The sequence below is a fragment of the Myxocyprinus asiaticus genome, chromosome 10, assembly GCF_019703515.2.
Source record: "Myxocyprinus asiaticus isolate MX2 ecotype Aquarium Trade chromosome 10, UBuf_Myxa_2, whole genome shotgun sequence".
Taxonomy (NCBI): domain Eukaryota; kingdom Metazoa; phylum Chordata; class Actinopteri; order Cypriniformes; family Catostomidae; genus Myxocyprinus; species Myxocyprinus asiaticus.
Window position 1 is genome coordinate 41,764,365 of NC_059353.1, and position 72,089 is coordinate 41,836,453.

A 72,089-nucleotide genomic window follows, 5' to 3' on the forward strand; every position below is an offset into this window, starting at 1 on the left:
CTGCCAAGTTGCCACTGTTGGGCCCTTGAGCAAGGCCCTTGACCCTATCTGCTCCAGGGGTGCCGTATCATAGCTGACCCTGCACTCTGACCCCAGCTTATCTGGGATATGTGAAAAAAAAAAGAATTTCACTGTATATGTGCAAATGTATAATGTGTGATAAATAAATATAATTATAATTATTATAATTATATTTATAGTTGTTTATTCCCTACAGTGTTGGGGGATGGTGTCTTGTAGTTGGTAAAGTCTTTCAGGCCTCTCCACACTGATGCACGTTCGTTAGCTGAAAACAGTTTTTTCAGCTTTTCAGAATAGCTTCTTTTAGCGACTCTAATCTCGTTTGTCAGTCTGTTTTTGGCCTGTTTGTACAATATGTTATCCCCACTTCTGTAAGCATCCTCTTTGGCCTTACAAAGCTGCCTGAATTTTGCTGTAAACCATGGTTTGCCATTGTTTTATGTTAAATAAGTCCTAGTAGGAATGCACATATCCTCACAGAAACTGATATATGATGTCACAGTATCTGTGAGCTCATCCAGGTCTGTGGCTGCCACCTCAAAAACACTCCAATCAGTCAAAGCAGGCTTGTAGTTCCAGCTCTGCTTCATTGGTCCATCTATTTACAGTCCTTACTACAGATTTAGCTGATTTAGTTTCTGCCTGTAGATCGGAACAAGATGAACCAGACAGTGATCAGAGAGTCCCAAAGCTGCTCTAGGGACTGAGCGATATGCATCCTTTATTGTTGTGTAGCAATGATCCAGTGTATTTCTGTCTTTGGTGGGGCATGTAATGTGCTGTCTGTATTTGGGCAGTTCACGTGAGAGATCTGCCTTGTTAAAATCTCCAATAATAATAATAAGTGAGTCCGGGAGTTGTTGCTCCGTGTCTGTGATCTGATCAGCCAGCTGTTGCAGCGCTGAGCACAGATGCGTGTAGAGGAATATAAACACTCACAAGAATAAACAAGGAAAACTCCCATGGCGAGTAGAAAGGCTTACAGCTTATGAAAAATGCCTCTAAATTAGGATAGCACATCTTCATCAGCATTGTTACATCTGTACACCAACATTCGATGATGTAAAAACACATTCCACCACCTCTCGTTTTCCCTGTTAACTCTGCAATGTGATCCGCTCTGAATAGCTGGAAGCCCGGTAGATGTAATGCACTGTCCAGATAGCGTGAGTTTGGGGCACCCTGGTTCCGGCATCCCTGATCCTACCTCATGAGCTTGATCCCCCGCACACCCAGCTATCATTCAATCCAGTGATGTTATCAGATGGCCCGATTCTTCTGCCATGCTTTCTGTCTGGTGTGTATATGTTGTAGTGGTCATGTTCATTACAACGTTAAATGTTTATCACCTTTTATTTAGTATGGCTTATTTATTCATAGGGAATCAGAGAGCACAAAAGGGCATGATGAGTCTCAGGGATGTTTGCAAAGGTTGTTTGAAAACATACTTTATTTTTGTGATTCCATTTTGTGCTACTAGTAGTGCAGAAATTACATACTTCACCTTTAAATATGTAAGCCATGTTGATAAACAATACCGATAACAAAGAAAATAATTCATAAAAGCGTATGATAATCTTTGCAGATAAGCATGTCTTATTTATAGCTCTACCAAACACTATACATATCAGCCATGGTGACCACTATTTAAATAAAAAATATATAGTCTATTATTGAGCCTAAAATGACTAATTTTAATCAATATATCGAATTATTCTGTGCAGTTTTGGTAGGGATTCCCGTAGGGATTCTTGGGGAATCATCAGTGTGTCTGACATTCAGTGCAGACGGGGTAGACAATCCCGTGCTTTCTTAGCTAACAGCAGCATTTTTTCTGTAGCCCTGAACTCTTTTCTCTCTCCCTCTAAAGCTCTGATTCAATAGAGCTGTTCAGGTTGTTCAGTTCTATTCAAACCCTGCATAAGACGATTCATGAAACAACAAAAATGGAAAAGGGAACGCACAAAAATATTAAAACATTGTTTTGCCTAAGAAATGTTGTAATTAGGGCTTTTTATTGAACTCGTTAATTTATTGTGATTAATTTGCACTCTACATTTTGCAACCTAGTCTCATAGAATGAATGTTACATTAACTATATTTCCTTCTGCAGAGCGAAAGCCACTCCAGCCGCTCCCCGCCCCGGTCCTTCTGCCTACGGGCACAAGGCCACGATGATTAGCGCTGGGGGCGATTTGGGGACCCCAATGGGAGCAGTTCCGCCGGGTGAACCCCCACGGACCTCCCATTCCCCAGTACGCTCATTTGCCCTGATCGAGTTCTGGGATGAGTCAGGTGGCTCGACCCAGGGCGAGTTTAATGTCTCATTCAGGACTCGGGAGGAGGATGAGCTCTTGATTGCAGCATCAGAGAGCAGGCTGTTACAGTTGGACGTGGAGGACTCGGCGGGGCTACCACCTTTGGGTGTGGTCGCCCAGTCTGAGGCCGACACAGAGCTGGCAGCCATGCTTGCCCGGGCTGCCGCGAGCATTGGGCTCGAGTGGAACCCTCCACCCTGCCCTGAGCCCTCGCAGCTTGATGACTGGTTCCTGGGCTCAGAGCGCCACTCACAGCCGCGCTCCGCCCCTGTTCCATTCTTCCCAGAGGTGCATGAGGAACTCACAAAGTCATGGCAGGCACTTTTTACTGCCAAGACCGGGCCTCTAAGTTCCTCCGCTCTCACTACCCTCGACGGAGGGGCGGTCAGGGGGTACACGGAGGGTACTCAGGTGGAGAAGGCGGTTGCGGTGCACTTGTGCCCGCAAAATGCCGCCACCTGGTGGAATCGCCCTAGGCTCCCATCCAAGGTCTGTAAGTCCATGTCATCCCTGACGGCCAAGGCTTACAGTGCCGCTGAACAGGCCACCTCCGCCCTGCATGCTATGGCCCTCCTGCAAGTTCACCAGGCCAAGGCACTGAAAGAGCTGCACGAGGGTAGCCCTGACCCGGGAGTGATGCAGGAGCTGTGCTCGCCGACCGACCTCGCCCTACGGATGACGAAGGTCACAGCGTGGGCTCTCGGGCAGGTGATGTCCACCATGGTGGTCCAGAAGCGCCACCTGTGGCTTAAACTGGTGGAGATGAGGGACACTGACAAGGTTTGCTTTCTTGACACCCCCATCTCCCAGGATGGCCTGTTCAGCGACACCGTCAAGGACTTTTCCCAGCAGTTCTCGATGGTCAAGATGCAGATGGTGGCTATTCTACATCTTTCCCCGGCGTGGTTCAAGATCCCACACCTCATCTGCTCGTCGCCGAGGGCATCCTCCTGCGACAGAAACACCGACTCCGCCGCAGCCCGAGCCAACCACTCGGCCCTGGCATAGAGCCCCCCGCAGGAAGCACACACTCTGTGTTTACACATTGAATATTCGCAGCTGGGGTGCTGCGGGCGCGGTTTCTCCCCCTTCACGCACCCAGATGCGGCACACACACACCCATGCTCAGGCGGTTGTGACGGGCCATGAGGATGCTCAGCCTCCTCCCCCATCGCTGACCAGTCCTATGGTGGGTATGCGGAGCAAGGTAAGTGCTCTAACGTTTCTCTTAGCACAGCCACGAGTTCGGGACGCGAGGCTTCTCGACATGGCAGTTCCTGCTCTGCTCTGCCCCGCCGCGATGCCCCATCAGCAAGTACGTCAAAGGCGATTGTCCCCTTGGTGCCCCTTGCTCAGGTTTGGAGGCATGGTTAGCACTCTCCAACCCTTCGCGCTGGCTTGCCAGGACAATCCGACTCGGCTATGCGATTCAGTTCACCAGGTGCCCACCCAGGTTCAATGGCGTCCGTTTCACATCAGTAGGAGGCGAGGACACCGCTGTCCTGCATGCGTAAATCACAGTCCTTCTACAGAAGGACGCGATAGAGCCTGTCCCTCCAGCCGAGATGTAGAAGGGGTTCTACAGCACCTACTTCATCGTACCAAAGAAAGGTGGTGGTTTGCAGCCAATCTTGGACCTGCGAGCGCTGAATCGGGCCCTACACAGGCTCCCGTTCAAGATGCTGATGCAGAAGTGCATTCTGTCATGCATCCGGCATCAAGATTTGTTCGTGGCGGTAGACCTGAAGAACATGTATTTTCATCTTTTGATTTTGCCTCGACACAGACCATTCCTTCAGTTTGCCTTCGAGGGCCGGGCATATCAGTACAAGGTCCTCCCCTTCGGTCTGTCCCTGTTGCCTCGCGTCTTTACGAAAGTCGCAGAGGCAGCCCTTGCCTCGCTAAGGGAAGTGGGCTTCCGCATCCTCAATTACCTCGACAATGGCTGATTATAGCTCACTCTCGAGATCTATTGTGTGTGCTCAGGGACCTGGTGCTCAGACACCTCAGCCGATTGGGGCTTCAGGTCAACTGGGAAAAGAGCAAGCTCTCCCCAGTGGAGTTGGACTCGGTCGCTATGACAGCATGCCTCACGAACAAGCGTGCGCAGTCAGTGCTGAATTGCCTGAAGTCATTCAGGGGAAGAACAGCAATCCCACTGAAACAATTTCAGAGGCTCCTGGGGCATATGGCGTCCTCGGCGGCGTTACGCCGCTCGGGTGGATACGCCGATCTGTCACCACAAGTTCAGCCCTTGGACGGGCCTTGCATTTCTGCGGGCAGGGGTTCCCCTAGAACAAGTGTCCAGGTGTGTTGTCGTCATGACAGACACCTCCAAGTTAGGCTGGGGTGCCATTTGCAATGGGCATGCAGCCTCGGGCTCCTGGACAAGACCTCGACTGCATTGGCATATCAACTGCCTCGAGTTGCTGGCAGTATTGCTGGTTCTGCGGAGGCTTTGGCCGTTGATCCAGGGCAAGCACGAAGTCAACTGAAGTCATTGTGGGCCACTCACATCCCAGGCGAACTCAACCGCGCAGCGGATGCGCTGTCGTGGCAAGTGAGGCTCAGAGGAGAGACCCAATCTTGGTTCTCGGAGCTCACGCTCCTCGCGATAGCCCCTTCCTGGCGAATTCCCCTGAGGAAGGACCTCCTTTCTCAGGGATGGGGCACTCAGGCCAGGGCTCCCTCTACGAGGCAGCTGTATGCCTTGAAGTGGCGTCTGTTCGCGAATTGGCGTTCTTCCCAAGGGGAAGACCCCCAGAGATGCACAGTTGGGTCGGTGCTTTCCTTCCTGCAGGAGAGGTTGGAGGGGCGGCTATCCCCCTCCACCTTGAAGGTGTATGTGGACACTATAGCAGCACACCATGATGCGGTGGATGGTAAGTCCTTGGGGAAGCATGACCTGATCATCAGATTCCTTAGAGGTGCCAGGAGGTTGAATCCTCCTAGGCCGTGCCTCGTTCCCTCGTGGGATCTCTCTGTGGTCTTGCTGGGCCTACAGAGAGCCCCTTTGAGCCCCTGGAGTCAGTCGAGGTAAAGGCCCTCTCATTGAAGATGGCCCTCCTGACTGTGCTCACTTCCATCAAAAGGGTTGGGGACCTTCAGGAAATCTCTGTCAGCGATACGTGCCTAGAGTTTGGTCCGGCATACTCTCACATGATCCTGAGACCCTGGCTGGGCTATGTGCCCAAGGTTCCCACTACCCCTTTTAGGGATCAGGTGGTAAACCTACAAGTGCTGCCCTGGGAGGAGGCAGACCCAGCCTTGTCATTGCTGTGTCCGGTATGCGCTTTGCGTGTTTACTTGGACCGCACGGAGAGCTTTAGACATTCTGAGCAGCTCTTTGTCTGTTTTGGGGAACAGCAAAGCTGTCTCCAAACAGAGGATTGCCCACTGGATTGTGGATGCCATCGCTTTAGCATACCAGGCCCAGGGCTCGCCGTCCCCCCAGGAGTACGAGCACACTCCACTAGGAGTGTGGCATCCTCCTGGGCCTTGGCGAACGCTGCCTCTCTAATAGACCTCTGTAGAGCAGCGGGCTGGGCGACACCCAATACCTTCGTGAGATTTTATAATCTCTGGGTTGAGCCAGTTTCGTCCCGTGTGTTAGCAGGTACGAACAGGTAAGAATGCAGGCAACTGGCCAGGTGTACCGCTTGCACACAGTGCCTGAAAACGTGCCCTTTTTTCACCCACGTAAGTTCCTGGGACTGGTGAACCCTGGATGTCTTTCCTCCTCAGAACCTGCGGCAGGTGAATTCGGCAGAGGAATTTGATGGCAGGCCCAGCACTTGCGTTAGTATGCCCTGTCAGGTCAGCCCCTGTACTGGGATAGGTGCTCCATATGTGTTGGTTGCCTGTCGGTAACCCCATGTGACGTATTTTTCCATGGTACGGTTTCCCTGATGGCAAACCTGTGTCTTCCCTTGGGCAGAGCCTGCTCTGCTACCAGTCACCGCATTTGTTGAGTTCCTCCCTTCCGGATAGGACCTACCGCGGGGGCTTCTTTCCATACGTGGTACTTACCGGTTGGTAAGTCCATGTGACGTATTCTCCACATGTTAACCTCCCCTTTGGGCAGGATGTGGTCTCCGCGGTGTCTTTTTCCCGTGGGAAAAAGAACACCCTCCCTGACACGAATACATCTGGCCCCAGCTGAATGAATTTTCATTTTTGTGGGAGAAAAAGAAGAGAAAAGGCCGAAGCGGCTGGTGCGGCCTGTTCCCATTGTAAGTATGTCTTGTCCCCACCCCCCTTGGGGTACAAGGGACCATGCGACATACATGGGGCGTTGGAAAGGTTACGATGGGGCCGAGTGCACTTGCTTCTAGGCACGCAGTGGCCTGCCTGCACCTGCACCGCCGATCCATGTTCATCTGTTTGTGGCATTTTGTATCAACACAACATCGAGTGAGTGACAGATAGGGAACGTCTTGGTTACTGTTGTAACCTTCGTTCCCTGATGGAGGGAACAAGACATTGTGTCCCACTTGCCACAACACTGAACTACCCGCTGAAATGGCCGGGACTCTGTCTCGGCTCCTCGGCATAAACCTGAATGAGTGGTTGCAAGCCGGCTCTTTTTATACCCGTATGTCCGGGGGAGTGGCATGCAAATTTAACTCGCCAATTCTCATTGGCCTTTTCTCAAATATCAGAGGTGTTTGGTGCTCCCAAGCACGACCCCTAGTGTCACTACATCGATACAACATCTCGTTCCCTCCATCAGGGAACGAAGGTTACAACAGTAACCAAGACATTTTATTTACTTTCACACAAATCATGGGTACTATAGATGTTTATGACTTTATAAACACTTATTTTTGCTCTGTTATTCACACACTGCTATGTTATGATACTGAAAAACTACTCTAACGCATCATTTGAAAAACGATACATTTTACTGCTTGTATTACAGACCCATCTACATTTACACATGTATTCCAAAATTATTAGCTACTGCTCTAGCTCACCTGATAGAGGGCTGGACTTTGGACTTGGAGACCACACACCGAACCCAGCCAAGGATTTTTGGAGTGAAAGTACTTTAGAAGCGACATAAAATGATGTGGATGGTTCAGTAAATGTGCTTTTCATGTCAAATTTGCTTTTAAAACACTACCGGTTAGGTTTAGGTGTTGGTTTAGGATAAGAATGTTTTGTTCAGCTCTCATTTATCTTTTAGGACACTATTGGTTAGGTTTAGGCTAAAGTTTTGTGATAGGGAGGTATGTTTTACTCATTAAAACATCTGTTAAAACTTTTAAGGTGTCTGATTACAACAGCATTTAACTTGCTTTAGGAGCTCCCTGCTGAAAATTTCACTGGGAAACTGCAGCCAAATCTGTAATTTGTACAGGTAAAAATGTTGACTTTTACAGTTGTTCATGATCATTTTATAAGGATTAAAAAAAAATCAAACATGTTTCTGATACCTTCATATTGGTCGAACTGACCACAGCCAAACCCTTACTGTAGTGTGTGCAGTATGCAGTTGTGTTGGTGATGAGAAAAATAAGACCACTGAAGCAATATATCCGAGATCACTTGCAAAGAAGAGCCTCCTGTGAGAATATATTTCACACATGAAGTGCAGATGACCTCATGCTTGGAGGGTCATAAAATCATGAGTTGCTGTCAAGGCTGTCTGGCCGAGAGGGATCATGTGTGAGATTTGAAGGGAGAGCTCCAATTGCCATGTAGAAAATCGATGGCTTGGCACTTTTATTGAGATCCAGTGGAGCTACTGAGTTGACCAAGATGTCAAGAAGCTGAATGGGACAGGCAAACACAGACACCACATAAGTGCTGCTCATTTTTGCTCGCTCACCCACAGAGTGGGAAATAATATTCTTAGTTAAAGCTATGAGAACCCTTTGTCAGTCACTGGAGATAGAAAAGACATGGCTGAAAAGTTGCACATCATTTCAGGGCTTGAAACAAAAGTCACAATATTTGGTTACACTTTATTTTAATGTGTCCTTGTTACAGTGTAATTACACAAGTAATTACAGTTTATTACTAATTAACAACATGTACTTACTATAGGTTTAGGGTTAGGGTAAGGGTTTGGTTTAGGGTTATGTGCTTGTAATTATGCATAATTGACTGTTATTACTATAGTAAATACATGTAATATGTGTAACAAGGACACTTTAAAATAAAGTGTTACCCAACATTTCAAGAATTCATGATATGGTATTTCAAAAACCTCTAGAAAAATTAGGTATATTTGCAGTGTTTATAATTAAGCAATAAGGTAGACTGCGCTATATTGTTAGTCCCCGTTTAAAAGACCAGCATTGGTGGTCTTTTGGATGTTGGACCCCTGTATGGGATGCTGGTTTGCTGGTGACACTGCCATGCTTTCTGATCTTAACTAGCTTAACCAGCAAGCCTCCCATGGTCGACAAGCTTAATCAAAAACTCCATGCTCATTAACCATTTCTTTTGCTGGTGAACAACATGGCTATGTAGGTCTACCAGCTAGATCAACACCAAAACACTTGCCAACTTGCATAAACCAGCATGGAAATTCATATATATATCTTGTTGCATGTAAACACTATTACTGGTGCTTTTACCAGCTTATCCAATGTGAGCAAGTGTTGAGCGCATGACTGTTTACATTATGATGTCAGAAACAGAAAATAATCGGAAGATTTCAAGTCTCATGTAAATGTGTTCTTCCGTTGTAGTTTTTTTTTTTTTTTTTTAAATAAACTGATTTTGGCCAGTTATTGGTGTATTGGTGTGCGTGTGAACGTGCTCATTGTTAGAAACAATAAGCAGCAGATCCTTCTTACTGTGTATATTTTATAGCTGATTCTATGGGTGCTGTGCAGTCATATTGACCCGTTTCATGTGACATCACTGTATGACCGCGTTGCCATGTTTGTGACCAAAATTCCATTTACCTTCATTGTGCTATGTTGTGGGATGCAGCAAAAGCCAGCAAAAATTTTATTTCTATTAATAAATCTTGAAAAGTTGATACTGCTGTTTAATTACCATAACCAAAATGTAATTTTTCTTTCAATAAAACCCTTTTATTTTAAGTGACACGGCTTAATTTCGCCAAAGTCAAGCAGTGATGGGAGAGCACAATGTTTGCTAATTTATTCAGACATGTCAGTTACCTATTTGTTATCTATAAAGATTGCAGTAGAATTATTTTACTACAATTTTTTCTTCTTTACAGACAGCGCCATAGATCAGTCCTTGTTGTTATTCTATTAACTAAGCCAATTTGATGGAGAAAGACCTATCTGGGTTAAGACAAGATTGATAAAAGTCTAAAACTGTGTGTGCTAAACGAGTCTTAGAACAAAAAATGGGCCCAGCAGTGTTGTGTATTTATGGTGAGAAATGACCAATTACTGTATGTAATTTGTGGAGAATCGATTCTGATATCATACTCCATCATCCACCCACAGCCACTGTGATATTAGACTCCAAACAACCTTTTACAGTGTCTGTCAGGCAGAGGATAGAGCTGCTGGTAGAGGCAGAAGAGAGGGACTCATATCTCTAAGAAAACATGAAGGGGTAAATGCAATCTTTGGCAATGAGGAATCTCTGTAGGACAGGTTTAACCAGCTATCAACACAAGTAACTTAATCATTTCCTTTTAAAGGAATATTCCAGGTGCAATACAAGTTAAGCTCAATTGACAGCATTTGTTGCAAAACATTGATTACCACAAAAATTTATTTTGACTTGTCCCTCATTTTCTTAAAAAAAAAAAGCAACAAATCTGGGTTACAGTGAGGCACTAACAATGGAAGTGAATGGAGCCAATCAGTAAACACTGAAATACTCACTGTTACAAAAGTATAGCCCCAAGACATAAACAGTATATGTGTAAACCAGGTTTTTGTGTGATAAAATCATTTACTAACCTTTTCTGTGTGAAGTTAAAGCCAATTTTAATGTCAACAAACCCTAAAATGACTGTTAAAATTATGTTTTAAACAGATTTACAGTTCAAATATACATGAGTTTTTATGTAGGTGCTTTTATAAAATTATAAGCTTCACATTTCTGCCTTTAAACCCTCCAAAATTTGGCCCCATTCACTTTCATTGTAAGTGCCTCACTGTAACCTTGATTTTTGCTTTTTTTAAAGAAAACAAAGGATGTGCTTAAGACATTTTTTGTGGTAATCAACATTATGCCACAAATGCTGTCGACTGAGTTTAACTTGTATTGAACCCGGAATATACCTTTAATTTGTACTTAACTCACAGACAAACCGGGGTAAATAATGCTGGCCTAAACTTTTGTTGAATTCAGTCCTCTGCAGTGTTTAAGCGTTTTGTGAAGCTGACTGCAATGCAAAAATAACTTTCTTATTAATTTTTTTTTTTTTTTTGTCTTCTTATCCAATAAACATATCTAAGCATCAATATACATTTACATGAGAAGCAGCATTGCATTTGCATAAGATATTAAGACTTCTTTTCAGAGAATATATTTAAAATATATCTTCATTTTTTTCCCCCCATTGTTTTATCTTGCTTCAAGTATAAATCTAACACAATTATGTGAGGTTTCTGCTTAAAGTAATTCAAGAAAATGATTTCAAGAAATTTTGTTTATTCAAGTAATAGTCTTTGAAATTATTCATTATAGTTATTAAATTACACAATTATGTGGCTCAATTAAATGTGTCATGTTATAAGGATATTTAACGGAACTCATTTTACACTAAATTAAAAGAAAACCAAAAAAATGTGTAAAAAAAGATTACACTTCAGATTAAAAGTGCTGTAAAATGTATCTCAGAGAAAATGTTTGAATGTCCACAACAGTTCTTAGCTACAATTTGAAAATGTTCCTTCAAAGTCAAGTTGTTTTGTTGGAAAATAGTTATTGATTCCAACTGGAGTTTTTCACCCCCCTCCTCCCCCCTCCTCCCCCCTCCTGCTACTCAACCTGCACTTAAGATCTGTGAAGATGATGTGAGCCGCGTCTTTCGACAACAAAGGATAAGGAAAGCACAGGGCCCAGATGGCGTTTCACCTGCATGTCTTAGATCCTGTGCTAACCAGCTGGCCCCCATCTTCACACAGATCTTCAATAGATCACTGGAGCAGTGTGAAGTCCCATGCTGCTTCAAACGTTCCACTATCATCCCCATCCCAAAGAAACCAAAAATCACAGGACTTAATGACTACAGACCTGTCGCCCTGACGTCTGTGGTCATGAAATCATTTGAGAGACTGGTGTTGGCCCACCTGAAGAACATCACTGGACCCTTTCTAGATCCCCTTCAATTTGCTTATCGAGCAAACAGGTCTGTGGATGATGCAGTCAACATGGGATTGCATCATATCCTGCAACATCTGGACAGACCAGGGACATATGCAAAGATCCTTTTTGTGGACTTCAGTTCAGCTTTCAACACCATCATCCCAGCTATACTCCAGAATAAATTACACCAACTCTCTGTTCCCTTGTCTATCTGTCAGTGGATTACCAGCTTTCTGACGGACAGGCAGCAGCTTGTGAGACAGGGGAAACTCACTTCCAGCACCTGTACAATCAGCACTGGTGCCCCCCCAGGGATGCGTGCTCTCCCCACTACTCTTCTCCCTCTACACCAATGACTGCATCACCAAGGACCCCTCTGTCAAGCTCCTGAAGTTTGCAGATGACGCCACTGTCATCGGCCTCATCTGGGATGATGATGAGTCTGCATACAGAAGGGAGGTTAAACAGCTGGCTGCCTGGTGCAGTCAAAACTACCTTGAGCTGAACACGCTCAAAACGGTGGAGATGATTGTGGACTTTAGGAGGAACACCCCAACACTGACCCCCCTCACCATTCTAAACAGTACTGTGGCAGCCATGGAGTCATTCAGGTTCCTGGGCACTACCATCTCACAGGACCTGAAGTGGGAGACCCACATTGACTCCATTGTGAAAAAGGCCCAGCAGAGGTTGTACTTCCTTCGCCAGCTGAGGAAATTCAACCTGCCACAGGCGCTGCTGATACAGTTCTACTCAGCAGTCATTGAGTCTGTCCTTTGCACTTCAATAACTGTCTGGTTTGGTTCAGCTATGAAATCAGACTTAAGAAGACTACAAAGGACAGTCCCCCCCCCCCCCTTAAAGAACTATACACTTCCAGAGTGAGGAAAAAGGCTGGAAAAATCACTTTGGACCCCGCTCACCGTGCCCATTACCTTTTTGAACTGTTGCCTTCTGGCCGACGCTTCAGAGATATGAGCACCAGAACCATCAGGCACAGGAACAGTTTTTTCCCCCATGCTATCCATCTCTTGAACAGTTAAACTGCCCCATTGAGCAATAACTATGTGCAATACACAGTTTAGTCTTTCTTATATTTATCCAACACATCCAACCTCTTCTGCCATTTCATTCCTCTGCGAAAAAAAAACAAAAAGAAAAAAACACATTTGCACCGTACATAACAGATTTGTATTTACACTGTACATAACAGAGTGTATTAGATTTGCACTACCCATGTGTATGTGTGTATGTATGTATGTATGTGTGTGTCTGTATGTATGTGTATAATTATTTTTTATTTTTTTATTATTATCTATGTCTTGCTGCTGTTTTTGTATTGTTTTTGAATGGTTGTACACTGGAAGCTCCTGTCACCAAGACAAATTCCTTGTATGTGTAAGCATACTTGGCAATAAAGCTCATTCTGATTCTGAATTACATAATCATCTCTGAAAATGCAGCACATTGATTTTATTTTACTTGATTATCATTAGGCTGTTAATCAGATAGCAAAGTAGTGTGGCTTCAGTTGTTGATCTTTTATCAAGCACTCTGTGGAATACATCTATTTACTGTTAATAAGATAATTCAAATAGTTAGCAATGTTCAAGTTATACTCACAAAGCACTTTTATAAGAACACCTGTACACCTACTTATTCATATGATTATCTAATCAGACAGAAAGGCTACGGTAACTCAGATAATGTACAATTGTAGTGAGAAGAACAGCATCTCAGAATGTGCAACACGTCGAACCCTGAGGTGGATGGGCTACAACAGCAGAAGACCATGTCAGGCACTTTATTAAGAGCATAGTGTTCCTAATAAAGTACTAAGTGAGTGTAGTCTCACATAGCCAGACCTTTGACAAAATGGCAAAATGTCTGGTCCGTATTGCAGCTTATTCTGGCAAAAAGTAATTTTGTTGTAGCACCTCAAGTGTCCATTTCATCAGGAAACTGCCACAATACGGCCAACAAGCCATTATAAAAAGACCATCATTTTGAAAAAATGTAGGTATATAGCATGATTCTATGAGACAGGCTGGAAACTCTAAATATTTCTAAATATAAAAATTCTTAATATAATACTTTGGCAAATCCCATGATTATTTCATCCTCAAAATCACTTATTCTATCGACCTGGTACCTTAAACACAATTTAGTTGCCATTTGCACTGGTTTAAAGACCTGTGTGCCCTTAGTCACTGAAGTTATGTAAAGTCAGCCAGTCACATTAGAGCTTGCCACATCAAGAAAGTGCTTTCTAGTTTTGTGTGCAATATGTATCAGACAGTCAGTGAACGGTTTGTGGGCATTTTGTAGGCTGAGACTATGTTCAGGCTACAAAAAAGGCAACAAGCACTCAAATAACCACTTTTAGTAATGGCAGATACAGATGGAGACATCAAGACTTGGATGGACTACAATGGCAAAAGACCAGCTCAGGATACATTCCTGCCAGCTAAGACCAGGAAGATAATGCTACATTGGCCACATGAGCAAAAAAGGAATGAGTGAGTATTGGAAAAACATGTCTTAGTCTAATGAATTTCAATTTTCACCATGTTATGCAGATGCTGGGGTCAAATTTGCTGTAAACAGCATGAATTTATGAATCCGTCCTGTCTTTTGTCAGTGGTATAGGTTGATGTTGGTGGTATAATGATGTGGGAAATGTTTTCCTGGCTCAAATTAAACATTTTAATATAGAATGAGCATCATTTAAATGTAAATGCAAATAACTGTATTGCCTCCAACCATCCATTTATGGTCTGCCCATTTTCAAATATAAATTTCTAGCAGGATAATGCTCAATGTCTCACAGCACACTTCAATGACGTTTACAGTGACCGGTTTATTTCATGGTCTGCATCAATATTAGACACTTCAGTAAGTTCTGAGAAATCTAAATAGATTCCTGTATTACATGGAATGATCATTTAAGAGATTCATTCCTGCATATGCAAGTGGCCCTTGTTTCTCACACACACAGAAAACAAATTTAATAGTATTTGTTCTTTGCTCTTTTTGTCCTATAAACTTTCTTTCTTTCTTAGGCAGAAAAGATAGATGACCACTTATGTTTTTGCAGGTGCAGCAAACACAACATATTTCAGAAACATCAGTGGGCAAGGTCTTTCAGAGCTACTGTGCCATTTCCTCTTTCTGCTGGTTCATCTTTTTATTATGAAACATGAAACACCTGTATATTTGAACTATGTAACGCTGACAATGCCACTGTGTAGTCCTTTGTAATAAATCACCTAAACACTGAGTTCACTGTTACGAATCAGTTCTGCACTTGGCTCAAGCCTTAATGGGAAAGTACTGCCATCTAGCAGCAATAATTATACATGCTTTTTAACTTATCCGAGTGAACATTGAAATACAGTACATAACATGACTTTCATTAGACTTATTCAACTTCATGAATGGAAAGAATGGGCGGAAAGCATTTGCATGCATGGTGTGTAGCAAAGGTCATGATATAATGCAGGCCTGTTATTAAATGACTGGGCAGTTAAATATTTTTTTCCCCATACAATAACAATTTAAAGTGACCACAGCTGTTAATAATTTTTTTTTTAAAAGAAGGACAAAGTAGTGCACTAGTCTGGTTCGATCCCTGATGAGACAGAATTTGGAAAGTTCAGATGACTGCAGGTGTCTGTTGCTGCAATTAGTGTTCTATAATTTGCTTTATATAAAATGATGCTAAATGACAAGTAAATCACAGATGGTTTGCAGATGCCCAGTGGCATGAATTAAACATCAGTTGATCAACATCTTATAGTCTATTTTACAATTATGTAAGGCTTTTAAGCATCATTATAAAAAAAATATGTAGTGGGCACAATCAGTGCATAATCAAAAAAAAAATGATGATTCAGAAAAGATTTACTTCTGTTACTTTATGTTCTGTAATTTTCTCTCATTATATATTGGTCCCTGTATTGACTGAGCAGCTCCGAGATCTCAACACACAAATACCACAATATATTTTGTCCCATCAATGCATCTACATTAACTAGAACAATTGGAATTTATTGTAAAATATTTGTTTACAGTAATGCAGCACCTACAGAGAATCATGGGAAATGTAGATTTAACATGCAGGCTTTTAGCTTCATAAATCATCAGCTGTAGCCTACATGAGTAGAGTTTTCTGGCAAGCTTTATCGCTATTTTCCATCAAAAGTTTAAGAAATGCAAAGAAAGGGGGCCTGGGTAGCTCAGCGAGTATTGACACTGACTACCACCCCTGGAGTCGCAAGTTCGAATCCAGGGTGTGCTGAGTGACTCCAGCCAGGTCTCCTAAGCAACCAAATTGGCCCGGTTGCTAGGGAGGGTAGAGTCCCATGGGGTAACCTCCTTGTGGTCATGATTAGTGGTTCTTGCTCTCAATGGGGCATGTGGTAAATTGTGTGTGGATTGCAGAGAGTAGCATGAGTCTCCACGGTGTCATGCACAGTGAGGCACGTGATAAGTTGCGCAGATTGACTGTCTCAGAAGCGGAGGCAACTGAGACTTGTCCTCCACCACCCGGACTGAGGTGAGTAACCGTGCCACCACAAGTACCTAGTAAGTAGTGGAAACTGGGCATGCCAAATTGGGGAGAAAAGGGGATACATTTTTTTTTTTTTTAAAGAAATGCAAAGAAATTGTCAGCACCATATGACATTATAATTGGGACTCTTCAGTAAATTAGAACCACACTGGAAATAAAATATTTTGGCTATAAATGTGTCATTTTTAGGGTAGTACTAACTAAGATTTCGAGAATAAAGTCATAATATTTTGAGAATAAAGTCAAAATTTCGAGAATAAAGTTGTGGCATTATGAGATTAAAGTCGTAATATTTTGATAATAAAGTCAAAATTACGAGAATAAAGTCATAGCATTATGAAAGTAAAGTCATTATATTTTGAGAATAAATCATGAGGAAAGTAACATCAAACTCAGCACAAACACGCCTCCTTTCTATGTAAATTAGGCTCATTGTATATTGCGCTTCATTCACAAAAATTGCCTGCCGCAATTACCACAAATAAAAGTAGTAAAAAGTAGTAAAAGTGAATTTTATTTAAAAGAGATGTTTGTGAACATTTTCAACCCATCATATCAGCAGTAATACATCAAACACTAATGATGAAGCAGACTGTTATAGCTTTGCATATATCCTATATCCAGATGTGCTATGTAGTCAAGCACACTTTTTTTTTTTTTTTTTTGCAGTTATTGAATTTATTCAGGAGAGGGCTACAAGTGCACAGTGCCTAGAACTGTAACCAGATGATCTTTTCATATTTACATAGGTCTATAGTTCAGTACTGATGTCCGTCATTTCAATCCTGTTCTTTGTGCATCTATTCAGGTCCCAGCCAAAGAAACAAACCTTTAGGCTACGTGAGAGCCCACATCGCATGCATTCATGTTACATGCATTTCCAATACACTCTCATGGCGAAATCGTTAGGATTCGTACGATTTTTCTAAATTTGGCTAATTCGTATGGTATCGTGCGACTGCACTCGTTTGAATTCCTATGACTTTCACTACAGCCAATGACGTTGGTGGACATCGTTTCCATCTAATACGCGACAGTTACTTGCTTCTGACACACACAACAGCTTCCTATCATGTTTACACACTCTACTGATCGGTTAAGTTTAGATAAGGTAGTTTGGGTAAGGGCATAATATTAATAAGTATGTCCTTAACGCCTCGTGCGCGGAACTCGCGCTTACTTCCGCATTAGACATCTGGGAATTTGCACGTGAATTTGAACGTGATGAAGTCATAATAGTTTATGCGAACAACATCGTGCGAGACCATACGAAATAGCCAGCTCGTAAATTTTGTACGAATTTTCATGATTCTTGCGTCACTTTCATTAATCTCTATGAAGTTGAGAACTATATGAAACCCTGTCATACTAAAGCCATTATTATTTATATAATGTTATTATATGATGTAATAGTTAATACATTTCAGCGCTTTGGCAAGGTTACAAACAACTTCCATATTTGTCAGAATTTCCACATTATTTTCAAATTGAGAAGACAAACTCCTGGACATATTTGCCAAAGTTTCAGCACCTTTGGACCGGACAGCTCCTATAACACTTAAATATACTTTAACAAGCGATCTGCATGCTGGTTTGAGAAACAGCCGTTACTCCATCTTAAAATAACAAGCGACATTAGTTAAGATGATCGTAAACGCTTAAGTTGCAAAGTTATTTGGAAATCCAGACATGGTCTGCTTTTTTGTTGGTCTTTGCTCTCAAAACAATACTATAACTGAGGGGTAACCTCATTCACTATGAATTAATTGTGCCCAGTAAATGCGCTATTTATTAACATGCTGCAGGCCACTGAATTTGACTGTCTGGACTGTACATGTCCAGTTTGATCAGGGCTGGCCGTGGCTTTTTAGGGCCCTAGGTGAAATCATGAAAATGGGCCCCCGATTTGAAAACTGACATAACTTTAAAACATTCATAGAACCACTGCAAACGTGATGAGCAGATTTTTTAAATAGAAAGCAGTAAAAAATAAGCACTATAGTGTATAGCTCAGTAGATGACAAATAACGTGTCCAATACCTAGTTTTCCCCAACATAAAGATGTTAGGTTAAAATATACATGCATGCATAAGGGAATATGTTTATTTTAGGTGCTGTGACAAATCACTATTTTATCACCTTATTTTGATTGTCTTTCAACTTTTTTCTAGAAGTACAAATAAACCAGTGTCTCAATTAATATGAGGTCATGGAAACTGCAAGTATGATAATTACTGGGTAACTGTCATGAATCCCGCCTTTGTTGTTCCTCCCACTCACCACCAGAGGGCTCCATCATCTGAGGAGTGACTTTAACTCACTGGACTCCATTTCCCATAAACCCCGTACATGGCATTGATTACCTGTTCACCTGTTTCCAATCTATTCAGCTATTTAAGTCTTATGCTCACTCTCTGTCATTGCGAAGTCTTGTTTTGCCCTGGCTGACATTTCTGAGCATTCCCTGAGTTTATTGTATTTCCTGTGTTTGATTCTGGACTGTTTACCCTGTTTTGACCCGTTGCAGCCTGCCAACAATTACTGCCTTGATTTCCTGGATATAACCTGTGATTGTCTGCCGCCTGCCCTGACCTCTTGCCTGTTTATTGACCACCACTTTGGATATTACTGTTGCAGATGATTGAACCTATGCCTGTCAGTATTACTACGTTTATTATTATTAAAGTTGCACATGGATCTCAACTCCGTTGACTCATTACAGTAACAGTATTATGTCTAAATAAAAGTACAGATTTTAAATAGGGCCTATAAACTCAACACCTCGAAAACAATATAACAGATGTAAAGAATAAGCACATACCTCTTTGCAGATAGTTTGGTTATTTTCCAGATTAACTGCTCATATGTTCACTCTATTCAAGTTTTTGTGTCTATATCTGCAGTGTTTTAATTCCTTCCCCAGCAGATTATTCTTGAGAAAACATGAAAAGCCCTAACGATTTGACAAGCGCTGTTTCTGCTATCCTTTACACAAAATAAACCTCAAAGACACAGATGGCCACAAAGCAATATTTTTTGAACTAATAATATTAATTGTTTAAATATTTTCACCAATATTTTTCATAACTTATTTCCTGCGTTTCAGTCAGGCATTATTCATCAAGGTGCGATCTGTGTCTAATAATACTGTTAAGAAGCGGCACTACCCAACAATGCTTTGCGTTATGAATAAATTATGCTGATTAGTGTGTACTGCTTAGGTTCTTGCCGATTTTAGATACACTGCTATTATTTTATTTGTTGTAACTTTCAGTTATTTGTCTTTTTGTGATTATTCAAAGCTAATTTTATACTTGTTTTTAGTTTTCACCGTCATTGTGATTTGTATGTTAAATTAACATATCTTCGCGTGTTGTTTACACCCTTCCTGAGTGTGTGTGCAAAAGAAATCATTGGGCTGCAGAGAATTTCTAAATAAAAGTCAATGTTTCTCAATTTTATGACTGTTCATTTACTTTGCACGTGTTCACGGGGCCTCCCCAGGCAGCCAGACTGACTGTGTTCCATACATTAAATCATATGCTGAAAAAGTGTGCTTGACTACACGGTGTATATGCTAAGCTATAATGCTCTTCTCCATCATTTGATCAGTATTTGATGGATTACTGCTGAAATGATGAGATGAAAATGTTCTCAAACATCTCTTTTAAATCAAATTCATTTTACCACCTACTTTTATTTGCAGTAATAGCGCGATCTAAATTGCTCCAGGCATTTTTTTTTTTTTTTTTTTTTTTTTTTTTTTTTGTGAATGAAGCAAAATACAATGAGTCTAATCTACACAGAATGGATCTTGTTTGCACGAAAGGAATGACAATGGATTATTTTAAATATTCAAGACGCAGCGCAATTTCAGTGCTGATTGCGCCTGCTAAAATAGATTGCAGGTAGTTAAATGAATAAGATGCAGGTTTTTGTACTGATTTTTTTGTAATTTTTATATACGCTATAAAGGTTTTTCAAGAATTTATGAAACCAAATTGGACACGAAGATTACTTTCTAAGAATTTGACAACGTTTTTCTCGATCGATTTTTCGCATATCTCCAAACTCAGATCACTGCATTTACACTTTGTAAATGTCCTAAACAGATTGTGCATTTTTCTTGATTTTTCCTCATTTTCTCGAAACACCACATACAAATGTCTCTGATCCAAAACTCATGCTTTCAAAACAGTTAACACAGACAACTATATATTAAAGTCATATTCTCACATGCACATGTCAGGTTGCCAAATCCCTTCATATTAATATCGGCTGTGTTAGTAATGCACACAACAAAGAAAATGCAACTTACTAAATTTCTCACAACTATCATGACTCTGCTATCTACAAAAGGGGTAAAAAATGAAAATTCACAGCAAACAATGAGGAAGAAGAGGTAGAGTGAGTAAAGAGAGAGAAAATCTGAGGAAGAAGTGATGAGAAAAGGGGAAAGTTTTCTCAACTCTTTCAGGTGTGTGCATGAAAAGACTTCAGAAAAGACCAAATGGAGATGTTGTAATGATGGTGAACAGAAAGAGGACATCAGGGTGGAAGATTAGAGTAAAGAAAGCTCAAATGGTCTGCGAGTCCCTCTAATTGATCGTGTTATGAATTATGATCTCTCTAAGACACAGAGTGTTCGGCCTAATGTGAGCAGATCTACAGTGACTTCAATCTCAACAAAGAAGAAGAGGGAGAAATGGCATTGGAAGAGGAAGAGCAGGAACAACTAGAAATTTAGAGACATTTTATGAAAACACATGGAAGAAAGGTCCTTACGGTGAATTTTATGATAAATGTGTTAATTCAATAATAGAGTTGTGTCTATAGCTGAACATGTTATGAATTTAATAGAGAACACATCTATTGCTTTGATATTAGTATTTAATTTTAATAAACACATTATCAGAAAAGAATACATTGCTTCATTATGCAGTGAAATGTATTTGTTCTGCAAATTTGAGTGTGTTTCTACGGCTGTGTGAATTGTTTTGAGAGCACTGATTTTAGTTTGGAGAAATGTATAAAATCAACTGAGGAAAAACTGTAAACTAGATTTTTAAAAGATTTCTCATTTTAACACCTCTGACAACCTTATTGTCAACCCATAAGCATTACCTATTTATCTATTTTTGGCTTTCTTTTTGGTATTCTGACATTTAAATCCCCCTCCTCAATACATTTATATATTTATTATTCATGAGTTCAATTTCTTTAACACTGCTGTCATTATTACCATCAAACTAAGCATTGTACAGAATATTTGAGTTTTTCCAAATATATTATTTGTTTACAGTAATACCCATTTTTAATGTAAGTGACAGAATATTTTTAACAGTAAACAGTATTTCTTATCCTCTTTCCAGAGGGAGAGCAAGAACAACCTGAGCAAATGTTTTCTTGTGGTTTTGGACAATGTCCAGTTCCACCATTCTATGCTGCATGGTTTGAAAATCACTCACACATTGTGATGGTGTTTCATCTACAATAATCTCCTTTTCTGAAACCATTTGTGGTGTTTTTCCCCTACTGGAGATGTAAAGTTTTATACCACAACCTCCAAGACAAACAAAATCTTCACCAAACAATGGAAGAGGCTTGCAGAAATGCATGGAATCAACTTTCACATTGTTCATTCATTAGATCCATAGCTTGAGAAAACATATACACAATATGTTTTGTCAAGCTATGGAAGTGGATTACATTTTAGGCCCAAAAGAAAGAAGAGGCTTGATGAACATTGAAATTAAGAGAAATTTCAACAAAACACATGGAAAAAGGTATTTATTGTGGATATTTATGAGAAAGGTGTTATTTAATGATATAGTTGTGTGTCTTTAGCTGAATATGTTATGGATGTAAAAGAGAACACATCTATAGTTTTGATGTAGGTTTTTACTTTTAATAAATGCATTATCAGAATAGAATACAGTGCTACATTATGCAGTGAAATCGAATTGTTCTGCAAAATAAGGGTCTGTTAAGTTGGCTGTGTGAATTGTTTTGAGAGCATTGACTATAGTTTGCAAAAATGTATAAAATCAGTTGAGAAAAACTTTAGTGAACTGTGTGCATTACTAAAGCAGAAGATGACAGCATGAATGCATCTGACAACCTGACATAAGCATTTGAGAAACTGGCTTTAATTTAGTTTTCTGCATGCTTACTGTTTTGAAAGCATAAAGGCTGGATCTGAGAAATGTGTGTGTAGTGTTTCGAGATAATTAAGTAAATCAAATATGTACAACTTGTTTAGGACAATTAATAATTGTTCAGACGACTGTATTGACCTTAGTTTGTTTGGCCCTCAGTTTGGTAAAAAAAAAAAACGTGTTAAATCATTTGAGAAAAACTGTAATATGGTGTTGACTCAAGACAAGTCAAATGCAGCTTCCTTTTGACACTGACGCCACTTAGTGGTAGAAAAAATGGAGTATCAATCGCAGAAATCGAAAACGAAAGCACGTTTTGTACTCTGGCTTTAGTATTTCCTGCACAAAGCTTAGGAACAAGAAGACTCTAAACAGGTTAGTGATGCACTTATAAATAATTACTTTATATGTCTTTTGCCGTCAATTTGCTAGCGGACGTCTTCTTGCCAGCTAAATACGGACTAAAGAGGCATTTTGCTGGTATTTTACGAGCAGTCCACCTCGTCGTGTACACTTGGCAGATTCTACATTATTTTGCTTAAAGAAACGCAATGGAAATCATCTTAAAAGAAAATAAAATAAAACTCATCCGTTGGCTTAGTGCGGATACCTTGATTTTGCAACACGTTCAATCTGCAAATCTCATAACAAACACGGAGTACGAGAAACTGAAGTCTATAACAGTTCCTACGGATAAAACTATTGAACTTCTGGACATCATCCTAAGAAAGGGTGAAAATGTGTGTCGAGAATTTCTGGATTTGCTCAAAAAGGATGATGTGAATGAAATGTATCCTGAACTCAGAAACTGGGTTAAAACTGTGAAGATTTCCGGTAAGCATGCTGCTTAATTTAATGCATAACACCCAGTATTGACAGGCAGATGTTTAGGCTATAAGATGCTTACATTAAGATTTGTATCATACAGAATACTTAGTCTTATCGCGTTTTTACTTCTTCTTCTTCTTCTTCTTTTTTCCAGAGACTACAAACAGAGCAGGATCACAAGGCACCCAAATTACAAGTTAGTGTGACATATATTTTTAACAAGACATTTTGTATTAATCTGCACCAGTATGTGTTTGTTAGAGGTCTAAGCACCGAAGATATTTGTACTGGTTTTCTTTTTATTCTTCTATTCTTATACTACCCCAAACTTGGCCAGATGGTCCCAAATCCCAACTGCTACTCAGGCAAATGCACACACACCCATCTGACACTAGGTGGCGCTATAATTTTGATAACAACTCCAGAACCGTTAGGGCTAGAATCTAAATTCTTTTTATTCTGATTCCTTGAGTCAAGGCAAACAAAATGTATAGCTCAGATTTCATTTCTGGAAATCAAACAAACAAACAAACATTAAAAAACGGAATTTTGAATTTTCTGAAAAACCTACATTTTTCATGTGGATATCGATTTTGGCAAGAACATTTTTCAACCACTTAGATTTTTTGGAAAAAAAGATTTTTCTTTTTTTTTTTTTTTTTAACTCATCCTAGGCCGTTTTTCCTATTCACAAGAAATTTGGTATACATCGTCTACAGATACTCCTGACAAAAATATATCGAAAGAATTTTGATTCGTTAAACTGTTTGGAAGATATACACCGATTAGCCACAACATTAAAACCACCTGCCAAATATTGTGTAGATCCCCCTCGTGCCGCCAAAACAGCACCAAACCGCATCTCAGAATAGCATTCTGAGATTATATTCTTCTCACCACAATTGTACAGAGGGGTTATCTGAGTTACCGTAGACTTTGTCAGTCCGAACTAGTCTGGCCATTCTCTGTTGACCTCTGTCATCAACAAGGCATTTCTGTCCACAGAACTACCACTCACTGGATGTTTTTTGTTTTTGGCACCATTCGGAGTAAATACTAGAGACTGAAAATCCCAGGAGATCAGCAGTTACAGAAATACTCAAACCAGCCCATCTGGTACCAACAATCATCCATGTGATTATCTAATCAGCCAATCGTGTGGCAGCAGTGCATACAATAATGCAGATAAAGGTCAGGAGCTTCAGTTAATGTTCACATCAACCATCAGAATGGGGAAAAAATGTGATCTCAGTGATTTGGACCGTGGCATGATTGTTGGTGCCAGACGGGCTGGTTTGAGTATTTCTGTAACTGCTGATCTCCTGGGATTTTCACGTGTAACAGTCTCTAGAATTTACTCCAAATGGTTCCAAAAACAAAAAACATCCAGTGAGTGGTAGTTCTGTGGACAGAAATGCCTTGTTGATGACAGAGGTCAGCAGAGAATAGCTAGACAGATTCAAACTGACAAAGTCTACAGTAACTCAGATAACAGCTCTGTACAATTGTGGTGAGAAGAATAGCATCTCAGAATGCCATCTGAGATGTGGTTTGGCGCTGTTTTGGCGGCACGAGGGGAACCTACACAATATTAGGCAGGTGGTTTTAATGTTGTGGCTGATCAGTGTAAGTTAATATGGTTTTGGGTTTGGCCCATCATAACTAATTTCCCTGTCTTGTGAGTGCAATATTCAAACTTAACAAAACTTTTTTACATATGGACAACAGAACATTTTGAGGTCACATGCAATATCAAGTTTCAATTTCTTATGGTAGGGGGCACTAAAACTTAAGATAATCATAATTATGCTACTGCGATCAAAGCAGTATGAGTCCACAGCATCCACAGGATTTACTCTGTCAAATTTGATTATTTTGGTTATATATACATCTTCCCTCCATATGTGCCTCGCTTGTAGGTTTATTATATTGTTGGGATGCATGGAATTTTTGGATGTATAATAAACAATATGAACCAAGATATTAGAATTTTAGTGCAATTTCTTGGCTTATCCAAATTTATTATATGTACAGATGATCAGAATGAAAAGCAAATGATTAAAGATGCCAAAATATTGACAGATATCCTGTGTGTTTACAGGTAATATCTGTGCATCGGATGAAAGCAGTGTATTTGCTCCTTCCTTAACAAATTCGCATCTAGGCTCCATTAATATGAATATGGTTGTAAACTCTGGCAGACCAGTTGTGGTTAAAAAGTGTAAGTGTAAAAAATAACCTTTTAAATTATTAAAGTGATTACAAGAGGTGAAAATTTTATTTTCATGCTCCGTCTAAGGATTATGCTGTAATGTCTTTAGAATCAGAACAGAATATCTGAACCATTTATTTCATAGCAGACTCAAAACCTACCAAAGATTGCAATAGGACCAGTCTCTTTTTTTCTAACTGCAAATTCAAACCTCAGTCTGCTATTTTACTTCATCCCAGCAAAAAATAAATAATAATAATAATAATTTCTACATCTTTTTTTTTTTTGCAGTCCAGAAAACTGAGAGAGGAGAGCCTTCTGATAACAGGCCAATACAAGGTTCAATATTAGTTGTTTATTTTTATTTTTATTTTTTTTTTGGTAATGTTAAAAAAAGTCAAACAGCATATCCTGAAAATAAATTAACATGTCTTGTTGATGTTCTTTTTTTATTACTAATCTCTTTCTTTTCTCTTATTTCTCCTCTCTTCCTTTCTTCTTTTTTTATATCCAGGTTTTAAGAAGTTTCTGAAAAGCAACACCAGTGACTTGGTTCAGAATGTGAAGAACATCGATCCAATTCTTGATGATCTTAATTTACACGATGAACAACTTGCAAATGTCAGAGTGCTTACAACAAATCAAGCCAAGATGAGAAAACTGCTTGACTACATGAATTGTGAAAGTATTGCTGAGCGCCTGTTCAATGCTTTGCTAGAGCATGAAGAGGATCTCATGAAAGAGCTGCAAAACTAAAAGAATTGTTTACCCTACAGTTCGGCAGCAAATTTTATTATGGATATTTCAATGAGTCAATCATAAGTGGCAAAATGTAATTCTGGTTAATACTAATACATTCCCATGGTTTTTAATAAGTGATTGGTGGTGAAATTTTAGAAATGTAGTTTTACCTCAAAAACTATACTTAGCTTTGTAATATGGAAGGCCAGAGTGCATGTACTATCATTGATGAGACTGTAATCCCTCACAGCCTTGTTTTCATTCACATCAAAGATGGCGCTACTGTGAATAAGGTCTTTATTTTTTAGTTATGTTTATTTGCATGATTATAAAATAATTATGGGGATTTGGGGTTTGTTTTTGTAAAAGGTTTCATTACTGAATTTTGTAATTTAATACTTACCATCGTTTTCTGTTTTTGGTTGAGCCATCAGGTACAGGTACTTTATATAAATTATCTTTAGGCCCTACTTGATGCAAAGGATGTTTTTTGTTCTTTGGCTTGGTCTATTGTTTTCATCCTTGTCTTTTTGGTGTGTTTTGCTAAATGTCTCTAAGGAGTAGGAGTTATATTTTGTTAAGATGCATTTTTTCTTATAATTTTTATATTATGCTCATTGTCTCAAGATCTGTTTTAATGTTATTTTTTTTATAATTGGACAGTATGGTAGTTTAAATTATTAGTTTACTGGTAGTTTACAGATAGTAAACAGTAGTTTACCATTGTGTCAGCAATCCAATAATATAAAGGTCATTACCCCTGCATGTTTTTAAAGGGTGAAAAATACAAATGTATTTTTGTACTACTCATGTCCTTAGTCCATTAATTGACAAGTTCTATTACAAACAATATACCACTGGCCGGCCTTCTTCCCAATTGTGAGAGAGTTTACTTCAAAAACATTTTGACTGTGAACATAAACGAGTGTGCCCACAAGTGCCCTTATTAACAAATAGAAACAAAAACTTGAAATGTCCAACATAATGTAAATATACAGATACTGTAACTATTTACCAATGATAAAAATGTTATCAATTAACCCCAAAACTGTTCCACTGGAATAATATCACATACAGTATGTTTATTTTCAAATGAAATTTATGATTCAATAGCCATTCAATAAATGGGTTGAACTTAAATCAGTGCTTGCTGTGATGAGCAGATGGTTCAAGTAAAAAAAAAAAAAAAAAAAAAAAATGCCAGTGAAGGGTTAAAGGAATAGTTCACCCAAAAATTTTATTTTAAATTCTAAACCCTAAATTCTCTCATCATTTACTCAACCTCATGCCATCCCAGATGTGTATGACTTTATTTCTTCTGCAGAACACAAAGATTTTAAGAATATCTCAGCTCTGTAGGTACATACAATGCAAGTGAATGGTGACCAAAATTTTGGAATGCCAAAAAGCACATAAAGGTAAACCATATGACTACAGTGGTTTAACCCATGTCTTCTGAAGTCATCTAATTGATTTAGGGTAAGAACAGACCAAAATATAAATCCTTTTTCACTGTACATCTTTCCATTGCAGTCTCTAAGTACAATCATGATTTCATGCTCGATTACAATTCTTAGTGCTTGACGTGCAGATCACTAGATAGTGCTAGGAAGTGTAATCAAGCTTCAAATCATGACTCCTGATGTCAAAATCAATTGTTAAAAGGGAGTTATATTTTGGTCTGTTTTCACCCAAAACAGATTGGATCGTTAAGAAGACATGGATTAAACCACTGGAGTCTTATGGATACTTTTATGCTGTCTTTATGTGCTTTTTGGAGGTTCAAAATGTTGGTCGCCATTTACTTGCATTGTATGGACCAACAGAACAGATATTCTTCTAAAAAGCTTCGTTTGTGTTCTGCAGAAGAAATAAAGTCATAAACATCTTGGAATGCATGAGGGTGAGTACATGATGAGAGAATTAAATTTTTTGGGTGAACTATAGTACCATGTAAGCCAAATATTATTATTTAGAAGAAGAAGAAAAAAAAAAAAAAAAGAAATTAGGGGAAGGATAGTACTGGAAATCCTACCAGTGTCCTGCTGATAAAAGGTGAAAGAAAGAAAGAAAAAAAGAATATCAGCTGATCAAGCTGATCTTCCGGCTGAAAAGTGCCTATAAACCAGCCATAGGCCAGCCAAGACTAACGGAAACGAGGGCGAGAGGTACAGTACCGTCAATCTGTTGCATACCCGAGTGGTAACACATTTCCAGTGGACAAACAACATGGGTTGTGAAAACCAGGAATGACCCAACGACTTACACAACGTAGGCTTCCTACCCTATATTGATCGTACTTCCTGTCACACAGCCTTTTTAATCCGCGTCAAATTAAATATGACGTATTATCTGACGTTATGGGCCATGTTTTTAAGCTCCTGTGTGGCTTTGACCCATTTCAACCGAATAAGATCGTCTCAAATATGTCCAACTGAGACCGCAGTAAAATAATTCAGCCACTGGGTGGAGATGGTGGCTCAGCAAAGCGAGAGAAGAGAATTAGGATGGGCTTGACTTCACAGTGCTTCACGACACAGGTAACAACAAATATAACTCTTATAATAAATTTAATTGTTGTTCACATTATACAGAGCATTATTGCACGCGGGTAAGCAGTTTACTTTAGAACCTATAGACTCAGGTTGGCAGTATAGGCTATTTAAATGCTGTTGAGCAGCCTATGGTTTGAGGCAAACGTTGTTGATTCAACCGATTCGTTAAAAACACTCGCTCATGACGAGTTGTTCATGACCGAAACAAAGGCTGTGTCTCGTTTGGAAGGCTGCATGCTAGGTAGGACGCGTCCTTTGAAGGCTGCATTATACCGAGTGTCCTCCTTTAAACAAGCCTCGAACGAGACGGCCTTCCTAGGACAAACGGAAACGGAACGTAACATGGTTGCTATGACAGCAGGCCACTCTTTAACAAGCGCGAGGCTTTGAGTGAGAAGGGAACAAAGTCCCTCTGGAAGGGAATGTATGAGGTACATTTTAGGAGAGTTATAATGATGTAAAGAGAAAAGAAAATAGATTTTACAGGTGTACTTTTAGTCTAGTACTTTATTTTAATTATGTATTAATATAATTATACATAATATATACTCTGCACCCATCTACTGAGATACTTCAACTTGGGAATTAACATTACTTGCGTTTGAACATCATATTTACGGGCAGATTGGCATCATTTTTTTAGACATTTCCGTTGAAGCAAAGAATTGTGGGATACGAGTGCCCACGAAGGATACACCTCATGCATCCTCCGAATTCCCGTGAAAGAAGGTCGCATTCGAAGGCTGCATTGGAAGTGTCCTACTCGCTTTTCTGAAACGAAAAAGCCTCAATGACGTATGCGGCCGACAAATGCGACCTCCGGAGGACGCATCCTTCCAAACGAGACACAGCCAAAGAAAAAATTAGCAACACCATTCGTTCAAAAACAATGATTCATTCACGATCGAAACACTAACTTAAAAAGATTGGACAAAATGGTGGAAGGTGAACAGTATGGCTGCATCTGAAAACGTATGCAGCTGCCTTGCTGCCTAATCAGTTAACAATATCTTATCCGACAGTGTTATTGAATGAATTAAGGAAACTGGTCTCAGAACAGTTTGAAAAGCACATTATTTTCATCCTGCCTCGTACAGCCTCCAAAGGCAGTATTTTCTAGTTTTCAGACGCAGCCTATATAAAATACAGATTCACCTGCAACATGCTAATTAACAAACCACATCTGCAGTGTGTTGTTTGTTCAGAGTTGCTTGTAAACGGCAGTTTAGAACCTGTGAAACTAATGCTGCGAGAATTATCATAATCAGAATTATCGTAAATACGAGTATTCACTCAGAAGTTGCATGTAAACGACACCTCAAGTTGTAATTACGATATTTTGATAATTTTGAGAATTTTGTTACCCAAGTTTCCGAGATGGGAGGGGACATTAACTTTTAACATGGCGGAGAAGATGACAGCTTCTGTAGAGAATGACAGGTTTGATTGATTTTTCTTAATACAGCACATTTTTAGCGCTTGCCATTTTGGTCACATTCATGTATGTATATCAGCAACCATTTGATGCATGTTTTACATTTGTAGCTTGTATTTGACCAAAATTCAATTATTGTCAGACAGCTAACCGAGTAATATGTACTGTATTATGGTATTACTGGTGTCAAAATAAAAGTTCCTCAAAAAATATGAATGAATGAACCTGGTGTCGTCCATGTTTCCTGTTCTTTCTGACAACAAAGCACTTAAATGTGAAGTACTCGTAATTATGACTTCAGAAATGGGAAGTAGGATAATTCCGATAGCACATGAAGGTAGCATAATAAGACACTTGACCTATACACTGAACACCTGACGTTCAGTTGACTTTTGCTGTCGTAAAGAGTAAGGGTTAACAAACCTAAAACTAACAGTGACCAGCCAAACCACAGTGTGCAGACATGTGTTCCACACTCGATCAAAAACAAGTAGTATTTTTTGACAGTGGAGGCTGATTTACAACAACTGTGTCGAGTATACCAGGGATTGGCATGATGTGCTTTTGGAAACTGTCACACTAAATATAATAACTAATGGCTATTCGAGTATCGTTATGCGTTTAGCGTGAATATATTTAGTTATATTATTTAAATGGTACGTCAAGTGGTTGAGCTGGGGGTTGTGTTGCTGTTGGTGTGAAGGTTATATTAGTCAAACATAAGGGGGGCATATGTCCTGCAAGGTCGAAAACCCCTGTACTAGAGAATCAAATTGTACATCGAAACAGTCGTTTGAACGACAGAAGCATCAAAGCAAAAAGAGTTGTTCATAGAGATGGAAGTACCTATTAATTGGCGCTCTAGATTAGAATGGGATTGTCTTCTTTATAGTGCACTAGCATCCAAGGCTTCCCGTTGAAAACGTATTTGTGTAGTTTTCTGCTTCTTCAACATCTGTGCATGTAGCATGACAAAACTGTCACAGATCAGTAGTCAAGTCACATTTATTTCTACACTGTAGCATATTTAAACAAAGTGTTGGCTGAAGTGCTGTTTAGTAAATTCAGTCAAAAAGGGCACAAGGACAACACCTTATGCACACATACATAGGAGCAACAAGGATAACTTTGCTGCATTTACGTAGTTGCATAGGCTAGGGAGTGAATATAGGTATTAAAATTAGATTAAAGAACAATAGTGGGAGGAGCCATCTAACATGGTGCAACAAACTATTCCAAAGGCGTGAAAAATGACCATCCTAAAATTTGGAATGGAATGAGGTTCCAAGCCATGTAGTCCCTTAAAAACAAATAACTTATATTCAGCTGGAAGCCAGTGAAGGCATGTCTCCAAATCCTTGAATTACAGATATTAATTTTAAGTTTAGCAATGGCCCAGAGAAAATATCTCTGTTGTTGCCAACTGTTGCAAGCTTTGTTTTACTTTTTGCGTATTCTCGGTAGAGCCATTCTTGGTAGAGTGCAGTGTAATTATATTGCTCAAAACTGGATTAGAGAGGACTGACATTGAGAAAGACTTGGTGAAACGAATGTAACAAAAGATGTCATTGTCTCTTTCTGATTGCACAAGAAAGAGAGACCTCATTGGATTATCACCTACATTTGACAACGCATTCTCTGTCTGAATAAACTGAAGACATCGGGCCAGTCCCGAAAAGTAGATTTAAAAAAAGTTCAATCTCAAACAAGGAGTTAAACACAGAGTATGAAGAGTTGCTGTTTATATAAAGCGTTCCAAATGGTCACTTACAGTATGGGGTTCTATTTCGGATAGGATGCTGCATTACACAGTAGACAGAAAGACAGCTCACTAGGTTTTGGAACTGAACCAGATTTAGCTAAAGATTTGACTTTGACTGTTTCAGACTGTCCAAGTCAGTTGTGTACATGAAGCAAGTCGTCATTCCATTCCACCTTCTTTTCCTCGCTCACTGCAGTGATTTGTTATTGCGGTTCTCGCCTGCCTGTATGATGTTCATTAAGCCAGTTGGATGCCACAACCATGAGCAAATCACTGGCAGACAACTCCTACCTCTCTCAGCAGACAGTATGGTGGCAAACTGGCAGAGTTTTCTCCTGTAATGAACCCTTGAGAACAGTCGGGGACACTCTTGTCTTCTGTGCTGTGCTCATTCTAGTTCTAGATAGGCTCATCAGTTCCTGGCTGAGGAAATCACAAAAAAATATATAAGGAGTGATTATATTTTGAGAGAATCCTTGCTCTGTGCAGATGACAGAATTAATCTAGTAGCATTTCCTACCAGTTTTATGATGAGCAGTAGCTCAGAGTGGGTGAACAGCTGAACAGTTTCAGGTAGACTTTAATTGAGAGAATTGAGGGGCCTAACCAATGTAAGCTGATAGGATATCATGTGTTAAATTCAAATTCTACTCAAAGAGCATTTTGAACATTCTGTCAGTTGGGGGCTGTATGGTCGGGAGGTTTGTGGAATGACACTGCAGGAATGACAACCAGAACAGGGATGATGAGACAAGGTAGTCATTTTTTGTTTTGATTTTTACAAATTAAGACATGTTACATCTCCATTTACTAGCCTAAACCTTAAATTTTTCAGGATCAGTGATAATTTTCATAATTGTATTAGAGTCTAACTAGATTTGAGATTTTCTGAAGAAAATGTGAGTGAGGCTTGCCTTTGCAAAACTGGTTACACTGATGCTAGGTTGTTCTTGCTGGTTGCCGGGGTGTTGCTATGTGGTTGCTGAGTGGTTGCTTGATCAAAAAAGCCCAGCCCCAATATAGTAGTTTCCCCTAGTTTGGCGTAGGCCCCTCCTTAGAGGAATATTTCACCCAAAAATGAAAATTCTTTCATGATTGTCTCACCTTTAAGCCATCCCAGATGCAAATATCTTTCCTTCTTCAGCAGAACCGAAATGAAGATTTCTGTAAGCATATTTCAGCTCTGTATGTCCATACAATGCAAGTGAATGGGTGTCAGCTGTTTGATGGTCCAAAAGGCATATTTAGGTAGCATAAAAGTAATCCACACAACTTCAGTCGATCAGTTAATGTCTTATGAAGCAAATCGATAGGTCTGTGTAAAAAATAAATTGACAATTAAAACGTTAACTTTAAAGGTTATAAATTGATAATTAAAACGTTTACGGTAAAAAAAACGCTTCACGCTAGCAGTGGACGCATTACGAAGCTGTCGCGAGATGTTAGCGCGATGCCACGTTCACGCGAGAAGTCGGAAGCGAGTGCTTTGTTTACAACAGAGGAATGAACGTCATGCGAGAGTTAGGTCATTTCAAACAGCTGCCCAGCGCTGGCCAGAAGTAACAATTTAAAGTTAATAAAGTTTTAATTATCGATTTGTTTCTTATACAAACCTATCGATTTGCTTCAGAAGACATTAATTGATCGACTGGAGTCGTGTGGATTACTTTTATGCTGCCTAAATATGACTTTTGAACCATCAAACTCCCTTGCATTGTATTCACAGAGCTGAAATGTGCTTATAAAATCTTCATTTCGGTTCTGCTGAAGAAGGAAATCTGGAATGGCTTAAAGGTGAGTAAATCATGAGAGAATTTAGATTTTTGGGTGAACTATTCCTTTAAATGTAAATCTATGGGATTTTATGATTGTTTTATTGTCCACCAGGCAAAAATCATCAGATCACTTTTTCAGCCATACAGGAACAAAACGAACCAGTGCCGAGGTGAATCGCAACATTGCAAACTTTGATTTGAAGCAAAAAAGCATTTGAACTCAAATAAAAACACAAAGGTGCCAAACTGTGTACCTAACGTCTTTTATGAGGGAATGAACTACAGTCCCATGAAGCATTGTGAATGACAAATGAATAAGAAATTATGGAAAAGTATAAAGCTATTGATTTAAAGTTGTTGTTTGAAAATAAAAGTTTATTGTAGATATGTTTATTGCAAAATATTCAGATATATGCAAATATATAATAGGGATGTGCACAAGTAATCAAATAATCGAGTTCTTCTTCAGCTTTGAATATTCGACTAGTAAAACACTACTCTAATATTTTATTTTATTTGCACTTTGTTATGTGTTGAAGCACTCAACTTCAAAATTACTCAATGCCATCCCTAATACAGTAAATAAGTTGTTTGAGAGTGTAGGGGGATCGACTTGTTTGCATCATTCACTGTGGGTCATGGGAGTGGGCAGTCACTGCTGAACTTTTTTGCTGTGGTTTGTTTGCCACAATTCTCTGATTGGTGAATTTTCCTCCTAAGGATCATGGGTAGTGTAGCTCTTCACTAGTAATTCTGTTATTAAACAATTAAAAAAAAAAATAAGTTTAAATAACATGGAATGATGGCTTTAACTGTGGCGATAAACAATCTCTGATCTCATGGTAGGTCTGTCTTTAAAGGTTAAGTTATTGTTATCAGTTCCCCTATGGAAAAAAATGAATGAGATTCTTAATAACCTCAAGTAATCAATAATAATAGTGATACCAGATTAGCTTGTTTTGGTTAATTTAGAAGAAATCTACAGATGCAAACAGACGGAGGGTAGTAGGCTTAAAACAAACACCATCTAAATGTGTATTTTGGAAGTGTTCTTTCCATTAGAGTAAAAGAAGACATGGAAGCAAAATAGACCAAAATCTCAAAATTGACCACTACATGAATACCCAACTTCATAATTTTGATCGTAGGCTCCTCATCTAATAACTATCCATTCTGTTAGTTTGTTGTATGCTGATAGATCTTTACATGATACAGACAGCCCTCCCTCAAATGTGAAACTAAGTCCTTGTCACCATCAGTTATTGTGTGTGTGTGTGTGTGTGTGTGTGTGTGTGGTAAGTGTAATTATAATGGCAATAATAAAAGATGTATTTGATCAATAGATTAATGTATTCAGGCAATTCAGTATTCTGTTGCTTGGCTGCACAATGCCAAAAAAAAAAAAAAGAAAGGATACAGAAAAGGAAGGAGAAGGAGCGCCAGGAAACAGCCAAGAGTAGCAAATCGCTAAATGCATGGTTAAAACCAGGTACCAGAAGCAAAACACAAGAGAGAACACATAACTCAGATGTTGAAAGTGTTACACCTGAGAGTGCAGTTGAGATCTCTTAAGCAACATCTTTAGAAATCTGTTGAGTATGAAACAATTGCGTGAGTGTGAGGGAATTAAAATAAGTTGGTAAGGAAGTCAGAGTTGTGTTAATACATTTAACGTTTTGTTTAAAAAAAAAAATTTTTTTTTTAAATAAATAATTATGAGAAGTGCCCTTTTTTTTTTCACTTGAGCCCCTGCCCCCCAAATTGTCTGTTCACATTCCTGGTTGACATGGTTTATAACTGTCACTTTGGAAAGAATGGCTCTATCACAATGGACAGGATACAAAGGCAGGAAGAATGCTGACAGAGGCAGGTCAATACTTGACTGTCTAAACTGGATGGATGATTAACTTGTGGAAGATTTTGACAGCTGACAAAGTTTAGCCAATCTTGTTAATATTGCAAAAAGTGCTGTCAAATGCATCAATGATCCATTACTTACCAAAGAACCAAAATATATAATTACACAACCTGGGTTGCTAGAACGACTCTGTGTTAAAGGGATAGTTTATCCAGTGATTTATTCACTTCAACATGATCACCTTATGTTGTTCCAAACCCGTATTACTTTTTCTTTCATGGAACACAAAATGAGATGTCAGGCAGAATGACAGCCTCAGTCACCATCCACTTTCATTTTATGGAAAATTTGTGCACTTTAGAAAAAGAAAAGAAAAAATGGGTTTGGAACAACATGAGGTTGAGTAAATTATAACAGACATATCATATTTGGGTGAACTGTCACTTTAAAGATGTTTAATACTGTAGATTGGTCAGGTTTGAGAAATCTTGAACCATTTATTTTGCATTATTCTTGATGTGTCAGTTCACTGAATACGTTTTAAACAACAATACGCACAATGAGAGCATCTGCATTGCAGACAGGAGATCAAAGAGTCTCATCAGAGGTCTGACTGTTTCATGATTTTCTTCTCGGATTTCAATACGCAGGTGTTACGGATGACTGACATAGAAAAATACACATACACAAGCATGAATGGGACATGAATGAAGCAACCCACCACCGTTTTTTTGGGCCTATATATTAGTTGGGCACCTTAGGTCTCATTGATGTAGTAAGTGACCCATTTAAGCCAAATTTACAGCAGAGGGCTGAATTGTGATCTGATTGGTAGTTGACCACTTTGAAGCTCATTGGCAAGTTGGGAAACGGTCATGGAACAAAGCATGTGAGCGAAATGGAGCTGTGTGACACTCCGCTCAATATCCCGCTCCGCTCAGCCGCTCACGGCCCAAGCGGATGCTCCGCTCAAGTACCGCTCACTCTCACTGGTAAAAAAGCATTCGCTCAAATCCAGCTCTGACATTAAATTTCTCTGTAGTGTACTTGGTTCCAAACACGCACACAGGGGGAAGCTACAGAGGCCCAAGCAACTGCCCCACATGGGCTGAGGTGCTCCTCTGGGTGAAATTTAGACTATAGGGCGATATTTAATAAATAATCAAATGATTAGTAACGTACACATCTGAAATTACGTATTGTATTGTTGTGTTTTTGTATATAAAATCTCCCTGTTTATTTTGGACTGGTTTACAACTGCTGTTATATAATCAGGTCAACCAGACCTTCCTTATCATTTGTAATCAGTCAAATATTTCTCTGTTAGCACATATATCATCAACATCTTCAAATAATACCTTAAAAAATTCCAGTTCTAAATTACCTTTATTTACTTTAAACATGTCATCAAACACGCCTCTACAAGTGATAAAACATATGTGCGTTGGCACGGAAACTCGCATACGTGCAAATTTACGCTTTTCAGTTTAAACTGGACCCGAGTGATACAACTGACCCAGAAAAGCACAATCTTTTCAACATTAAAGTTTGTTCGATCCTTTATGGCAATAATGAAAACATGGACTGATACCAGGAAAATATTGCAGGTAAAAGTGCAATTCATAATTGTTTTTTAGTTGTCTCCACGGAATGATTATACTGTAGATTTGATACATTAATAGGTTTCTGATTTAATGCTATCAGACTTTGGGTCTGTAAATTAAAATGAGCAATTTCTCATCCTAATTTTGTGTTCGGTTTTAAAGGGTGTATTAATTTATCCAGAAAAGAGCAGTGAATGTTTTTCTCTTTTTCAGTGTTGTTGCTTTATTAATATTCCTTACAATTTTATATGTACCAATCATATGCAATCTAAAGGACTGTGATTATTATATAATAATTATTATATTAGTAGATACCATGTGCCCCCTTTGTTTTTCCTTGATATTTTTAAAGCATTATAAATTGAATCTGGACTTTATATGCCTCAAATGATCATGTCTTGTGCATGCACTCTTTATATGTACAGCAAGGTTTAACCATGGATTTAACAAATAAAAAATATTTGTCCTGCATAAAGTGAGATTTTGTCCAATATATATATATATATATATATATATATTAGATGAAATCAAGTGTAATGATCCTAAAACAAATACAAATTATTAAATTCACAAATTACACTGCCTTCGTTTAAGAAACATTTTTTTTTTTTTTCTAATGTACAAACATTTATAGCTTTTTTTCCTCTGCGCATGAATGTAGCAAGCGATGTCGGAAGATGTTATCTGCAGCCACTAATCTAGAATCATTTTTTTTTACATTTCATTTCTCGTTAAGGTGTGGATTTGGCTTTGGGGAAACTGACCAGCAGTTATGAGCCACTTTATCCCGAAGCAGAAATTGAAAGCTGGTCGATTAAGTGAGATAATTCCACTATGAAATTCTCTATGCCAGAGCAGAAATCTTTACTAATCAAATGCTCAATTGTACAATAGAGGCATGAAAGCAGAATGCTCTGCCTGCAAATTAGGACACACTGATCTGCAATATCATACATGTTTATTGGTTTTGTGTGTGTGTAAGCCGGGATTCAAGGCTAAATGCTTTGCCAATATACAGTATTATTAAGCTTACATATTCAATTGAGGGTGCTCTAACATTCGCAACCCCACAGAACCAGGCTTGCATCTAGCTGGCAGCTGCACTAACATGATGGCAAAACAACAAGATAGATTACTTATCTATTAATTTATTATCGAATGGTAGTGTAGCCTACTAGCTCACCTTTTGCTGCACTACATCGCGTAGCACATCCTCATGCTCTCTGGTAATGTGACTCATACGATTCCAAAAGGAATATTAGCTAATTCTCACGGTCCCTCCACACTCCCTTTCGACTTCTTCGTTCTTAGCTTTGATTAATACTTTGCATTTACTGAGGTTATAAGGTTTGCAACTTCACTAAAACAATGTTAGAGCTCCATAACCTCAGGCCTATTGCTTATTTAACAGATTCCCAAACCAGCATATCACGAAGCGCATTCTGGGTTGAGCGAGCGGCACTGAGCGGCCTGAGAGAGCTCACATGTTCCGTCATAGAACAACATTTCTAATGTCCCATGACCGAACGAAAGATCGTTTGGTCATGGGAAATGCCATATGTACTATCACTGCATGGGGATTATTTTCAAGGGAATAGAGCTGAGTTACTTCAACATATCATATAAGTCATGGCAAGTCAAAACCCTAGAATAACATACTACCAGTCAAAGGTTTGAACACCCTTGACTCGATCTATGTTTCTCAGATCTTAAGGACCTTTTGATTGAAAGGCTTATGCTTAAATGCTTTAAGTTAGTTTTGCCATTTTTTAGACAAATATAAATTGTGACTATGTTTCAATTAGCAAATTATTATTACTATTATATTTTTTACTGGATACCTAATAGATACTATTTTAGTTTAAAAGAGATCACTAGAAATGTGTTTAACTGAATTATTTTTTAGTCTCACGCTCCATTGTTTACCTCGAGGCTTAGTGACATTAGAGGCCTAGATGGCATTAATGGCATTTTAGTGACAGCTTATGGCTTTCAGATGGCATTGTAATGAGTTGCACCCAACTCAGCATCAGAGCTAATTGACGCAGGGTAGGTTTTAAATGACAATTTGATTAGGCTAAATCTAATTCTGTCATCTTGTTAAGCAAAATTGGGGCCTGACCCTTGCAGTTTGTCATCTGGACAGTATAACAATATTATAGGACAAAGTAGCTTTTCACAATTCTGATAATCAATCATTTACTAGTACAGGCTTATGCAGTTTTATGATTGTTGTGCCTAGAAGTTGGAATTTTCTAGTCAGTTTCCTTCCTTCTGGTGTTCCAGATAGAAATGGAGATTTCTGTTAGATATTAGTTATTCCTCAAGTTTCTGAATCTAGACTATTATTCTTTCATTAGTTAAAGGGATAGTTGACCCAAAAAATTAAATTCTGCCATCAATTACTTACCCTCATATTGTTCCAAACTTGTACTACCTTCTTTTTTCCGCAGAACACAAATGGCCTCAGTCACCATTCACTTTCACTATATATGGAAAAAAAGACACAATGAAAGAGGATGGTGACTGAGGGTGTCATTCTACCTAACATCTGCTTTTGTGCTCTACTAAGAAAAGTCAAACATGGTGGAACAACATAAGGCTGAATAAATAATGGTAGAATTTTAATTTTGGGGTAAATTAGTCATTTAAACTCAACTACTTTGTGCTAAGGAATATATACCTAAGCAGAACATTTAGTATATGACCGCATCTGCACTGCTTACCCATGGAGGTAATTTTTAGCTGAATGCACAGTATCTATTCAGCAGCCATTGACACTAGGGAATCAGCAATGGCTTTGTACAGCATTCTCATAAGTTTTTGAAAGCTCTTACTGAACACAAAACCATTATGTAACATCAAGTAGAAGTATTCTTAGTTGTGCATACAGAACAATCTCATCCTTATGGTAACAGCAAGAGACATTTTTTTAATGTACATTAGATATTATTTCTAATCTGAATGGCATCCATTTAACTTTTTACGGTTGAGGAAAACCTTTCTAGATAAATGAGCGTCAGTGTTCTCCATGCATGAATCCTGTGTTAGTATGAATGTTTTTTTTTTTCTTTTTTTTACATCAGTTCAAATGTCTGCTCATTGTATTACTTTGAGAGCTGAAATGTCTATAATAAAGAATTGTCTTTACAATTGTTGACATGCATAAGGAAAAAGACTATGAAAAGGAAATGCATCATGCAATAGGCCACTACAAAGCAGTTTATATTGCAGATAAATGCTACAACAAAGCTGCTGACTTGTTTTTAACGTGATTGATGATCATGTTATAAAAGTGCTTCATTGACATTATTCTAATGTGTAGATTTCAGGGGAATGTGTCAGATTTCTGGGATGCATTGAACTGAAAATAGTACCAACCTCAGATCACTAAATGTATCTCTTACTCTGCATATTATTCTCCTTGTTGCTTTAAATGTATAAAATCAAATGTATGTGTGCATGAACATGTTTGATAATGATTATGGAGGTATGGCACCAGTTCTGAGCATTAGCACAAGTATTGCATCTAATCCTATTGTTTTATTGTTAAAGGAATAATCTGGGTTCAATAGAAGTTACACTGAATTGACAGCATTTGTGTCATAAATTTATAATCAACTTAATCAATTATTAAATTAAAAAATCATTTGGACTCTCATTTCTTTAAAAAAAAAAGTCAGGTGACAGGGATGCACTTTCTACGTAAGTGAATGGGGCAAATTTTTGGAGGGTTTAAACTAAATGCAGAATTGTGAAGCTTATATTATAATAGCACTTCCATTAATTCTTCTGTTAAAACTTGTGCATTTTTTGAGCTGTAAAATTTAAAACAGGCGTTGGCAACCTTTTTGACATTTTTAGTTTTACTGGTCAATGGCTGTGCCGAAAGTAAAGCGCTGCCGGCCCGTGATGCACGAATGGCTTGCACGCGCTGCACGAGTCTGTTGATGCACGAATGGCTTGCACGCGCTGCACGAGTCTGTTGATGCACGAATGGCTTGCACGTGCTGCACGAGTCTGTTGATGCACGAATGGCTTGCACGCACTGCACGAGTCTGTTGGGTATACTGCAGTCTCATCACATTTTTACTTTTTGTTTAGCCTCCCACTCAGGAAAACACGCTGCGTGATCATGAGGAAGGATTACATCAAGATGTGGATTGAAATGCAGGTGCGGAATTTATATAAATAAAATAGTCTACTCCTCTCTCGCCATTGCTGGCGTGCCAGTGATTAACCCTCCGTGTGCCACTGTTGGCACGCGTGCCATAGGTTGCCGACCCCTGGTTTAAAATGATGTTTTTATGGTCATTTTAGAGTTTATGGCATTACATTGTCATGGCAACAAAGTAGTAAAATTGTATATAGCCTAACTTAACACAGAAAGGGTTAGTAAGCGATTATATCACACTAAAATCATTAGGGCTGGGTATCACCAGCCACCTCATGATACGATACGTTTTGCGATACATATGTCACGATTCGATATATCACAATAAATCACGATATCAAGATTCGATTCTGATTCACAAGCTTTCAATTCCAATTTATTTAGGTATATTTCAGTTTGCTTACAGTATGAAAGAAATTATTTATCAGTTAATGGTGTTATTAATTATAAAGGGGAACTTCTAACTTGTTAAATTACAGAAATATTAATTTAATAATTTTGTTTTCTAATTTTGGTCACATTTTAGCTTTTTTTTTTAAAAAGATTCAAAGTCCATGTATTCCATTAATAAACATGTCTTGAAATTGCATATATTATATTCTGTGTATATATAACATATATTATTTGTTACATGTTTGATATTTACGTGCCTAATTTTTTTTTTACATGTATTTACATTGATATGTAGAACAAGTGCTAAAACGATACTGTCTCTTTAAGACCAGCAGCAGGGACTTTAACAGAATTGTTTTGGTCAAATTCTGACCAATTCTTTGCAGCATCTGTGCTGTGTGATTAGAATTAAATGTTTCTTTTGTTGTTTTTGATCAGTAATTGACTGAAGAGAACAGAAAGGGTATTAAAAGAGACATTATTCAATAACAACCGGATTGTGTGGGTCTCGTCTTTGTACTCACAAAAAATGGAAAGAGTCAAAACTTTTCTCTCAGCACACTGAAAAGATCTCTGTGCTGAACTTATTTGGCACCACACTACTTAAACACTGGTGAGTGAAATCTGAAAAAACTACCAGCCAGTGGCTAATCACAGACATTTGAGGTCGCATATGCAAGTGATTTTAAGAATTGACATTTAGAAAATATGTCAATATAGCGGAAAATCTATATTTTTGCCCAGCCCTAGAGCCAAACAGGTAAGAGAGACCCAGCGTGTCCGCTAGAGAAACAACTCCGTTTCAGTCTCTGTCGCTCCTCATAGAAGCGCCTCTGACTGCACTGAGGAACGCCGCTTTCAGAATTTGCACTTATTTAGACGACCTGCTTCTTTATTGAAATGCTGGACATGATGTGAATACACAAATAGTTGAATATATTTATCGACACATGGATCTACAATATCGTGAGAGAAATATTGCGATATGTCGATATTTGATTGTATCAACACAGCCCTAAAAATCATGTTAACATGCATATTGTTTAGCTACGTCTTGTAGTTATACTTTTGAAACAGTGAGTGCTTTAATGTTTACGGATTGACCCCATTTACTTCCATTGTAAGTGCCTTACTCTAACCCCGATTTTAATTATTTTATTTTTTAAAGGAGGGATCAGTCTAAATACATTTTTGTGGCAATCAACATTATGCCACAAATGCTGTTGATTGAGCTTAAAGGCTCACTCAGTTATATTTAGCTTGTCGTCTTGAACTTACACTGACACCTAGGGGCGTGGATGCAGCATCTATCAAATGCAATATTTTTCAGTTTCAGATGCCATTGTAGAAATTCACTATTCATAGTCGGCAATGATTAGTTTAATCCCTGAGTGAAAGTTTCCAATAACAGGGTGGTTATTAAAATTAAGCGAGTAGTATTCGGCTGGTCATGTGATTCTAACATGGCTGTCCCTATGAGGGGACTGTCTCCATGTAAAATAAAATAGTTTTTATGATGTTAGTAATATGGCTGGAGTCTTCATCTCACATGAGTTGTCATGATTGTAAACATATGTTTCATATTTAGGCTGCTATTCATTTCTTTAAGAGAAAAACTTTTTTAGTGAGGAAAAATATTACTGAGTGCACCTTTAACTTGAATAGAAACCGGAATATTCCTTCAGTGTCTTTTAAATCTAGAGTCAGTCAGTCCCACAACCCCTCAAAAAAACAACCCCCCATCCCATCTTCTTCCAACCCACAATGGACAAAACAAAACCATAATTTCAAATAAAACAAAATAAGGAATGAAATAAAAACAAAACAAAATGGCAACAGAAATAATATGTAAAAATAAAGGAAACGCCCTGAAATGCAGAATATTTAACCAGTGTTTCAATGATAGATTATGAGGAGTTGTCCAAAATGTAAACTTGGTGGAATTAAATGGAAATTAACATATATCTATAAGTTTTTATAGTTACTTACACAGAAATAATGTGATGTTCATTTGTATGGTTGTAATCCTTACCTTAAGTAAGTCTAACTGTCTGATAAATGGCAAGCAACCTTGTTAACGTCTGTTCTTTTAGAGAAACATTCCAGTGGCTTCTTTCTGAATTTGCATGCCTATTACTCTCTGAAATGCTGTATATTTATATCTATTCCAATCATTTAGCTTGTCAGTAGATTACCAGCTTTCTGACGGACAGGCAGCAGCTTGTGAGATGGGAAACTCACTTCTAGCACCTGTATAATCAGCACTGGTGCCCCCCAGGGATGTGTGCTCTCCCCACTACTCTTCTCCCTCTACACCAATGACTGCATCACCAAGTTTGCAGATGACACCACTGTCATCGGCCTCATCCGAGATGATGATGAGTCTGCATACAGAAGGGAGGTTGAACAGCTGGCTGTCTGGTGCAGTCAAAACAACTTTGAGCTGAACACGCTCAAAATGGTGGAGATCATTGTGGACTTTAGGAGGAAACACCCCAACACTGACCCCCCACACCATTCTAAACAGCACTGTGGCAGCAGTGGAGTCATTCGGGTTCCTGGGCATTACCATCTCACAGGACCTGAAGTGGGAGACCCACATTGACTCCATTGTGAAAAAGGCCCAGCAGAGGTTGTACTTCCTTCGCCAGCTGAGGAAATTCAACCTGCCACAGGCGCTGCTGATACAGTTTTACTCAGCAGTCATTGAGTCTGTCCTCTGCACTTCAATAACCTTCTAGTTTGGTTCAGCTACGAAATCAGATATCAGTTGACTACAAAGGACAGTTCGGACTGCTGAGATGATTATTGGTTGCCCCCTGCCCCCCCTTCAAGAACTATACACTTCCAGAGTGAGGAAAAAGGCTGGAAAAATCACTCTGGACCCCATTCACCCTGCCCACTGCCTTTTTGAACTGTTGCCTTCTGGCTGCCACTTCAGAGCACTGAGCACCAGAACCATCAGGCACAGCAACAGTTTTTTCCCTCATGCTATTCATCTCACGAACAGTTAAATTGTCCCATTGAGCAATAACTATGTGCAATACACAGTTTAGTCTTTTTTATATTTATCCAACACATCCTACCTCTTCTGCCATTTCATTCCTCTGGGGAAAAAAAAAAAAAAAAAAAAAAAACATTTGCAATATAACAGATAACAGATTGTATTAGATTTGCACTACCCATGTGTATGTGTATGTATGTGTGTGTCTGTACGTATGTGTATAATTAGTTTTATTTTTTATTATTATCTATGTCTTGTTGCTGTTTTTGTATTGTTGTGTACTGGAAGCTCCTGTCACCAAGACAAATTCCTTGTATGTGTAACCATACTTGGCAATAAAGCTCATTCTGATTCTGATTTTGATTCTGATTCTGATTATGTAAAGGCCTCTCAAAAGTCAAATCCACCGCTGATGTTGACTTGCTGTTTTTAACACTAACACAAGATGTAAGGAAGAGTCATATTTTATCTTTGTGCTAAGGGTTATAGAGGTCATTCTTAGCTATGAACAGGTAGATAAATAGTGTAGAGTGTAAAATAACTGTTATTTATCCCAGTGGGAGGGGAAATTGAACTGATGGAACAGCAAAAACAGTTAACACTAGAACAATAGAACAATATATAGAGAGAGAAATTTTGCCAAAATGTATGTACACTGTATTTTTGTTATATTATTTGGTACAGAGGTGGGAAAAATACAAAACAATTGTATAATATGTAAATAAATAGATTGGTATGTGCAATACAATGCAAATTAAGCTCTAGTAAGAGTTGATCAGACTCTGTAGTAGTCATTGGCATCATCCACACCAATGTGTTGTTGGTAGGCAAACTGTAGTAAGTCAGTCATCACCATCTCTGAAGTCTTTCTGATGTTGAATGTTAATGCCTCTGGTCTGTAGTCATTCATGACTGATCGGCTTATGATACTGATGTTTGGCCGATACATTGGTGCATCTCTAGTATGACATTCTTTCTTCTGTGGAACATAGCCTAGAAGGAAATGTTAGGCAGAATGTTAGCCTCAGTCACCAATAACTTTCATTTTATGAAAAAAAAAAAAAAAAAAAATTGGAATCAAAGTGAATGGTGAATTCATGAGACTTACATTCTGCCTTACATTTTCTTTTGTATTTAACGGAGCATAGTCATATATTCAAGTTTGGAACCATATGAGGTTGTGTAAATTATAACAATAATTTCATTTTTGGGTGAACTATCCCTTTAATTCCCTTCTTCTGTTTCATCTATACCATTTTCATCCCTTTATTCTTTGCTTTGAAAGCATTTTTCATTGAATTCAGTATGTCTAATGCCCCTGGTTATTCTTGGATGTGTGGCTTCTTAAGGTGACAGCAAACTCTGATGTTCTGTGATTTTGAAATGGTGAACACTGGTGGATTACATTATTTCAGTTTTTCTCAATCGATTTATACATTTCTCCAAACTATAATCAGTGCTCTCAAAATAATTCACACAGCCTACGAAACAGGCACTCAAGTTCAGTATAAATACATTTCACTGCATAATGAATCAACATATTCTTTCCTGATAATGCATTTATTAAAACTAAATACTAACATCAAAATTATAAATTTTCTCTGTTTAATTCATAACATTTTCAGCTATAGACACACAACTCTATGATTGAAATAACACATTTATCATAAAAATACACAAAGACTTTTTTCCATCTGTTTTCATAAAATGGAAGGATGATGAAGTTTACTGTAAAAAAAAAAAAAAAGAAAAAAAATAGCAGTCTTGCTCAATTGTATGGACCTAAGGCAGCACTATAAGCACATATGGTACAGTAATCGTGGACATTGATTGACCGGCATGCAGAGGAATGGCATTTCTCCCTCTTCTTTTTTGTTGAGATTGAAGTCACTGTAGATCTGTTCACATTAGGCCGAACACTTTGTGTATCTCAGAGAGACCGTGATTCATAATATGATAAATTAGAGGAACTATCAGATCATTTGAGCCTCTTCTGTGTCTTCATTACTCTTCCACCCTGCTGTCCTCTTTCTCTCTGCTCACCATCATTATACCATCTCCATTTGGTCTTTCCTCAACTTTATCAATGCAGTGCTCACCCCTGAAGGAGTTGAGAAAACATTCCCCTTTTCTCATCTCTTCTTCCTCCTATTTTCTCTTCCTTTACTCACTCTACCTCTTCTCATTTTGCACCTCTTCTTTGTGTTGTACTTCCTCTTCTTCCTCATTGTTTGTTTGCTCTGAATTTTCATATTTGACCCCTTTTATAGATGGCAAAGTCATGACAGTTGTGTGAAACATTTAGTAAACTGCATTTTCTATGCTCTGTGCATTACTAACACAGCAGATATCAATATGAAGGCACTTGACAACCTGACATGTGCATTTGAGAGTATGACTTTAATTTAGTTGTTTGTGTTAACTGTTTTAAAAGCATGAATTTTAGATTAGAGAAATTTGTATATAGTGTTTCGTGAAAATTAGGAAAATCAAGAAAAATGCACAATCTGTTTAAGACAATTACAAAGTGTTCAGATGGCTGTTAATTGTTTTGAGAGCAGTGACCTGAGTTTAGAGAAATGCGTAAAATTGACTGAGAAAAACTGTAAACTTTTCAGATTGGTGTTGTGTTCAGGTGTTGTGAATTTATGATTTTGAGGATAATGATCTTTGAATACTCTTCAAATGTACTCTTATGCTATTTATTTACTTTAAACTTGGTGTTGGTGACAGGGTAATGGGGACCTCTGGACCAGACTGTGTCTTATGGGCGTCCCTGCATTTTGTAATCACAATACACCACTCGTTTCAGCTTGTCAAAATGTATCCTGAAAGATTGTCATCAGTCGCTTACACACTTATACACATAATAGAAGGGCCAGCCCCTAAATTCCACTCTTAGCACAACTACATGTCTGGCCTGCTTAAATGATGCAATTACGACAATTAACACAGTTTAACATCAGGGGTGCTGAATTTGTTTTGCCTAATTCATGAAAAACTGTGTCAAAGTGTGTACGAGTGTTTAACCAAGTCTCAAAAAGTATGTGAAGATTAAAGGGATATTTCACCCACAAATTCAACTTCTGTCATAATTTATTCACCCTCATATTGTTCCAAACTTGTATAACTTTTTTCTGCATGTGTTATAAGACATTGTAGATGCCTGCTCATCTAGTTTACCTGTAGGTAAACAATACTGTCCTGTAGCTTTTTTTTAGACTTGCATCAATCAAGCATATTCTACCTTAGCATTTAAAACAAAAATGCACTAGGTGTAATAGCACCTGCCACACAGGGCGGCTATTTGCACTCCAATAGTCTGTTGGAAACATGGAAATTGAAGACAAACTCCACCTCTAGTGTCGCTGCAGTGGTGTGGGGTGTAATTTCAGGGGTTCGATTCAGTCTTTTATCCCACTTTTTCCCATCCTGTTTCCTGTCTCCAATTTTAATATTTAATAATAAATAACGAATTAATATAAAGGTTAATTTCCTCACAGAGAAGTTGAGAGAAAGGTTTGAACCGGGTAAAATTAACCATGGTTTTTCTATAGTAATATTGTAGTAACCATGTTTTTTGGTGGAAGCCATAGTTTTAATGCAATTAACTATGGTGTTACTACAGTAACCATTTTGAATGTTTTTGGTTACTATGATTTTACAACAAAATACAATGGTAATACTATGGTTACTGTAGTAAAACCATGGTTAATTTTTGTAAGAGAAAGTTAGGGTTTGGGTTGGTGTAGGGTGTCTGTGGGGCTCTAAATTAACACAATAAACATGATGCAAATAGAATTTGGAACTATTTTGCACCAGGGTGCAAAAAGCCTCTGCCAAACAAATTAAAGGATAAACAAATATTTCTCAGTCATGACATGAAAAATAACATTTTCCTTTTATCTTTTGACATATAAGATGTCATTGTATTATAAACATACTTTAAGTTTCAGAACTCAAAACTTACTCCTCACTGCAAAAAGAGCATTTGTTGAAACCAAGCTGCCAAAATGTTCTCGTTCTCTACTACCACCACATTGTGATGTCAAACTGTGGTAGACATTTGCATCTGTCCGCCTACACAATCAACGTCTAGTTTACCTTATCACTTCCGTAGCCCGCCAAGTAGAGTTGAGCAGTGAGATGGCAAGTAGAGTGCACAGGTCAGTCGAGCACAGAGCCAATCATAACAGTGGGGCGTTTACTGTCAAGCCTTAAAGGAGAAGCAGCACCAAAACCAAGCATTTCTGACAGAGGGGCAGAATGAGGGTGGAAAATTATGTTTTACAAATATATGGCAGTTTTTTTTTTGTGTAAACAAATGTTACTAATATTATAAGTGAACATCAAGGAACATATTAAAATAAAAAAAGGCATGTCATGATTTCTTTAATACGGTCTTTGCTGATGTCACACTATTAAATTTAGACTGGAATTTGGGATTATATTTTGTGTATTGTACAGTTGGTTTCCTGATAGTCTTACAACCAGAGACTTGACTAGTGTATAGGTGTAGTTTTCCAGTTTTAATTTTCAGTTTCATATGGCACTTGTGCAGCTGCCAGTGCCCTTTTTATATGCCGCTTCCACAAAAACAATTTCATCAGCATGTGTGTGCCATGAAATGTGATGGCTCATGAAGTCATGTAAACAGGATTCTAATTAGTCAGGCTGAGAAAAGAGAGGGTGTTTTGATTAATGAGCCTTCTTAATGCAAAACAAAACCTCAGCCTATCTATATTTCATAGCGTTCTCAATAAAAACAAACCAATATAATCAGAAGAGACTTTAATTCAGTGAGAGTAATTATGATAGTAATCATAATCAGGCTCTTGGCTGAAATGAAGGTAAAGGTAGTCTCTGGCTCCACTGCTTAAAGTATGGAGGGGTAGATTCGGATTAGGGCTGGGCAATATGTCTTAAAAAAAATTATATCTCAATATTTTTCAGCCTATTGACGATATTCAATATATATCTCGATAATTATGTATTTGCTTCAAAAGTATACAAACAGCCATTGTAGCCAAGTAGATTAAATATTTTAAAGACATTAAATAAAAATCGAATGATTCGTTTTTCATATAAACACAAGGGAGAATGAAATTCAATCATTTTCACTGATATGACCTTTTTATTTATATTTCATACGCAATGATACATAGAAGCTTTTTTATGTATTTATTTTTTTCTCCACTTTTCTCCCCAATTTGAAATGCCCAATTCCCAATGCGCACTAAGCCCTCGTGGTGGCATAGTGACTCGCCTCAATCCGAGTGGCGGAGGACGAATCTCAGTTGCCTCCGCATCTGAAACCGTCAATCCGCACATCTTATCACGTAGCTTGTTGAGCGTTACCGTGGAGACGTAGCGCGTGTGGAGGCCCACACTATGCTCCGTGGCATCCATGCACAACTCACCATGCAAGAACCACACATTATAGCGACCAAAAGGAGTTTACCCCATGTAACTCTACCCTCCCTAGCGACCGGGCCAATTTGGTTGCTTAGGAGACCTGGCTGGAGTCACTCAGCACGCCCTGGATTCAAACTCGTGACTCCAGGGGTGGTAGTGATACATAGAAGCTTAATAAAAAGCATTATATACCTTCATATGTTTTTACTGTGCAAAGCTACTTCACTTAATTATTTTTGAAACCCCAGTTGAACATTGCATAATACAAATTATTATTGTGGGACACATCAGGTTTATTATTATAATATAATTCTGAATTATCATTATTATTCTGATTATAAGACTTCACAAGGAGCTTTTATTTCAACACAGAAAAGGCATTAGACCTTTTTCACACTCTGGGTTTTGGAATGTGTAAGTAAACAATTGCTTCGACAGCAGTGAATGGGAGACCACAGCAAATATTATTTTCACTTACCCATTTGCTCCAAGAACAAAAAAAAAATCCACTATTACATTTGAATGACTTTCCAGAAGAAAAAAATAAAAAATAGAGAGCAGTAGATTAAGACAGTCAGATGGGAGAAGATGCCAAATTTACTGTCACACTCTCAGCAGCTGTAATCGATACACCCTCGCAGCTGTAGTAATTCGTTTTTTAAAACTGATTCCAGGGTAATAGGACACAAAGCATAATGTTATAAACTTACACTCAATATTTAAACAAATTATAATATAAAAAAATTTACTAGATTTATGCTGCTAAATAAGGAGGAAACACGTCATCACAGTCTGTGAAAAAGGTCTATGTGTATATGACAGTTTACAATGTTCTGCATTTCATGAAATGCTGTAATCTCCTCCCCTTCTGTTATTCTGTGCTGCATTTGTAGATTTGTATAATAACTTGTAACTGTTACTAATGTTTGGAATTGCACGAATGCTTGAACCTGCATTACTTTGATTTCACAATGCTCGTGAACTGATCTGAGAGTGCCACCATGCGTTTGCACAGATCAGCGTGTCACTGGTTTGTTCTGAATCACACACAGACCATGTTTATCTGTCTTTAAATCACAGCCTTTTGTGGATTAATAATCACATATGACCAACTTGCCATTTTTATTTTATTTTGTTTTATTGTGCATCCCTGAAGGATCGTGAAATTAGTCTACTGATGCGCTCTTTATGAAACTTAATGGCCAAATGAAAGCACATTAAAATCATTGCGATATTGACGATATTGGTCAATTTGACATCGTCAGCAAAATTACATCACCCAGCCCTAATTCGGATGACAAACAATTATGATAAGGCGAGAAATCTTTAAGGAGGAAGAGTTGGGAGGCTCAGAATTTCATCATTCAATTTTCCAGTAGAGATTTAATTTTTGCTGTCTTGAAGAGATATTTCTGTGTCCAAGGGTCACATTTGAAAGCATTTACAAAAAGCCTTAATTTTGGAAATTAATACATTTGAACTTTTTTTATAATGGGAAATATTTCAGACTGATCTCACTGTGAATTCGGCAACAGTAGGTTGAAATTTCTTCAGCTGAAATCAGTCTGTGCTTACCGAAATTTTAACTATTGCCCCCAGTTTCCAAAGCTGGAAGTGTTGTTGAACATATGGGCACATGTGAGGAGTGATAATGTAGTCATAGAGGGAAAAAACAATTAGCGCATCATTGGTTATGTGAACGCGATTACTTCCTGGTTTCTGTAGGACCAGAATTCACGTTTCTGAGGCTGCTTGCACAACGGGCTATCAGTAGCGCTACAGGAAAATGTAAAGAATCATAAATTGATGCAAAGATGACTGATGGGAGCAGGCACTTGTCAGTAACATGGCAGAACACTGTTGATGTCAAAGTACTGGAATCTTTGATAGCAAAATGTCGAGTTCCTGTTTGATCTTGTTGAATATTTGGCCCATGGATTTGATTTTGTGTGGCATTTTTTTACTATTATGAAGAGATATCTTTATACTGTATGTCGTCAATTTATGTCAAATATTTAAGTTGATGTGTGTTATTTATTTTCAATGTACGTTTTTTTTTTTCTTGCATTCCCTGAGCCCTGGTTCATTTTGGACCCCGCTAGAGAGTATTGTGCAACTACGTAATCTCATGATACAAAAATGATAGGATGAGATATATACCATTAAAATGATTTGTGTGTTTTTGCAAATAATTCAGTATGGATTGGGGTGTGCTGCGAAGCCATTATCTGTATCTGTTGCTATGGCAAAATTATCTGTATTCGGATATAACTGGATGTGGGCGGGGCTTATTTCAGAAGTGCATCAAAACTAAATGAAATGAATGGATCTATTCCATGTATAGTTACCAAATAACAAATATGCCTTGTATAATTAATACAATTTATTTCTTCTTCTTCTTCTTTATTATTATTATTATTATTATATCTAATTAAATTATAAAAAAATAATTCTTACAAGATAAAGCTGATTATGTGTTGTCAACTGTAGATTGCTTTCCCTCAACAATCATATTGTCAGACAATTTAAGTATATATAATCCAAGAGATTCTGTTTGAATCAGAAATAAACAACAACAGTGTGACTTCATAATGGCACAACAGTGGGGCTGGGCGATATTACTTCAAGAATTAGGCTATATCTCAATATTTTTTATCCTATTCGATGTAATGTATATCTTGATAATTTATTTTGTATTTGTTCTGAAATTATGTAAAAGTGATTATTTTAACCATCATTTCAACCAAACAGACATTCTAGACAAGTAATTAAAAATGTTTAGGCATGTCATAAAATATCGATATATAGATTATTGATCGGCACATTATTTTATCAATATTTTTGTGGCATTGATATACAGTATTAACATTAGCTGACATTTAAATTAGAAGCCTAATTTGCGTACTTTCCAATTCACTGAGTTGGGCTTCTGCTGAATGTCTGGCATAATAGCGTTGGGAGACCACAAGGGGATGATACATTTACTGAAACAGGTCGCAAGGCACAACATAGTATGGGTATTTTAGAGCTCCTTACACATGACGTATACACACAGATGTTACAAATGTTTTTCTACTTCTTCAAGAAGAAAAGTGATGTTCATGAGTTTGCAGGTAAGTGTGGTTTAACTGCGAAAACTGAACAATTAGAAATGATTATGCAGTTTCTCTCTATGTATCTTTGAAGAGGTTTCATTCAAGCCATCAAATCACAAAAATACATACTTGTAAGTGAAAATGCATTATGTAGGTTATATGAAAGATGCATATACACAATGTATCCTCCACTGATGGCTAGAGTAAATAATCTTTGTCATTTGATAATGATTTGGGTTGACTTTAATGGAAAACTATGTAAAAAATCTAGTTAAATATAATGAAGGCATGCTTTCCACAATTTTCATTAAATAAGCACAAGTAGGAATAAGCACAAAAGCACATTAAGATCATTGTGATATTCACAATATTAGTTAATTTTATATCTGCAGCAAAATCATTGCAATGATATCCCAGCCTATACAGCCCTACACAACAACCTGTGCTTGTTCTTTGCAGGTTACATGTGTTCGTTTTGTTTTAGAAGGAAAGCGCTTTTATTGATCAGAAACTTCACCCCTCCCTCACCTCACACACACTGCATCCTCCCTACTTGAGAAGCAAGTGAGACACAGAGCCATGTTCCCATATATCTTGCTCGAAAGGTTTTAAACATTAACATAGACATTTCCAAAAGTGGAAAATATATATTATATAGTATCTTAGTCAATGTAACTCTTGACAAACTACGATTTCTGAGACACGCACAATAAACGGAGACTGCAATGCAGCCATCCAATTTGAACTTGAAATTACTTTGTGAGCATTTTCATTCATAAAGTTTATACTTTAGTCATACTGACTTGACTTCACAGACTCATCATGGCATTGTCATTTTAATTTTGTTTATTTAAAATACTGCTCCATCCCTGTGCTCGTTGGACAATCAGTCTAACTAATATTTTTTCTATTATTCGGTAGAATTCGTTATTCATTTTGAAGTCATTATTCGTGCCTTTCAGAATACATTTTTTTTTTAACCAAGGACCCCTTTCATGACCCCAAACTGTTTGCAGAATGACATATATTGTACTGTCATGGCTAATATGATTACGTCATTTGCAGTGCTTCAAGGGATGAGCACTTCATTCCCTCATAAAAGAGGTTGAGCACACAGTATTTTACCAGTATTTTTTTTTTTAAACCCCTCTGAGTATTTGAGACAGACCTCTGAAGAAATGCTGGCCGAAGCCTCCATACACTGTCTGTGGTATACTAAGTTTCATAAAACCCTGAAACCACATTGTGTAATTTCAGCATTATTTCTTTTTCTGTTGTATTTGTCCTTGCAGTTTATAGTGCCTGTACTCAATGTTCCTCCAAGACATTAAAGAATTTTCCCAGCCTTGGCTTTGCACTCTTTCTCATCAGCAGTACTGACTGATTCCCATAACTGATTGTAGACATTGACCCTAGAGAATATGCTTAACTTACAGACAAAGGGATGAGTCATAAATCACTGGAAGTAGCAATATTTCTCATATGTAAGCTTCATTTTTTTTATTTTTCTTCTTAGGAATTGATCATGGTGAACTTTGTACAGCCTTTTGCACAACATATGGGAGAATGTTGTGGATGTCTCAGTAAATGAAGGATAGTGAAGGCTCATTTACATTGGTGTGATGTGCCAGCTGTAATGACTAATGATGTTGTCATGGGAAGGAGTCTGTTTGGTTTAAACCCAGAGAGGCAATACATGCTTCATAGTAGTTACAAATGTGCATGTATTATATCAGAAACCCTTTCCTCTACTTCCTTTGTTATTTAATCTTCGATCTACTTTCTAGTCTGGTACGGCATGGTCAAGGATTATTGCCTGGTAATAATCAAATAATAATCAAAACCAGGCATCAATACTGATAACATGAAAACATGATCATTTAAAACTTTCTACAATAGCTTGAAAGTTCTTCAGATGGAATCGGTTGAAATGGTTTTAACAAAACTTAAACAACCACCCCCGGTGGCCGAAGCTGGAAGTGTTGATGAACATATGTTTTTTTAATTATTTTTATTATTGAAAATTATGAAATGCAGTAAACAGGAATGCATATTTTATTAATTCTATGTCCTAATTCAAACCCTAAACCTTAAAATATGTGGATTAAAAATGACATTTTTGAGGGAAAATTAAACTCCAAATCGTGCTTATTGTTTAAGTGAATGCGATTTGTTGCTGGTTTCCTTCCAGAACACGTCTCTGAAGCTGCTCAAAAAAAAAAAAAACAAAAAAAAAACCATGCTTTCATTAGCGCTACATGAAAACAGCTGCTTCTTTTCATATAATGAGGCAGAAAACATATTCTTTATAGATATATGCAGCATGGAGCAAATGACAGCTGCAGTTACAGCTCTGTCATTTCTATAATGCATATAAACATAAAAATAAAAGAGACTGCTTGGAAAATATAGACAAAATATATTTCGCTTTATCCATTTACTACATGTTCCATCAGTCAAAACATTGTTGTATTTACAACATATACAAATATTAGGGAGCATTATTTAGTGGAAAATGGACATGATTGGCAGTTCTTTGTAAATAAATGTGAAGTAAACAAACGCATACATTAAATAGTTCTGTGCATCTTTATTATGGTTAAATTTTCATTATCGTCATTTATATGTTTTGATATATATCGAAGCTGGGGTATTACACTGTAATGATGCATAGTTTGTCACGATTAAATAAAAACAGACCACTGGTAGCAAAATGTCGATTTCCTGTGTGATCATGTTGGAATGGTACATCAAAACAAGTAGCTTGCTGAGGAGTGTTCAGATTAACGATTTTCGCCTGGTGGATGCTAAAATGTTAAATTAATCTCATAGACACACATTGAAGGAGGATCCTTAACCACATCTAGGGGCCAGAATATCATAAAGACTTGGGGGTGGGCTCTTCTGACTTGGGCCAGTAAGCACCAAACCAGAACACCCTAGCAAGTTAGCAACCGCATAACAATGCACTTAATTATAAAAATGTTAAACTAAAACTGCCAAAATAATGAATTCACTTTGATAAACTTAGCAGGTCTGGTACATTCAGGTCAGCTTGAAACTGGAGTAGGTCCACTTTACAAGACCTAAAATCCCAGAGAAAACATTTTTATACGTCAGTGATCCAGGGCTGCATTTACCAACATGAGATCAGGCTTGCATTTACTCCTTTGGGTGACTTCAGTGCTACTTCTTCCCATCCTTTCACTAATTCTATTGTTTCTCTTTCCTTTGGTTGCAGTGTTGTTCATCCTACAGGAACAAGCATTTCAAGAGTTCAATAAACACACACTGCAAGGTCAAAATGAGATTTTTATTTAAAGATGAGAAGGCCATAAGTTACCTGTCATTTGCATATTTTAGAAAGACAATTTATTAGTTGACTTTAATAATTTTACAAATCAGTTAAAAGTAAATGTTCTTTTATAATTACTCACAGATAGCAGCGAATTGTGATAAATTTGCTGACTTTTTAAAATGCACTCCAGAGACATAAAAGAACCATAAAGGAAACTAATCAAATATGAACTGTCTCTGAGGAGCTTAATGAAGCTGTAAGAACTTTGAATACAGCTTTGTCACAGCTGCTGAAGAAGGCAAATTATCTTGGATGTCATTTATTTCCATTTAACACTACTGAGAAAGTCACAGAGCTTTAACATTAGAGCCATTAAGCATACAGACTAACTGACAAGCAATAAAACAAAGACATGATCACTCAATTTATTTCTCATTTGTTACATACAGTTACATTATCAGAGATGAATATTACTTTAAAAATAGCATGAAACGGCTTGCACAACCCATTTTACTTCTATAATATGATGTAGGAAACAAGATATTAAATGAAAAACAAAGGAAGGGTTGTACTTGTAATACTCAAACCAGCCCGTCTGGCACCAACAATCATCCATGCGATAATCTAATCAGCCAACCGTGTGGCTGCACTGCATAAAATCATGCAGATACGGGCCAGGAGCTTCAGTTAATGTTCACATCAACCATCAGAATGGGGAAAAAACTCAGTGATCTCAGTGATTTGAATCGTGACATGATTGTTGGTGCCAGATGGGCTGGTTTGAGTATTTCTGTAACTGCTGATTTCCTGGGATTTTCACACACAACAGTCTCTAGAATTTAATCTGAATGGTGCCAAAAACAAAAAACATCCAGTGAGCGGCAGTTCTGTGGATGGAAATGCCTTGTTGATGAAAGAGGTCAACAGAGAATGGCCGGACTGGTTCAAACTGACAAAGTCTATGGTAACTCAGATAACCGCTCTGTACAATTGTGGTGAGAAGAATATCATCTCAGAATGCTATTCTGAGATGCGGGTTGGCACTGTTTTGGCGGTACGAGGGGGTACTACACAATATTAGGCAAGAGGTTTTAATGCTGATTGGTGTATACTGATTTTACCAAGATAGAAACACACAAATCAAAATAGAAAAGTAAAACTTTAAAAATATATATATATAAATTATACATTTTATTTAAAGCAAGTGACATTTTCTTAATTGAACAATGAAAAAGGTGTGTTAGTGATGCAGAGATTATCTGAAGATTTTTTCCTTAAGTGTTCTATATGTCTAAGTTACTTTTTTGTAAAGTGCTGTATTGATTTGAATTTTTGTTGGGTTATATAACTATGTTACATAGCAGATGGAAAACAGCTCTGAGTTGCTGCTCACTCAACATTTGTTATGTAATATAAGGCCATTATAAAAACATTTTCATCGCTTTACACAGAATGATGCAATGTTATGCAAAGTCACACACACACACACACACAAGCGTCACTAACAATAAGTGATATTTTATTCGATGATTGGTCAAATTTGTTGATGTGCATTTAAACAGTATTTACATTTATGCACTTTCCATTTTAACCAGAACAACTTACAGTGCATTCAAGGTAGACATTTTATCTGTATGTGTGCTCCCTGGGAATTGAACCCATGACCTTGTTGTTGCTAGTGCCATGCTTGACAAATTGAGCTGCAGGAACCCTAATGGCATTTTGCCAAATCTCCACAAGCCGACAAGTAAGGAAAGCCTGCAATGCTTCCCATTTTCTTATACCTTTCTCTTTAGTTATTTTCTTTTGACAGCAGTCACATCATGCCATTTAACAATGCTGTTTGTTTAGCTTATAGTAAGAGTTGAAAACCTTCTTTTGTGGGAGTTGGTGACAGATGTTGTTTGGGTATTCAAAAAGTGCTTGAACATTTCTTGCTCTCCCCTGGATTCTTAGCCTTTCAGAAATAGGTAGGCTACCACCAGAGTTTGAATAGATTTGATAGTTTGGATAGATTTTTTTTTTCTTCTTCTTTCGAATCAGTTAAGTTAGTTTTTCCTTGCCCTTCACCCTCCTGAAGTCTTTTTGTTGTTTCCATAATTTTTTTCCCCATTAGGCAATGAATATAGTTTGACTTGGAAAAATGTACTGTTCTGGGACAGGTGAATGGAACTCCATAACCATTTATTTCTCCTCCTTAACCCCTAGACTGGAGAGGATGTAATAGTCTAACTCTCCAATTGTCTTTCATTATTTTGTTTCAAACAAATGTTGATGCTTAATTGTGGATTTAACTGTTCTTAAATTTTCTAACACACTATCACATTAGCCTCTATCTCCCCGTTTTTCAACACAGTTGTTTTTGCTTGTGACAGGATTGCAGTGGATGTTTTATTTAGGTCATTTCCAAGACTCCTACCCACGGTCTGATTGTCATTTGGCCTGGACATGTGCATAGCCAATCAGCATCTAGTTGTGCTCCAGGCCATCTGAGGCTGACACTAGACCTTAGCATATTCAGTCTACTGCTGAATCAGAAATGCCCTGGAGATGCCAGAGTGATGGTGTAGTTATAGTTTACTGCTGCAATGGCACATTTATAGCACATTTCATTGTCCAGTGGAAAAATACCGTAGAGTTGACAAATAAAACTTTTAACTTAACTTTAACTAATGGTATTAAATGGTGCAGACAGTAAAGTTTGTATGTCATCAAAGGCAGATCAGTGCTCGAAGTGGGCCGGTTCTCTACGGTATGCCATACCAGCAATGATGCTCAACTCTTTTCACAATACCAGAAATGATTATTTTTCAATTAATCATACATGAATCAGTCTGAATCAAAATTATTTTTAAAAATCCTTATCTAGTATTCAGGAATGAGTGAAAAGTTTAGGGAAACATTATAGAACTTTGTTTATGTTCAGTGTTCACAAAGATGTGCGAACACTGGTTATTTACTTTCTCATCTCTTCTTTGTCCTTTCCCACCATCTGTTCCCCTTAAGTCATGACCCTTACTGAAAACAAAATATCCATCATTTGCAGCTTATTTCCACACAAACCCAATACTTTTTACCACTTGGTTTCATTCCTCACATTGACTAACTTCCCCACACTGCACCCATAGACCTCTCCAATGGTCAAATCTCCATGGTGGTGTTAAAAAAACAGTTATTCTATAGTAAGCATGTTTTCATGTTAACAAATGAATAATGACAGGGGCCATTGGCTTTGGGGAATTCAATATATATTGGCTTGTAATCTAAACATTTTCACAACAAGAGCTGAACGTAGAATATATATTTAGTGAACTGGTAATAGTTTTCACCCCTCTCTGAGTGACAATTTTGCTATGTTCTGCCAGAGTGGATACACCTGCAGTGGACTAAGTCGCCCATGAGGAAGTCTAAAGCAAGTGGTGCCTAGTGCAGTGAAAAATATGGAGTAGGAAAAACAGAATTACAGTGAAGGTGCCAACTCTCCTTTTTTCCTCTTGGCTGAACAGTTACAATTTCCTGCCAGTAAGTAAATGTCAAAAAGTAAAAACAACATTTACCAGCAAGTAAAGATATTTCCACGGCTAATTTAGTCTTTGGCATTTTGTGTTATTCTCCAACTATGCATGTGTGTATGTCTCTTCTTATACTCTCCATGCAACTGTGGCACTGTGTAGTGCAAGAAACTGCAGAGTCTGCAAAAAGCGTACATGTACAAGGGTGAATTTAACAAAAACCAAGAACACATCCAGGTAATATTAGGCTACACCCCAAAAATCAAAATAAAGAAATAAGCAATGAGATTCACCCAAATGAATACATTTATCTCTGACATGTCCATCTCTGTGAACTGTGCTATAATTCAGTTCCTTCCAACGCCCAAAACTTCATCATGTTTTCACTGGAGGTTTGACATTGAGTGTTTGATTCTCAGTATTACATCACTGTACATGCGTGGCTGTTTAGGAAGCTGTTATTCATGTGTGACAAAGCACTGACACATTAGCAAACATTTTGACTAAAAAACTCCTTTATTTTAAAGAAACATTTAAATCAACACACATTTGCTAGGTTCTGGGGGTTTGCCAGAAAGATAAGCTGGAAGTGTATCAAATAAATAAATATAAAAGGAAAACAGGGCAATAAAAAGCTCAGACTCAGACAGATTAATTTCACCACATTCAGGTAGCTTTCTTGTTCTTTCATTGTGATCTACTGGGACTGTTAACTCTTCTTAATGGTTTAATTTCAGCATGAATGCTGTCAAAGCTCATAATCTTTCCCAGGGCATATGTTTCAGGATCCATGTTTGAACCCAGAATGGCTAGCTTGTGTCTAACTCATCACCTTACATTGTATAAATTTAGCCCTATTTACACCCTTTAGTTCCAAACAGACTTAGTCCATGCCCACACTAATCTGTTTAAGTTTGAAAACTTTCGTTTCCAGCTTCTTAATGTCATCGTTTTCCAATGGATGCGGTTATGGAGAACATTGCAGTGTGGATGAGATCATGAAATTAATGCATTTTCAAATGAAATCATAGTGTGGACATGGCCATTGGATCTGTTCCAAAACCAGGTGAGCAGTCTATGTAGGCCTCATTTTAAGACACCATAGGTGCGCTCCTGATGTGAAGGCTGTTCCAAAAGTTTGTCTTCCTAAGATATCTTCTTTTGGACAAATTCTTTGGCAACATTGTATGTACAGTATCTAGGTTTTAAAACCAACCATCAACTATTATGTTTTGAAAGATTACGATAATTTGGCTGAGAACTTTCCACAGAGTGTGACAAACAATGCACATCAAGGAGTTTTACCCAAGTTTGGATTTGGGAAAGGTTAGTTTTTCACGAGGTATACCAAGTCAGAGTTTTGTATGTAAATCTACTCAGAACTCCTTTCCCAATCCAAAAATACCATTTACTGAAACCATGATGCACAGACTATTTAGTCACAAACTAGTCCGTCATTAACCATTGACAGATGCTCTTTGGGCAGACAGGAAGCTGATACTAATTCCACTTCTCTCACATCCCTAACTGGGTGCTTAGAGGCCTCACCAGGACAATGGCAGGAAACTTAGTTTATAAATCTCTCTTTTCCATCAGGGGTAAAACTACTAAATTGAGCAAAAAGAGTCAGTACATTGAAAGGGAGGAACTAGTTATAAGTCTTTCACTTTAATTGACTGCATTGACCTCCTGTTTGCACTTTGAGATGGGAGATCCAGGATACATGGTCCTTTCAGATTATCCAGGCCTCTTCCCATGTTCTCCCTACTGTGCAATAAATTTAGTAAATAAATAGCCAAGAAAAATTATCTGCCCCCGATGCATTTTAAGGCATCATAGGCACATACCCGATTCAACAGCTGTTCCAAAATTATTCTGCCTTTTAAGATACCTCATATTTGGGGTAGCATCGTATATGTATCCTTCCCCAGGTAGGCAATCTCAGAATGTACCTGTGATGAGCTCAGTGGAAAAATAAATCCAAGATGTCTGACAAAGAGAGATACATTTTGTGATGCAGTGATTTAGACCACTGCCAGGACTGTACAGCATCACTCAACTACTGTGATCCAGACATCTGAATCATCTCTTTAACATGCCAGATATGTGCCAGTTTAACTACACAGCGCATCTGGATTAATGCCAGTCTCTTCTCCATCATTCAATCATTATTTGATGAATTATACTGCTGACATGAGCGATAGAAAATGTACCCAAACATGTGCTTTCCTCGGGCAGTAATTGTGCAATGTTTATTGTATTGGACAGATAGCATAGTGTTTTGTGAATGAGATGCTATCTCTAATTAGCCTAATTTACATAGAAAGGAGGCGTGTTTTGGTAGAAAGGAATGTGACTTAATTTACATTCTCAAGACACAGCACTATAAAATGATTCGTTTAAATAATTCATTAGTCTGGATTTAGTCAGACGTACTGAATAGAAAGTGTTGTTTTTGTCGCTGTCACTGCATGTGCATCAAGTTCAATAGACTTTTTTTTATTTCAAACAATGGGTAAGTACACTACCAGTCAAAAGTCTGAAATCTTTTTACTTATTCTTTATTATTACTAATACATTTTCAACCTTTTGTACTTTACATTAATTGCCATTTTGACAGTAATTCATCCAAACTATGAAATGACACAAATTTAAGGGTAACTCTTTACAATAAGGTTCCATTCGTTAACATAAGTTCATGGATTAGGTATTAGAGGTCGACTCTAATTCTAATGCTTCAAAAGCGGGGTTAGAACATCAACAGAGAAAAGCCAAGGTATGTATAAAATACACGTTATTCTTATTGTCATTGTACAATAAATCAATCATTTAAGACAACCAAAGGTGCTTTGATAATTAATTTGTTTATAACTAATCGCTATACTGGAGAATTGCATTGCTGACAAGGTGGAGAGGATGCCAACATTTAAGGTGCATTTAGTAGTTTGTGGCTCATTTAAAAAGTTTTACACATTAACGAATGAATTGTGTTTTTGTGAAGATTGATCCGAATGGTGTACACTCACAAGAGATGAAGATTGTTCATAATAGTTTTCTAAAAAAGTGTTTTATTCTACATGGTGCGGGTCACCCCCTTTAATGTGTTTCGCCATGTTGAAATCACATGACCTGCAGTGTTACTCTAAATGTTGAAGAAGAGAATCCTTGTGCTCACTGGCTGCCACCTATGTAGATATGTTTGGCTATGCTTATTTAGCACACAGTTTTGTTGTTTGGTGATGTGAAGAGTGAAAAGAACACAATGGAACATACTTATTTAATGTGCTTTAGCAGCGGAGACAACGGGAGTTCCAGTAGCTTTACTGCAGAAGAAGCAAAAAAGGTCTGAAGCAAGAAGACCGAAAGACCAGCAAAGGCAAAAAACTAGAGTAAACATCGGTAATGATAAGGCATCTAAGTCTTCATTCGTTTTGGATTTTGAATAAACCATGACCTTGGTTGCTTGGAAACAAAACGAGTTTGTCAAAAACCTTATTCATGGACATCCTAAATTTGATCATCAAAAACAATTCTAATCTATCCTTTCCCTTGACATTCTGTATTGCTAGATAATGTGGTTCATTTTACGCTAAGCAATTCTCTAATAAAGGTAATAACTGTCTTTAGAAATAACATGAAACTTAGACAGTATCCAAGGATTATTGATATGAGGGACAATATTATTCTGTCCTTAACAGTATAAGCATGTTTAAAAAACTTTAGAAATTACATCAAACTCTGACATTTTCCAGATGCAAATGATATTCTTGAGCTGGAGGGGCAGCAGAGACGATCTTGCTGATCCACGTCAATAGATGGCAGTACAGCATCTAAGACCACTGTCAATTCGATACTTAAAGTACATGAAGAAGAGCAATGCTAACACTAGCTAGAGAACTACTGAATGCCCCTTTAAAGCTGTTCGAATGGTTAGAACAATGTTACAAGTCAAGGATGGAAACTGTTTCCTCTCCTCTTAATACACTGTTTTTAATAAAAATAAAAAAAATCACTTATGAATTCTTGCAGATCCGTTGCTTTTTCCCTGGGTTGTGGGGTGTCCAGTATGTTATAAACATAAGCGCTCCGAAGAGGTTTTGTCGCGAAGCAGATTTATAAGTTAATAGGGCTGGGTGATACATCGAATACCCACGATAAAATCGTGATGATTTTGCTTACGATGTAAAATTCAACAATATTGTGAATATTGCGATGATTTTAAAAAGCCTTTTATTTGGCCATTAAGTTTCACAGAGTGCATCAGTAGACTAATTTCACAGTCATTCAGGGCTGTATATTTAATCAAAATAACATCAAAATGGAGATATGGTCATATGTGATTATTTAACTGCCAAAGGATGTGATTAAAAACAGATAAACATTGTAAGTGTGCGCTTCAGAATGAACTGGCGACGCGCTGATCTGTGTGCACGTGCAGGGGCGTGTTTTTTTTAGCGCAGTTCACCTGCATTGTGAAGTACTGCCGGTTCAAGCATTTGCTCAATTCCAAACATTAGTAACCGTTAAGAAGTTATAATGCAAATCTACAAAACACGGAACAGTAAAGGAGAATTTGACAGCGGTTCACAAGATGCAAAACTCATAACTGTCAAACAAACATTGAACTTTCCATTTCATAATAAAATCTGCTTGTGAAGGTGAAATAAACACAACTGCATACAGTGTCAAAATAAAAGCCCCAGTTTAGGGTGAAGTAAATAGGACAGAAATATAATTATCGAGATATATATTGATTATCATCAATTTGCTGAAAAATATTGAGATATAAATTCTGAAGCCATATTGCCCAGCCCTATAAGTTAATAGACTCTATGCATGGAGTTCTGCTTACCAGTGGCATCTCAGGGTCATTATATAGTGTGGGGCACAACAATCACTTAACAATCAATTATTTGACTGATCTTTGAAACATTGACAAATAATTCCAAATTCTGTCACGGATGTGCTTCTCATGGGGTATGAAGTTCTGTGAACTTGTGCATGTGTGTATGCATCATTTTAGCGCAGCGGTTGATTGACTGGTAGAAGTTTCACACTAGAACTCATTGGTTTCACTGGACTCAAACAAGGGGAGTCAAAAAATCTATAATAAAAGCCAATCTACTGTCATTTATGTGCTATTAAAATGGATGCTATGTCCCTCAATGCCCTAGTACTTATAAAATGAAAACAATTATTACTGATAAAAATAGATCATGACATAAATTTTACAGTGAGTAACGAATAAAAACTTTTGTCTGTTCCAACCTCTGAACATGATGCCACACAAACATTCCTAATGAATTAATCTCAGCACAAAACACCACTAAGATGTGCACATCCATGTCAAAAATCTCAAGTTAACGTGAAAGTAGACCACAAATAGGCAAATTGCCAAAGGGTGTGCATATTATCTCACTAACTTGAATGAACAGCATAACAAAACTAATCAAAATGACAACAGACTTCCATTATTTATGAGTCATTGTAATCGAATATTTTTTTTTTTTTTAAATGCACCAACAACACAACACCTCAACGCAATGGCATACAATTCATTGAAATGATGAATGGTGCACTTTAACTAATCCAACCAGCAGCACATTAGAAAAAAAATTGCTTTTAAAACTTACCAGTAAAGTTCACTATGCAGGTCTACTCTGCACCCGGTAACTTCTGATGCTCATGTCAACAGCTTGACAAAAATATGATCAAAGCTTTTGATTGGCTCAGGGGCAAAGGCAAACTAGCCCGTCAGGCCATCGTTGAACGCTCGTTGCACATGCGCATGATGTTCTCCAGATCTTCGTTGATTAACATTGAGGATGAAGGGCTAGCCCCACGCATAGCAAATGAGAACGATTAAATGTATTTTATGCAACATACCTTAATAATAATATAATTTCTCAAAAGAAAATTTACTGTTTGTTTTTTGTTTTGTTTAATGGACAAGAAACATGTTTAAGTTGCGGAAAATATATTATTTCTTAAAATAAATGTATGATGATGCCATGCAATTTGCACAACAGCGCCACCTCTGGAGGGGCTTAGCCCACTTGCTCGTAATGTAGAGACGGCGCTGCTGCTTACGTATTTCCGCTAAAATCTCAGTGGCTACGTGAACTTCCGGTACAGCGTTCTCCGATTGCAAACTTTGGTAGAAGCAAGCTTTTTTGTCATATTTCGTCATATTTTATTAATAATAAATATATATATATATATATATATATATATATATATATATATTATTATTATTATTATTATTATTATTATTATTAACTATAATAAGCATAACATTTTGGTATATTATATAAAAAAATTACGTTTTAGTCATGAGTTCCAGAAGCTTTAAATACCTTTGCGTGAAGGTGGATTGTCTCAATATTGTGTCCCTTTGTGTGACACTTCATCAAGGTTTAACTCTGTGCTGTTTTCACAATTTCCCCTTGGACAACGAAACACGAAAAAGATGGATTCAAAATATTTGGTGTCAGGATTTTAACATCACTCCTAACACAAGAGTCTGCAGTCGTCACTTCAAGAGTAATGATTTGATTTAGCCATCGACTCCCACAGGACGCCGTTTACTGAAAAAAGGAGCTGTTCCCACTCTATTCGAGTGGAACATCTATTCCATTTCTGCTCCAAGGTGCACCGGAGTATGGCAGAGGAGAGATGTTTCCACTCCAGTTGATGAAGATCCTGTGCCAATAGACTTCTAGTATTAGGAGCATGATTATTGTTCAGCTCCAGGTCCCGCAGCAGTTGATCTCGCATTGGATCAGACTGAAGATCTCCGTGAGGAGGTGGAGCGGCTGATGAGACAAGTGGAAGAGTTGTCAGTCCATCAAAGATTTTGTCTGGGCCGATTTGCTGCATCTGAGGATGACATATGTTATTACACTAGGTAAGATCTAAAACCTTTGCAATATGCTAAATTTTCAAACACATTGTAGCCTTGGTCGTCTGGTTACCTAAAACTGCTATCATTCTGACATCATTCTGGTCTTTAAATAATACATGTTAATATAAGTAAATCTTTTATCTACATGTTAATACTTTATAGTGCTACACTTTAAAAGGAACCCACAATACGGTATAAACACAAAATAAGCAACAACCGTTACATTTATGATGACATTTATAACCATTCCTCACTGCTACAATATACGCAGGAGAAGCGATCTATCTACGGTTGCGTGTAAGTGTGTTTATTTCATTGTTTTACTTTGTGTCGTTTGTTTAGTGTCTTGAACTTGTGCTGTTTGTTTACTCTCTTGAACTCGCGTCACTTAAACATGGGTTAGTGTGTGTGTGTGTGTGTGTGCTATATTGTTTTTACTTGTCCCAGGGTATTCACTGCAAGATTTAGCATTAGTTGTCCAGTGTGTGTAAAACTATTGTGGTTTTTTAGTGTCTATAAACAGTGCTTCACTTGTTTTAGAGTATTGTTTATTGCTAAAGTGCAGCATAATTTATTTGCGGTGTACGGAAGTCGCGTTTGTTCCCACGCTTGTCACCTTTCGCAACCCTTAGTTTCGGTTGACCACGTGACTAGCTTTTTTGTGCTAAGTAGCATTAAGGTGTGTCCAGCGCCAGGTAAGATATTTAAACCATGGGATCCATAGTCATTCAGGAGAAGCGATCTATCTACAGGAGTCTGCAGTTGCGTGTAAGTGTGTTTATTTCATTGATTTACTTTGTTGTAGAGTGGTATTCATTGCTAGTCTTGTGCTGTTTGTTTACTGTCTTGAACTCTCGTTCAATGAAAAAAACACTGCTTTTCTCATTGATCGGCTCGTTATCATCGTGTATATATTTGACTTGAATGCTGACGTGGAAGCGGCTGCAGCAGCGGAAGTGGTAGCCCTCGTGTAAAGCCCTCCTCGTGTGAAGACCTACTTGTGTAAAGGCCAGCGAGTCTACCTGTGCGAGTCCACCAAGCAAGGACACAGACAAGGCACCACTTACCATAGCACTTAAGTACCTTGTTATTGTATCTCTTTTCTTATTTTCCTTCTACATACTAACATGTCTACAACACGAATAACGCATGCCTTCAAGCACATCCCTGTTATCTGTTACAGACCGTTTACACGATATCGATGCAAGACCAAACGCAACCCACACAACCTACGGTCACTTTGCACTTCAGCACCTGCTCTGCTTTCTTTCTCAGTGGGGCTCTGGAACTGGCAGTCAGCTGTGAACAAAGCTGACTTCATTCCAGTCTTTGCCACGCAGTCCACCCTCAGCATCCTGGCACTGACAGAAACATGGATACATCCAGAGGATACAGCAACACCTGCTGCTCTCTCCAACAACATTTCTCTCACGACCCTCGACACACCGGTAGGGGTGGGGGAACAGGTTTGCTCATTCATAACAACTGGATTTTTTCACCACACTCTTCACTATGTAACAATCCTAGTTTTGAATTCCATGCTATTACTACAATGCACACCACAGCAACTCACAGATCGGGCAATCAGCTGGACCTAATTTTGACATGTAACTGTACCATCTCAAATATTCTTGTTACTCATTTACATGTCTCTGATCACTACTTTGTTCAATTCAACATGACTCTCCCATCTACAGTAAAACAGTCTCCACCTTTGGTTTCCTTTCGCCGTAACCTCCGTTCTCTTTCACCCTCACGCATCTCCAATGCTGTCTCTACCTCTCTTCCCACACTAAATGTATTTACCATGCTTAATGTAAACACTGCCACAGACACACTAAGCTCTACTTTAACAACCTGTCTAGACAACATCTGTCCTATCTCCTCTAGGCCAGCACATGCTACACCACACAGCCCCTGGCTGTCTGACGTCTTTCGTGAACATCGGACTGACCTCAGGGCAGCTGAGAGGAGATGGCGGAAATCTAAAGACCCAGAAGATCTAGGTAAATATCAGTCTCTGCTTGCAACTTTTTCAGATAATGTTAAATCTGCAAAAACCTCCTATTACCAGAACAAGATCAACAGCACCACAGACACTTGCAGCTTGTTTAGAACATTCAACACACTTCTCTGCCCTCCCCCTCCACCACCTGACACATCACTGACAGCAGATGTCTTTGCCACATTTTTTTACTATTAAGGTTACATCCATCAGCAATACATCCTCAGCACCACACCCTGTCAAACACCCATCTCCTGTATGCTCTCTCCTCTGACTGACACTGAGGTCTCTAAACTCCTCCTCTCCAACCACCCCACCACCTGTTCCCTTGACCCCATTCCTTTTCACCTTTTCCAGGCCATTTCTCCATCCATCCTACCTGCACTCACACACATAATTAACTCATCTCTACTTACAGGCACTTTTCCCACTACATTCAAGCAGGCTTGAGTAACCCCGCTGCTGAAGAAACCCGTACTTAACCCCACACAAATAGAACACTACAGACCAGTCTCTCTCATCCCATTCATGGCAAAAACACTTGAAAGGGCAATTTTCAATCAAATCTCTGCCTATCTCTTACAGAACAAGCTGCTAGATGACAATCAGTTAGGTTTCAAAAGTGGACACTCCACCGAGACTGCCCTGATGTCTGTCACTGTGAGTCGCTGAGATGGGCGAAAGCTGAATCCAGATTATCTGTCCTGATTCTGCTGGACCTTTCTGCAGCCTTTGACACAGTCAACCATCAGATCTTACTCTCTACCCTCTCCTCGCTGGGCATCACAGGAACTGTGCTTGACTGGTTTAACTCATATCTCTAAGGTAGGTCCTTCAATGTAGCCTGGAGAGGTGAGGTATCCAAGCCTCATCAGCTACTAACTGGGGTACCTCAGGGATCAGTGCTTGGGCCACTTCTCTTCTCTATATACACAACATCACTGGGACCCATCATTCAGGCACATGGTTTCTCTTACCACTGCTATGCTGATGACACGCAAATCTACTTGTCTTTCCAGCCCAACAACACCACAGTGACTGCTCGAATTTCTGCCTGCCTGGCAGACATCTTGGCCTGGATGAAGGAGCACCACCTGCAACTCAACCCAGCCAAGACTGAACTCCTTGTCTTTCCAGCCAACCCTGCTGTTGAACACAACATCACCGTGCAGCTGGGTGAAACTACAGTAACGCATTCCAAATCGGTCAGAAATCTAGGGGTAACCATCAACAACAGACTAAATTTCACAGACCACACCTCAAAGACTGCAAGATCATGTAGATTTACACTCTACAATATCAGGAAGATAAGACCCTTCCTCTCTGAACATGCCACACAACTGCTTGTCCAGTCACTTGTCATAACTAGACTGGACTACTGTAATGCTCTCATTGCAGGCCTCCCTGCATGTGCAATTAGATCCCTGCAAATGATCCAGAATGCAGCAGCACGTCTGGTCTTTAATGAACCAAAGAGAGCGCATGTTACACCACTCCTTGTCTCTCTCCACTGGCTGCCGGTTGATGCACATATCAAATTCAAGGCTCTGATGCTGGCATACAGAACAGCCACTGGGTCTGTTCCAGCATACCTAAAATAATTTATGCAGAGCTTCGCGCCCACTAGAAGCCTGCGGTCGGCTAAGGAATGTCGCCTTGTTGTACCAACACAAAGAGGCACCAAACACTTTCCTGGACTTTCAGCTTCATCATACCATGTTGGTGGAATGACCTTCCCAACTCCATCCGTGAAGCTGACTCACTCTCTGTCTTCAAAAAACGACTAAAAACACATCTTTTCCATGAGCACTTAACCAGTCATTTAAAAAAATAAATAAAATAAAATTCCTGTTGCACTTTATTCTGTTTTGAATACTATTCTGATGCTAGTGAACCCTTGTAATACAGCACTTTTCATACCACTGTCTCCTTAATATGATTCGCTTATGTTTTCCTCTTTTGTAAGTCGCTTTGGATAAAAGCGTCTGCCAAATGAATAAATGTAAATGTAAATAGCACTTACCTGTAATTATATTTATTGTTGCTTGACTCTTTTGTTCTTTCTACAGCTGCCCTCTCTATCCACATCAATACTCACCATAATGAGCACTGTACTTAATTGTAAAGTATTGTGTTGTATATTCATGTATATTGTTCTCCACACCATGACATGTGTGGTCTTTTTGTACATTCTGTGTATATATTGTGTATTGTATGTGTGTACATACAGTATGTGTACTGTCTACTTGTCCTTGGAGCCAACCACCAAGATAAATTCCTTATAAGCACAACTTACTTAGATTTCTGATTCTGAAAGTTGTCTCAAAACATGTCCCACATCTAATTTAGGTTTGTGACTTACAACCACTTGATGGTCTTCTGGAGACTCAGGGAACATGCATCCCACAATATGGTTCGTGTGACCAGAGCAAGAGCAGCCCCAAGGACAATTGAAGCTGGAGTAACAGGCAATGCATTGGTAAATAATTAATTGCATTATTACATTATACATGCAATATACACTGCATTATGTAGGGAAATAGGGAAGGAAAGGAAGTTTCATTTTACTCATTACTTTCTCTACAGAAATGCACACATTATATAAACATTATATTCTAAACAGTTATTTTGACAGTGTCAGGCCCTGCAACCCATCGATGAGTTTTTCCTCTTCATGGTGCATTTCTCGGTCGGTCTAACACAGAGGGACCTGGGCCACAGATTCAACATCCATCAGTCCACAGTGAGCTGAATTATTACAACCTGGGCTAATTTTCTCTATACCATTCTTGGATCTGTGTGCATCTTTATGTCTGAAGATGCCAAAAAAGTTCCAGGACTACCCAGACACATAAGTGATGATTGACTGCTCAGAGCTGCGTTGCCAAACACCATCCTCTCTACTGCTTCAAAGTGAAGTGTTCTCTTACAAGTCCCATTGCACCTTCAAGGGTTTAATTGGATGGCACCACATGGAGCAGTCACTTTTGTCTCATCCCTGTATGCAGGTTATATCATTGACAAAGAGCTTTTGAAGCAGTCTGGGATTGTGTCTCTGTTGAAACCTGGAATGGCCATTATGGTCAACAAAGGTTTTCTTGTGGTTTTTGCAAAATCTACAGACCTGCTTACCTGTCGAAGAGGGAACAAACGTCTGCTGATGAGGTCAGACTGACTCGATCCATTGCTCG

At 38.3% G+C, this 72,089-nt stretch overlaps 1 protein-coding gene across 2 annotated transcripts; it reads left to right on the top strand.

Annotated features, from left to right (window-relative positions):
* Positions 1-22,605: 22,605 nt before the first annotated feature.
* si:dkey-10c21.1 (uncharacterized) lies at positions 22,606-27,248 on the top strand. Of its 2 annotated transcripts, XM_051709156.1 has the most exons (5): positions 22,606-23,162; positions 23,311-23,352; positions 25,258-25,377; positions 25,660-25,707; positions 25,883-27,248. In XM_051709156.1, exons 1-5 carry the CDS (start codon positions 22,880-22,882, stop codon positions 26,122-26,124), a joined length of 735 nt encoding a protein of 244 aa, XP_051565116.1. In that variant the 5' UTR covers positions 22,606-22,879; the 3' UTR covers positions 26,125-27,248. The 2 variants fall into 2 exon arrangements, with proteins under 2 accessions (XP_051565116.1, XP_051565117.1); XM_051709157.1 differs by lacking the exon at positions 25,258-25,377 and having other exon boundaries at positions 25,883-27,247.
* The last annotated feature ends 44,841 nt before the right edge of the window (positions 27,249-72,089 follow it).

Coding starts and splice junctions, on each gene's coding strand:
- si:dkey-10c21.1 (XM_051709156.1), top strand. CDS start 22,880: ATGGAAATCATCTTAAAAGAAAATAAAATAAAACTCATCCGTTGGCTT. Junction 23,353..25,257: donor ACAAGGCACCCAAATTACAA/GTTAGTGTGACA, acceptor GTGTGTTTACAG/GTAATATCTGTGCATCGGAT. Junction 25,708..25,882: donor TGATAACAGGCCAATACAAG/GTTCAATATTAG, acceptor TTTTATATCCAG/GTTTTAAGAAGTTTCTGAAA.